Below are 58,012 nucleotides of genomic sequence, written 5' to 3' on the forward strand. Positions count from 1 at the left end.
ATTTTTTGGGTCCTTTTCTTATTCTTTTGTTAAATGATAAATTCATATTTTATTCTTTTTTTTTTGTCCTTTACTTATTTTATGAAATGATAAATGTTTATTCTTGAAGTCATATAAATTGATACACGTTTTATAACGAATTCATACATGATCCATTTTATTCCAATTGTATGAATTCACATGCATGTCAAACTAAAGCCACAAAAGATTAGACAAATACATGGGTTCTTTTTTGACTGAAGAATTAATGGGGAATTTGAACTACATTTAATATATTACTCCAATAAACAATGGTTAGAACTTAGATAGAGACAAATTCATGGAAAAGTAGAAAGAGACAAAAAGGTTTAAGTGGGGCTTCATTTCATCCTACACCATTGTCTCTGAATCTGCTGTTCTTTTGTTTAATTTTATTTTATTTACTAAATCTGCTTATGCTTATGACTTTGAGATTTAAGATGCCTAGTGTGTTTTCAATCATATTTCTTAATTTACTCAAAATATTTAATAATTGCATAGTGAAAAAAAGACGAGCAACGTAGAAGCGCTGCATAAAAAGTATACCAAGTAAATAAATTAGAAATAAAATCAACACATATACGGTAAAATAAAATCAACACATATACGGTATACCAAGCAAAAGTGGACAAGTGAATATTATAGCAAATGTTGTAGTTGATCTTTTTCACTATTTCAAACATTATAGATAAAAGTAGCGGACAGATGCAAAAAGAAAACATAATGAATGAGCAACACACGTCATAACGTTATTCACTAATCACATTCAGAAGAGACCGTGGCGTAGCCACTTGAGAGGGTCAATGGTCCCCCCACCAATTTCAATGTTTAGTACTCCATCTGTCTCTCATTAATTGTCCACTTTGGTTTCGGCACGAGTTTTAAAAAATGTAAAAAAAAGTAGGTTAAAAAGTTAGTGGAATATGTGTCTCGCTTTTATTTATTAGTTTTATAATAAAATGTGAGTGAAATAAGTTAGTGGAATGTGGGACCGATTTATTATTTATGGTAAAGTGAAAGTGAACAATTAACGGGGGATGGACGAAAATGACAAAAGTGAACAATTAATGGAAAACAGAGTGAGTATATTATACATACATATATTCACAATCACATGGAAAGAAATATAACTGGCGCATATGGTTGCAGATTTTGGCTTACCACCATGAAGTATAGTGTTCGACTCTTAGTGCCTAAACAATCATACACTTTGTTTTTTAGTTTCGAAATGTTAGTTTAAGTTTATAATGTATTGTATGTTTTTGTTTCACAAAGTTTCTTTTGTTTAATTTATCCTTAGGTTTTGTTCTATAAATGTAATACTACCTCATATGATATCATTAAATTTAATTTCAATAGATAGGTTGCATCAGTTTTTAGCGACAAGTCGACAATGTAACCAAAAATATCTCACGACTATAAATAGTAAATTGCGCCCCCAATGTTAATTTTCTGGCTTTGCCGCCGACAAGAGATGACTGGCCTCAAAAGGTCCAACTCTAAGATGAGAAATTTCAAACAATAATTACAAATTAATTTATACTCACAATCCATGTTCCTTTTCTTTTAACATGTTAAAAGTTGAATGCATGCCAACCTAGAAGCATGTGGAGTACCATTGTTTGATATATCGATACAATAATTACGTTAACAATTCGTTTCCCCTCAAATCTCGGATATTTATTGAATTTGATTTCAAATTTTTTTTATAAGATTGATCAGAGAATTTTGTAAGATACTATCTCAAAATTTATAAGGATGAGGATCGAGATTCGAGAATCGAATTTAAACATGAAAAAGATACGTAGACAAAAATCAATTAATTTTAATCGGTCTTGTGAGTTTTACTGGTAAGCAGAGATTCTTATATCATTTTTGTGAAATTTTATTAGATAAGTATGAAAAATATAACTACATTATCCAGATTTTTTTCGATGAAAAGAAGTACTCCTACTAGTATAATAAGCAAAATAGAACTGCCTAAGTATTGAGCCTAGAATAATACAAAAGCATACACAATCAAACACATCTAAACAAACAAGTCCAAAGCCTAAAGAACATCAACAAACTAGAACAACCACCGCCTACAAAGTTGAATGAACCACAACTCACCAAGAATACGAGCCAAAAAGCCATCTTTATATTAATCAACAAGAAGAGAATTGTCACTTCAATTGTATCTCGACATCTTCTATGTTATGTGAGTTCTTGCATAATTGCCCGAATGAATAAGAAAAATATCGATACCACCCTTTAATCCATAAACCAAGTTTCTACTGAATAACTTTTTTTATCGACATTCTAATATAGTTTTATCTTTTCAAAGATTACTTTATTCTGAGTCACAAGATGGACCAATTGAGATAACATAAAAGAGAGAGCTCCAAATTTTCTCATCAAGTCTCTTGGATGGTGCGTCTATCCATATGATAAAGCAAGATAATGGATCATTGGGCAAGCAAAAGACGAGATTCTAGCACATGCATCCAAAATGCTGGAATCTGCAACAAAATCTGCATAAAAAAATAATGTGGTGGATTGTTTCGAGTTTCTCCTTGCACAAAATGCAAAACTCATCTTCGACGTATGTTAAGTTAAATCTAAAGAGTCTTGATACGATCATATCTTTTATGATCTTCCAATTATTTAGTTTTCCTTTATTCACCATATCTTTCCCATATTTGTTTAGATATTTATTTCTTGGTCATTAAGTTAGGGTAGTAGTACTCTAGTATTATAAATAGGAGAGATTATATCATTGTAATGAAGAAATCAAGCAATGAATCAATGAAATATTTTCCCTAAATTTGACTTGCGCAACGAGCATATTATTGTTCCCTATTGCTGCTCATCGGAGAACATCCGAGAACCGGCAAATCGTGAGCTTTCCTTCGAGCACGTCGAAGGTTTGGTCACAGCAACTCGCGCGAAGATCACCATCCGGTCACGTTACAGAGGACGTCCGTAACAAGTCTCTCCTCCATGTTTAATTTGACAAGACAAGCCAAACTAAAATTATTTAATACTAGTACTATAAAGTACAAGAGCATTATTTGGACAACTTATATACACTAAGCTTAGACCGCCATCAAAGATTTCATTGTTATATATCAACTTGTCTAAATAAGACATCGAAAACATGGAATATAACCGTGTCCCTTTAACTAAATTTAATGAGTTCCATTAGATATACAATTTATAATTATAATTTAATACGTACATTATCGGTTTACCTAAACTAAATCTTGCAAGTTGGTGCAAGAGCCTATAATAATTTATGAACAAAGCTAGTTTTCTAGAACATGTCAATTTGTTCATAGTTGAATCAATTATAAGAGTTTCCTTTTTATTAATTTTCAATATCTGTATATTTGTTCGTTTCACATTAGTGTGAAGCCTTCTGTACAATGGCATCATGTACTGGAACTGTCTCCAACTATGCAATTTGTTCAGAAAAAACAGGAATATTATTTCATAAAAAGATAAAAAAGAATTTAGAGAAAATGACTTGTGTGATAGTGACAACAGTGAAATTATTCTAACTCCAATTAAAAAAAATTTGCTAATGCAATTCCAGATGGAGCGCTTCAAATTTCAAATTATTGTAAATTGAATTTCACCATTTTCATCATCATTCCCACTCGCAGGATAGTTTAATTTAATTTTCCACTTGTGCCAGAAGATGTAACTAATTTAAAATTATTCGTAACTAAATAAAACACAACTTTTTTTGGTTGACAAAGACTAACACAACTGAACACTAAAGCACATATATTTTTTAAAACAAATTAATAAATTACTTAAAGTTAGAAGTTAACGAGTATAGTGTACTACTATTAATTGCGACAATATAAATAATGGCAGGAAAAAAATGAAACAACAACGTCCAACAATGTCAGACTAGTATTGAATTTGCATCACATAAAATCTGCGTAGCGAAAAATACAAACTTGTTTTAATAACCAAGGAATACAAAACAAAGCCAAAATTTTAAATTGGACAATGCCTACCTACACATACTACTTGAACTGAACGCCACCTATCCCAAAAAACAAAAAACTCTAATAGCTAGATAGTTTTATACTACTATCAAAGAGAATTTGGCCCAATTTATGGGAGCAATGTATAAGATTGAGGTATAATTGACGTACTTGGATTTTACATGGTTTTAGAGAGTGGTTTTATATGAATTTGATCATATATCGTCTATTATTAGGTGTTTATATCTACTTCTCTATTATGCTGATATATTGACCATTTTGTTAAGAATGTGTATAAAAAGGTGCAAAATAGGTGGATGTGCAGCAGCCTTAGTTTGAGATAATTTTACTGGAGATTTTGAAATCCAATCAACCCCCAATGCATATCATTCTCTTCGTCTTCGAAAGAGCTTTGCGTGGGTATCTTAAACACCTCAATCGGAGCTCTGTAGAAGAAGTTATGGCCGTTTTACAAACACTGCGCTGTCCAGAAAATCTCACGCGGCCGGGTGAATTGTTACCCTATAACGGACGGGTGTCGCAAATTGAGCGCTGGAAGGTCAGAAACTGGTCGAAAATCATCACCCGGCCTGGTGATTTTTACCCTTTATAATTCCACCCGGCCGGGTACGTTGTTTTGGCGTATTTTTATGCCAAAAACGCGATTTTTGATGGGGATTAAAAAGAAGAAAAAGCCTAGGGTTCAGAGGATTCTACACTTACCGCCAAACACACATTCTGTCTCTCTCCGAAGAACTCTTGGAAGACGATTGAAGATTCAAGCTGTAATTCCTCAGCCAACTGTAATTCGTATCATGAATTCCATTGTTTTTCTTAGTTTTGATTTGTTTTCTACCATGAACATGAGTAGCTAAGCACCTTTCATGCAGAATTCTTGGTGAAGATGCATTGATTCATAGTTTTAATCCAATTGATTTCGGTTTATCTTGCTCTTGCAATTGTTTGAATTATTCTTGTGCTTTTTTCCTATCAATTGCTTGATCACCAATGGGGAGTGTTAGGGTTTCTTAGAGTAATCGGGAGATGAAATATTTAATATTGAAAGAGGAATAATTCACACCTTAATTCAATAGAACTCGGAGAGTTGAGATTTTGAGTGAGATCATTAATCTAATCAAACCGTTAGGAGTTAGGTCTAAGAATTAGAAGGGGACTTCAATTATTACACATAATCTACGGATTTCTCACCTCGGGAGGGGGTTTAATCTACAACCGTGATTGATTCAACAATTCTGGAGACTTTAAATGGTAAATCTATTTCAATTGGGTTAGACTATGAGTTGCGCATCGGATCCCGGAATTCTGCATATTTCTCCATCATCTTATACAACTTGCTTAATTGGTTTGTTGTTTAAGTGTTTTAATTTAATATCTGAATTTATATGCTTTTAGTAGTTGTTAGTTTCAAAACCCAAAATTTCCTGATTGTCTGGATAGTAGTTGAAATTTGTTCGTGGTACTTAGGTTTACACTTAATTGTCTCTGTGGGATACGATATACTCTTGCTTGCAAAATGTTACAATAACCCCGTATACTTGCGGGTATTAATTGGGTAAAATAAAGTTGAGTCAATAATCACAAATTCACAATTGATTCAAATTGACTCTTTGATTTAAGGCGGAAGGTGGCTCCAATATTTATAGTGAAAGGTGGGTCCAATATTGATTCCTCTATCCTTAAAGGTATAATTTTTTTCCTTTTTTGTCTGTCCTTAAAGAGTACTATGACTTTTTAATTTAAAAAATAAATTCTCTCATAAGATGAGACTCATTCTCTACTAACAATATTTTAAAAACTTTTTTTTTTCTATCTCTCTTAGTTTACCAATTATGCATTAAAACTCGTGTCGAGCTAGATGTTCATACTTTTCAGGAACAGGTGGAGTATTAGTCTTATAATGAAATATGAGTGAAATAAAGTTAGTAGAATGTCAGGCTCATTGCCAAAAATAATATAAAAGGTAAATGGAACATTTATTGGTGGACCAACGAAAATGGCAAAATGAGACGTTTATTGGTTGATGGAGGGTATATCTTAAATACAATTTGAGAATTAAACTAAATTCTGTAAATTTGGTCGACAAATCATAATGGTCTAAATATTAGCATCATTTAACTGAACTTACTCTCGACAAAAGGTTTGTTAAACGTTCTTTAAGCACAAAGTATCACAAAAGTAGTGAATTCGACATGCATCTAAACTTGCTTGCTTTTTTACCAAACCTTCCAAATTAAAGTTTTGCTCCACATTCATCGAATAATCTTATTGAGTAATATTGGATGAACTTTCATAATGTACTACGTATTTTATAAGCACACAATTTATTTACAGCGGTAATTTCAAATTATGAAATTTCGATAACAAAATACTCCAATATAAATACTCCCTCAGTCCCACTATGCACTCTTTTCTTTTTAGCCCGTCTCACAAGAATATTCACTTTCTAATTTTAGAAACTCTTCTTTTATCTAATGAGGTGATACTCATTCTCCACTAACAATATTTTAATTACTGTTTCTCTCTTCCTTTCTCTTACTTTACCAATTTTACATTAAAACTAATGCCAAACCTAAAGTGCATATTCTCTAGGGATGAAGAGAGTATCATCGTAAGCACAAAGTGTTGTGTTGAAATGGGAAAATCAGAACCAGATCATCAAAAGGTTAAAAACGAAGTATATAGCTTCAAATTACTTTATATAGCATAACATTTGCCAAAAACTAATAACATACTCCACTAAGTCTTTTTATCATAAAAATAATGAAAACTAAGCTAGTTGATGATTTGAAAGTCTATATACTTCCTCCGTCCCACTTATGATATCCACATTTTTGAGTGACACAAAATTTTAGAAGGAGTTGTTACATGGAGTAAGTAGAGAAAAAAAGATGAGTAGTTGATTATTTTAATGAGGAGAGATGAATTTATTTCTAAATATAGAAAGTGCACATCTTGGATTAGACAAATTAAAAAAGAAAGGTGGACATCTTGAGTGGAAGACGGAGTATAAAGTTAGTGTTTCTTATGTGATGTGTCTAATTAATTTATAAGAAAAAGAGAGAGAAAAAATGGGAGGAAAGAAAATATTTTTACAATTATGATTAACTAAATTAGACACACCACATAATACTATATTCCTATCACTAAATTTTTACTCATCCACAACAACATAAAAATAAAAATAAAAAACAATCATTGTGACATTGCGCCAAAAAACCCAAGTAGCTTACAATATTAGAGTCCAATACTAACTTTTAAGGATGTATAAAATGTTGGACCAAAGTGAAAACCAATTAATTCTTGATTGCAAGACTTAGTTGCTTTTAATAACGCCTTATATACGGCGATGAACATAATCCTCGTACACGCAATATGGAAGGGCTTTAATATACTCCCTCCGTCCCGCACTACTCGCACTTATTTCCTTTTTGAGCGTCCCAAGTTACTTGCACTATTTCCATTTTTAGTAAAAAATTTCACCTACAGCCGTTATTTTTTACTTTCCTATACACTCATTCTTTAATCTCCGTGCCGAAAAGGAAATGAGCGAGTAGCCCGGGACGGAGGGAGTATTTATTAAAATTTTGGTGTCACATCGTCCAATATTTATCGGTGACAATCACGTTTCTGGTTTTATGATTATGATTTAATAAATTCAGAACATCGACTGCAAAAGGTTGAAAAAAAAGTTTAATGCAACTTGATTACTTGAAGCACCGCCGAAAGCCTAATCATGTTATATGGGACTAGCACGCAGGGGCATAGCGCAGTTGGCAACGGAGGGACAGATCTTGCTGCAATGTTACGTGGGACTACTCAACATAGCAAGGACAAATCACAAAAATGAATTTTCTTGAATAAATTATCAAATTTATCTAAAAATGAAAAAAGCCGTGAATAGAAATAATGTTGATTTTGATATGCATACCAAAATGAAAAAAATAAATAAGAGACTTTTTTAATGTTTTAATCGATCGTATACTTCAGGTGGTGTTCGGTTCCCATGACTAATATCATGAGACTATCCATCTAGGATTAAGCTGTGGGATTATTTTAGTTGGAGAGGGGAAGCTATGACTAATTATCATGAGACTATCTATCTAGCTAGAATTAAGTTGAATGGTTCAATCTTATGAACCAAACATGATACATATTTAATCATGAGATTTAATCTTGTCAACCGAACACCCCTCAATATATTGCTAAAAATCAATTACAGCAATTGCTTTTAAAAAAATTGTAGGCGTTGATAAATTGGAGGTTTGAAGTAAACTTGGATCGCAACAGTTAAAATAATCAAGAGAATGATATATTAGTAATTAACAACTTTTAAGATCCTGACATGAAATATTGGATATCGATCTATTTTCTTGTTCTAAAATAATAGAGCCCAACAGAATAGATATAAAAATAAGAAAATTATAGTCCATTTCTTTTTGAAGTAGAGTTGAGCCCACCCGACCCGATTCAATCATGAAACCCGTTACTAATAAACGTATGATTTTGGTCATACATATAATTATGGATTTTATGGGTTGGATTAATCTATCTGGTTAAATCCATTGTCTATGATGTGATCAGTGACTCTATATCCAATGTCCATCTACAACAATATTGGTCAAAATAATTAATGATGTGGCATATTAGAGTTCACATGTACTCCTTTTAGAGTTCACATGTACTCCCTTCGTCCCAAGATAGACAAAACATTTCTTTAGGACATAAGATTTAAGGAATTAATATTTAAAGAGTTAAAGTAAAGAAAGAAAAATAGAGAAGTAAAAGAGAGAATAAAGTAAGAGACATGAGTTTTTGCTAAAAAGGGAAATGACCCACTTATAGCGAAACATCCCAAAATAGAATATGACTTGCTTATATTGGGACGGATGGAGTAGTATTTTATACTCTCTTCGTCCCAGCCACTGGCGGACGCAGAAAATGATATTAGTATGAGCTATATTTTTAAAATTTTCTCTAAAAGTTTATTTTTGAGTAATTTAAATTATTAACATGGGCTTTTATATAATAATTTGTATAAAATTTGGATAAATTTTTAAAATAGTTAATAGAAAAATATTAAAATTTCAATTCATTAGGGGCTTAAGCCCCTTGTAGATTGTATGTAGTTTCGCCATTGGTCTCAGCCTAAGTAAGATATATTCCTTTTTAGTACATCCCAACCTAAGTGAGACATTTCTCTTTTTTTTTTTTGCAACAATCACCTCACTCCTCTCACCTACTTTATCCTTTCATCTCTCCTACTTTATCCTCACCTATTTTATCCTCTCATTTCTCTTAATTTATCATCTCTTTTACTTTATTACCTCTTTCTCTTTCTTGCTTTATCATATCTCTTACTTTTCTCTCTCTTTCTCTTTTGTACTTTACTTTCTCTATTACTTTAATATCAATAATTTAATTCACTAAACATTATTACCTAAATTCTTGTGTCCAAATAGAAACTTTTCGCTTAGGCCGGGACGGAGGGAGTACATGTCTATAGTCTATGTTGTAATCATTAATCGTACTCTGGATTAAGCATACATGTGGAGTATTTTCAAGTTATTTTGTTTTTCGTCGAAGAACTCTACAGACACATAAGAAATGTCACATGAAATTTTCACGTTCTACAACACATATAATATTGAAATATTTTTGTTGGGACACAAACATAAATTTTATGAAATGTTTTGGATATTTTTTTGTAATTATGCTTATATTAGGACATTTGGTGTCTGTGTAATACGTTGAGAAAATAACTTGTCTCTACCCCTCTTGTACAATGATGTAGAAATAGTATTTATTTTGGAAACATCCCAAGTAAAGTAAGTTGATTTTCTTTTTTCTACATTTAACTAACTAAACATAAAAAAATTTCAAATTTTGTGTTGGAAAAAATTACAAAGTACAGAAGTAACAATATTTATATTGGATTATTACAAGTCTAAATAGTAGTATTATTTTTCAAAGTTTATTAGCAGAAGCATAGACTTCGTCCGATATGCGACGTCGACATCAGCGGTATAAAATTCTGCCCACAAATGCATAATTTGTCATTGTTGATTTCCTAATTTCATAAATTGAATATATTCTGTATCTGTCATTGTGACATCGACATTAAATTATTTGGGTCCACATTACTATTTTTGGCAATCATTAAACGCTTCATAGAACTGTATCTAGCTGTATCCACTAGCTACTCAATAGACCATCCACAATAGGAGGAATAGCCCAGCAATAGCTCAACCATAGCCTAGCCACTGCCACATCATCAACACTCAAAATCCTCCTACCACATCATCAAAACAAGCAAATAGCCCAACAATAGCTCAGCCATAGCCTAGCCACATAATATCCACATCACTATTAACAAATATATACAAAATGAAATAATTAACAATCACATAATATACGAAATTTAATTTACGAGACATATACGGGAAAAGTTTAATAATAATATTAAAATTTAAAAAAGTACAATAATTTAAAAAATACATTAATTTTATAAAAAAATACAATAATAAAAAGGAGTGTCAATTCACTCCTCGTCTCCGCCGTCGCCGCCTCCGTCGCTGTCGCCACCATCGCTGTCGCCACCATCGCCGCCGCCACCACCGCCGCCGCCGCCGCCGGTCTCCCTCCGTGCCGCCTCCAACTCGTCCTGCAGGCTCATGAGCAAGGTTTGAAGCACGCTCTTCTCCACGGGATCCGTCGCCACCCGCCATTCGGCCATCGTCTTGATCAACTGAGCGCGCGTTTGGGCGCGAGCGAAGAATTTGAGATCCTCGGTGGATTGACCAAGGGGGGATGCCGACTGGACCTCCTGGGAAGCCCCGGCGTTCCCCCTCGCCTCCCGGTGAGCGCGCTTGCGCCCCATCGGGCGAGGTCGGCCACCGACCGAACGCGGCGTGGGGAACTCCTGCGTCGTCTCGGGGAGGTCGTGGGAACCACCGCTGCTGCCGCTGAAATCGCCGGTGTAGTTCAGTCGTTGCTTCTTCGGCCAGCCAGAGTCGACACCTACTCGGAACTTCTCGGACTCGTTCAGCACAAGATAGCAGTTCCAGTAGGTGAAGTCCTTGTATACCCCCTTCAGTGGAAAGGCTTTCTCAGCTATTCTCCTGCAGTCCTCCTCCGTTTGGCCACTGCTCATCATGCGGAGTGCGTTGGTGTACAAACCCGAAAATCGGGAGACCGCACCCCTGATTCGGTTCCAGGCCTTCCGGCAATCCTCCCCGTTGCGTGGTCTCCCCTCCGGGCAAAATCTCTTGTAGGCTGCTGCTATCTTGCCCCACATGTTGACGATCCTCTGCTCGTTCGAAACGAGAGGATCATCGCAAACACTCACCCACGCCTTGCAGAACGCGACGTTCTCCTCGTCCGTCCACCTCCTCCATACCTCCTCCTCACCCGGCTGCGACGACTCGCCGACCTTCTTCTTGCCCTTCTTCGCGGGGGCGCCACGCCCCCGCTCTCCCCCCCCTTCAACGAGAGTTTCCGGAGCTCCGGGAGTATCAAACACCAAGTCATCTAAGGAGAAACTATCAAACCCCAAGGGCGTTTGGGTCGATGTGTGCGATGAACCAGTCGAAAAATCTAAACTGGGGCGATAGACATCCCCCGCCGTCGCCGGGGACCCCCCCAGAAGTCCACTGTGTAGCCGGTACGACCCCCGGAGTCCCCTGTGTCGGCGGTACCCCCCGGGCATCATCTGCATCCCGGGTGCCCATCCCGTTGGTGCCCACCCCGGTATCGCCGGATACCCCCCCGGCGGACTCCCCCCCGTTGGCGGCCCGGAATACATCTGCTGCCACGGGTACATGTTGTAGTACCCGGGCATCTGACCCCATCCACTTCCCACGGGGATCGACGGAGTTTGTGACCCGCTACTCCCGGAACTAGGCTCGTTGTTGAGATCCATTTCCCTTGTTGATCTTGTACAGAAATTAAGATAGAGAGAGTACTCGTTAAAACAAGTGGTGCGAATGAAAATGACGAGCAAAGCGCGTATATATAGTGTTTCGAAAAAAAAAATTTTAATTTCGCGCTAGGCGGTGCGCTGGGCGATCCGGGCGCTGCAATAGCGCCGAGCGGACCGCCCAGCGCCGGCGCTCGGCTGGGCGGCATTGTGGATGGTCTTACTAGTTAAAACCTACTCCGTAATACTTATTTGTTCGTGGATATGAGTCTCATTGTATTTATAGCACGAGTATTTATAAAATATTAAGAGTTTGTGAAAAATAGACTCCCTCCAATTCATAAAAGATGACGCACTTAGATAATGACACAAGATTTCAGGAGATGTTGTTTTGTGTGTTAAGTAAAGAGAGAAAAAATAGTACTATATTTACATTAATATGTGAGAACATTTTCCAGAAAATGAAATGCGATATCTTTTGTGAGATAAATTAAAAAGGAAAGTGCGACATCTATTATTAGCGGATGAAGTATACGGATCACACTTGTAAATATATACTAACTACTAATTTTGAATGAAATTTGAGTAAAATGTGAGTATTATTAATATTTATAAAAAAAGGAATTAGGATTCTTATTCGCATATAGAGGGTGGAGTATGTAATTTGAATTACACATGCATGCGCATACTTGAGACATCTAACTAAGTGCATATGTTTTTAATACTAATATTCATGACTTCATCCATCATCTTGACAATTTCACAATTCCAATTGGCAATTTCCATTTAGTCAACACACACAGCTAATCTTCATTTTCGTTTGCAGACTTAAGAAATGTCATGACCCTAAAAGATTTAGTTAAATTATGAGATATCAGGATTGATTTAGGCCATAAATATAGGATTGATTTTTTAGTATAATTGAATTAGTAGTATTTTAAGTGTAATGAGATATCAGTAATACTTAATTAACTATAATATATAAATTTAAAACTATAACTCTTATTAAAATAGAAATAGTGTAAGTAGTTTGGGACGAGCCGAAATAGAAAAATACGAGTAAAATGAGATGGAATGAGTATATTAATTTTATTATAAAATATGAATAGAATGAGTTAATAAAATGTAAAGCTTAATTGTGGAGTTAATATTTAGTAACCCATCAAAATTAGAAAATAGAACTTTAATCGCCAGATGTTGATAGTAGTATTTCTTATGATCAGTCACATTGATTTGCACAAAAATATTAGTAGTACTATACACTCCATATTGTTTATCTGAGGAATGTAATGAAAAGAAGTCAAATGGCTGCGAACATTTGTCGTAGGTCCACCCATTAAGAACAAAAACAATCAAAATATGATTTGCATGAAAGAAAAAAAAAGAGAAGATAATTCTAGAGCTTGAATTTATGTCCTCCTCCAACAAACAATAAGAAAAGAGGTATCTAGGTAGGTAGGGGGTTGGAAACTGAATACATATACATATATATACATATGCATATGATCGATGGATGGTACAGCGGAGAAGAGCGGCCCGGCAACATCACCAGTGACTTCTGCTATGTCGATGCGGCTGTGCACTCCGCCGGCATTTGGGGCTTCGCCGGAAGCAGACCCTTCCTTGGCTTTGCCCTGCCCCGCCTACAGCTTCAGCTCGCCATCATTTTCCTCATCACCCAATCTCTTCATCTATTGCTCCGTCGCTTCCATTTGCCCCGCCTCGTCTCCGAGATCCTCGTATCTCTCTAATCCCAGTCTCCTCCATTTTCTTTTCTTTGCTTATTTTAATTAAACGCTGTTCATTTAAAGCCCACCATTTTTTTGTTTGTCTCCACAAACCGAGATATATGACTAAATCGGAGTCCTTGCCGTCACCCTCCCCCTCGGCGGATCCCTAATCATGACCGTCCTCCAACAAACCGAAATCCACAAGTACCGAATCCCAGCTTACAAAACCATCATCTCCATCCAAAACCTCTTCCCCTTCCCCGTCATTGCTTCCATGCTCGTCGACCTCAAGATCATGAACACCGAGCTAGGCCGACTCGCCCTAGCCTCGGCCCTAATCAGTGACATGGTCAGCAACCTCTCCTCCACTCTCATCACCTATGGCCGGGTCGGGATCATGAGCTTTGCGGATGTCATCATGATCCACTCCACCTTCATGACAATGTGCTTGATCCTCTTCATCTTGTGCGTTGGGCGCCCGCTGAGTCTCTGGATCATCCAGAACACGCCTGAGGGGAAGCCGGTTAGTCGCTTTCATGTGGTCATCATGGCTTTCTTGGTGTTTGTGGTGGTGTTGCTTACTGATAACGTCGGGTTGAACTATCAGTACGGCCCCTTTTTGCTAGGGTTGGCTGTGCCCGATGGGCCGCCTCTAGGGGCGACCCTGGTGGACAGGCTTGAAACCCTAGTGTCGGGATTGTTGGCGCCGTTGTTGGTTACTTTTTATGGGATGAATGTGAATTTGGTTGAGCTTTTTGATCTGGAGTTTGTTGGGATGGTTTGGGTGATAGTGGGGTTGTGTTTGGGGATGAAGCTGGTGTCTGTGTTCGTGCCAGCAGTGGTTTGTAAAGTGCTGATGAAAGATGCGGTGGTGCTGTCCTTCATCATGAGTGCTGAAGGAGTTGTGCAGATGGCTTTTTACTACTACAATTATGTTAATCAGGTGCTCTTTTATCTCTCATTTAGTTGTTGCTTAGCTTTTATACTATTAGAAACTGTTTAATTTATAAGTAGGAACAATACTAGTCATAAACTTGAAGAGTTGTTGCTAGTTATAATTAAATAATTTCTCATTGACTAAATATTTTTTGTTGTGGTGAAGTATAGACGTATGATCGAGAGACATTCTCGATGCTTACCACATCAGTACTAATACAAGTGGCGGCATCAAGTGTAATCGTGAAATCATTATACGACTACTCAAGAATGTACACCGGCTACCAGGAAAGAGACATCCAACACACCTCCATCAACTCAGAGCTCCGCATGCTCGTCTGCACCACCGCGTCGATGACGCCGTGGCCGTCCAGAAAGTTCTCGAAGCTTCCTACCCCAGCAAGGAAAGCCCCATGGCGGTATACGCCCTCCATCTTTTGGAGCTCGCGGGCCGGGCCAACCCCCAGCTGACCGACCACCAGCTCGGCCAGAAATCCACCGGCGAAGGCCGCGCCCAGAAAATGATCGACATCCTCACCTCCTTCGAGCAGCAGTACGCCGGCGCCCTCACCATCCAGCAGTTCACCGCCATGTCCCTCACAAAGTTCATTCACCACAACATCTGCACGTTGGCGTTCAACAAGCTCGCGTCCATGATCATCCTCCCGTTCCACCGGAAGTGGAACCAGCAAGGGAAGGTGAAGATCCATCACACTTATATACTCCCTCCCTCTGTCCCAACTTAAGAGTCCTAATTAGTTAGGGCAGCCACAATGGGGCGCCCGATGGCGGCCATCGTCCTCGGGCGCGGACGATGCCTCCATTGTGGGTGCCCGCCATCGTCCGCGCCCTACGCCCACGCCCGATGCATCGTCCGCGGAAGAAGCGCGGACGATGGCCTATCGTCCGCGCCATCGGGCGCCCCATTGTGGGCTCGGCGGACGATGGGCGTGGACGATGGCCTATCGTCCGGGCCATCGGGCGTCCCATTGTGGGCTCGGCGGACGATGGCACGCGTTTTTTATTTTTGTATAAATACCCCTTCCCCACCTTCATTTGTAACATTTCATTTCACGATTCCACTCTCGAAACTCACATTTACTACGAAATGGATTCAAGTCACAATAGTTCGATGTTTGGTGAGGCGCGTTGGTCGGGTACGGAACCCGACGAATATCGGCCATTCTACGCCAACACGCAGTACGATCCCGAATTCAGTACGGAATCGTACAGTTTGGATGACATGGAGCCGTCTGCAAACCGACCTGTCGCCCCCTCCCGCCGCGCCATCGCCGCCGCTTCCGCCACCGGCATCGCGCGTGTTGGAGGTGATACTAAATGAATGGAAGAATGGTGTTGTTTGGAACTAACCATTGCAACGGTTGAAGTAACAATGGCTTGATCAAGCAACACCATGGCTTGATCAAGCAATGACAACTGACCTAGCGGTTGAAGGTAACGATTGACCAAGCGTTGCATCAGTTCGGAACGGTCGCAAGACGCCCAGCAGTTATGCGCGACACTCTATATAAAGGAATGACCGAGTAACAACAAATAAATCGAGATCTGAATAGTGAGATTGAGACTGTTCATTATTAAAAGAGATACATTATCTTTGTGAGATTCACATCGTTATCGGCTGTGATTGTCGAGGGAAAAACATTTGTATGTGAGTTTGAATGATCTTGATCGTGTCGATCAAGTGTTGACTCTTGTAATCACTTTCTGAATGTTTGAATAAAATTCTGGGATCATCTTCTCCGTGGATGTAGGTCATTCGACTGAACCACGTAAATATTTGTGTATTGTGCATTCCATTTCTGTTATCTTCGGATCTTATATATATTGAAGTTGATTCACAAATTGGCGCCGTCTGTGGGAAGTGCATCCGAAGAAGTCTACTGTCTGCGATGTGGACAGCAAAATTTGAAATGGAAAAGTTCAATGGAAGGAACGATTTTGGGTTATGGAAACTCAAAATGAAGGCAATGATGATGCAGAATGGGCTCTGGGAAATCTTGAATGGGGACAATGATCCCGTAGCTCAAGAAGGAGATGAAAAGACTGCGGCAAGGAATCAAGAACTCCAAGATAAAGCATATAGCACACTCATTCTCAGTTTGAATGACCAGGTGCTAAGAGAAGTGTCGAAGGAAGAAACGACTGCCGGGGTTTGGGCCAAACTTGAATCAATCTACATGACCAAGTCACTGGAAAATAGGCTCCATATGAAGCAGAAATTATTCACATTCAAGATTTCGGAAACCAGAAGCATTCTTGAACAGTTAGAAGATTTCGGCAAATGTGTTGACGACTTAGAGACGATCGAGGAGGAGTTAAAAGACGAGGATAAAGCCTTGATGCTCCTCAATTCTCTGCACGGATACTATGAGCAATTCAAAGATGCAATTCTCCTGGGAGGGACTCCAAGGTCACATCTGAGGAAGTCTACTCAGCTTTGAAACTCAAGGAGGCTCAAAAGCAGGGGCTGAGACCCCTTGATCAAGCTGCTGAAAGCCTGAGTGTAAAAGCTGTTTCCAGAAGAGCTGGAAAGAAAAAGAAGCAGCAATCTTGGAAGTACAAGCAGAGTGAAGGAAAGGAGACTAGATCTTGTCACTGCTGCAAGAAACCAGCACACATCAAAAGGGACTGCTATGCATGGAATCGAAAGCAAACAGATGCTCAGAAGTGGTTGAGGATTTTGAAAATGGCCAGATTATGAATATAACAGAAAGATCCATGATAGATTGCTGGATCATGGATTCTGGTTACAGTTTTCATATGACATCCAACAAAAGCTGGTTCACAAAGATTGATGCTGCGGAAGGATAAGTAATGCTGGGAAATGACCATACTTGTGAAGTAAAGGGATTGAGATCAGTCAGACTGAGGATGTTCGATGGGCCAGTTAAAGTTCTAACTGAGGTAAGATACATCCCCTCGGTCAAAAGGAATTTGATCTCGCTAGGATTGCTGGATAAGAAAGGCTTCCATTTCAGAGTCGGAGATGGCAAGATGGAGGTGTTCAAAGACCACGCCATTTTCATGAAGGCCGAAAGAATCAATAATCTCTACTATCTTGATGCAGAGGTTATCAGTGATCAGGTTAATATCGCTGAAAGAATTAGCAGGAAGATATGGCACATGAGACTTGGACATGTCGCAGAGGCAGGCTTAAAAGAGTTGGAGAAAAGGAAGGCTATTCCAACCACTGGAGATGGATCTGTAGATAGCGTGGCTGGATGTGAAGAATGCATCTTGGCCAAGAGCAAGAAGCTCACTTTTCCCCAAGGAAAGCATTGCTCAAAAGCTCCGCTGGACTATGCGCATAGTGATATCTGGGGTCCTGCACAGACACAAAGCATAGGTGGAGGTAGATACTTTCTCACCATTATTGATGATTACTCAAGAAAACTATGGTTGTATGTTATGAAAGAAAAGTCAGAGGTGTTTTCAAAATTTCAAGAATGGTGTGCTGAAGTAGAATCGGAGAAGTCCTGTAATTTGAAGTGTTTAAGAACTTGACAATGGATTGGAGTTCTTATCTTCTGAGTTTGATCAATATTGCCGGAGGAAGGGAATCGAGCTGCATAGGACCGTACCAAGCAACCCACAGCAGAATGGTGTGGCTGAGAGAGCCAACAGGACCATTTTAGAGAGGCTGAGATGTTTGCTGTTATCCTCTGGAATGCCTAAGATTTTTTGGGCTGAAGCGGCTGCGATTGCCGCTGTGTTGATCAACAAGTGCCCCTCATCGGCCCTGAATTTTGATACGCCAGATTTGAGATGGTATGCATCTCAAGGGGACTACAGCAAATTGAGAATATTTGGTTGTAGAGCATACGCCCATGTCAAGCGAGGAAAGCTGGAGGCAAGGGCCATCAAGTGTGTGATGCTGGGCTATGAAAAGGGAGTAAAGGGATATAAACTTTGGTGTACCGAGCCTGGGAACAACAAAGTGGTGATCAGTAGAGATGTGATCTTCAAGGAGCATGAAATGCCTTTTCTGAAGGACACACAGACTGATCAAGTTGAGGTGGATTCAACTGATCAAGTTCAGGTGGAGCAGACTACTCAAGTTGAGGTGGAGACCTCGGGATTGGAAAGTCAGGAATTTGGGGATAATACGTCTGAAGATGTAGGGAGTTCACAGGGCACTCAAGGTGGAGGAGCTCACAGAACGGAACTAGATATGCCAAGAAGACTTAGAGAAAAATCCAACAGAACTCGGAATATGCCAACAAAGTATAGTGATTACGAAATGCTACACTATGCCCTGGTTGTGGCAGAAGAAATTGAATATCATGAGCCAACAAGCTACAAAGAAGCGGTAAGAACTTATGAGAAGGACAAATGGCTGAAAGCCATGCAGGAAGAGATAGACTCATTGTACAAGAACAAAACCTGGATACTGGTTCTGAGGCCAAAGAATCAGAAATGTGTAGGATGCAAGTGGATATTCAAGAAGAAGATTGAAGCGTTTCAGAACGACAACATCAGGTTCAAGGCAAGATTGGTGGCTAAAGGTTTCACTCAGAAGGAAGGAATTGATTACAACGAAGTTTTCATTCCAGTAGTGAAACATAGCTCAATGAGGATTCTGTTAGCCATTGTCGTTCAAAAGGATTGGGAGCTTCATCAACTTGATGTGAAGACTGCTTTTCTACATGGGAACCTTGAAGAAAAGATCTTCATGGAACAACCAGAGGGTTTCATCAAACCGGGAGATCAAGATAAAGTCTGTCTGCTCAAGAAAAGCCTTTACGGTTTGAAGCAGAGCTCATGGCAATGGTATCTCATTTTCAATAAATATATTCAGAAGATCGGTTTTGAGATGTTTGAATATGATAATTGCGTATTCATCAAGAAGGAGAATGGGGCTGCAGTGGCATACTTACTCCTTTTATGTTGATGACATGTTGGTTTCTGCAGCTACTATGAAAGAAGTACGGAAAATCAAGGATCAATTGAAAATAGAATTTGAGATGAAAGATCTGGGGTGTGCGAGGAGGATATTGGGCATGGACATAATACGGAACATAGGAGCAGAATGGCTATGGCTCACTCAGAGGGACTACATCAATAAGACCCTCAAGAAGTTTCAGATGGAGTTATCGAAGCCGGTAACCATTCCTCTGGCTCAGCAGTTCAAGTTGAGTCAAAGCCAAAGTCCAGATACCGAGGAGGCAAGAAGGCATATGGACAAGATCCCATACGCAAGTATAGTGGGAAGCATCATGTACACCATGATTTGTACCAGGCCTAATCTGAGCCACGCTATAAGTGTTTCCAGTAGATTCATGGCAAATCCAGGAATAGAGCATTGGCAAGCGCTCAAGTGGATTCTCAGATATATGAGAGGAACCACAAACCTCGGAATCATGTTTGAAAAGCATGAAGAAAAAGAGAAGTATCCGCTCAAGGGATTTTGTGATTCAGACTATGCAGTAAGCGTAGACATGAGGAAGTCACATACTGGATATGTGTTTTGTCTGTTCAGAAGCGTGGTTAGTTGGAAATCTTCACTGCAGTCAGTAGTGGCTTTATCTACTACAGAGGCGGAATATATAGCCTTAACCGAAGCAGTGAAAGAGAGTTTTTGGCTGAAAGGAATTATTTCTAATTTTGGTATTGAGCAAAAATCCGTAGAAGTAAACTGCGATAGCTCAAGTGCCATCTGTTTGACCAAACATCAGACCTTTCATGAGAGGAGTAAACATGTTGATGTTAGACTCCATGTCGTAAGGGATGAGGTCAACAAGGGAACAGTAAGAGTGGCCAAGGTTTCGACTGAGGATAACGCCGCAGACATGTTGACGAAGACGCTGCCCAACTCCAAACTTAGAAAATGTATGAAGTTGATCAGTCTGGTCCAGGGGAAATGAAGAGTGGATCGAGAAGATGATTCAGGATTATTCATATAGCTCCAATGTGGAGATTTGTTGGAGGTGAAGCTAAATGAATGGAAGAATGGTGTTGTTTGGAACTAACCATTGCAACGGTTGAAGTAACAATGGCTTGATCAAGCAACGACAACTGACCTAGCGGTTGAAGGTAACGATTGACCAAGCGTTGCATCAGTTCGGAACGGTCGCAGGACGCTCAACAGTTATGCGCGACACTCTATATAAAGGAATGACCGAGTAACAACAAATAAATCGAGATCTGAATAGCGAGATTGAGATTGTTCATTATTACAAAAGATACACTATCTTTGTCAGATTCACATCGTTATCGGCTGTGATTGTCAAGGGAAAAATGTTTGTATGTGAGTTTGAATGATCTTGATCGTGTCGATCAAGTGTTGACTCTTGTAATCACTTTCTGAGTGTTTGAATAAAATTATGGGATCATCTTCTCCGTGGATGTAGGTCATTCGACTGAACCACGTAAATATTTGTGTATTGTGCATTCCATTTCTGTTTTCTTCGGATCTTATATATATTGAAGTTGATTCACAGTGCGGAAAAGTTGCCACCTCCGGGCAATTGTGAAGAGTACACCCCCGGCCGTACGAACTACCAGCCGGATGAAACCCTCGTATTGGCGAGGTGTTGGGTGGATATATCGGAGGACCCGATATTCGCGAACAACCAGAGGCAGGTGGCATACTGGGAGCCCATCGTCGAGCGCTACAATGCGGTGAAGCCTCCGAGCGCGTACAAGCGCCAACGGGAGCAGCTCCGCAAGCACTGAGATCAGGTGAAGAAGTAAGTCAACCTGTTCGCGGCGGAGTACGAGAAGTGCTCGAGGGAGCAGGGGAGCACCGAGAGCTTGAGCGACGTGCGCACTAAAGCGCTGTTGTCGTACCAGTGCCGGTACGGCGACTTCAAGCATGAGGCCATCTGGGTGCTCTTGAGGGACAAGCAGAAGTTCGAAGGCGGGATTCTGTACACCGGTGTGACAAAGAGGACGAAGACCACCGAAGATGGTGGTTACACGAGTAGCGAAAGCGGAACTCATCCGGTGGACCTCAACCGGACGTACGAGGACATTGAGAGTTCCGGCACACTGATGTCCTCCCTGCGTCCCATAGGCGTCAAGGCTGCGAAGGCCAAGGGGAAGGCGGCGGCGACATCATCCTCGACCGCCGCCGCCCCATCACCGATCCCGGTCCTGATCCCGACCCTGAGTCGGACGACCGCCGTGTATGAGTCGGACGACCGCCGTGTATGAGTCGTTGGCAACAGCCTCGATAGCGAAGATGTTGTTGCAGACGCACAAGGCCCTCAAGAAGTGTACGGACCCCGCCGAAGCCGAATATCTCCCGGGGTTGATCGATGAGCTGCTCCGGAAGTTGGGAATTGCGTAGATTAGCCAACTTGAATCGTGTAACTTTTGTGTAATTAATGCAATCTTCGCCGGTTTTTAGTTACTCATTCTGTTTTTTAATTAGTTTGCATTATATATTTGAAAACATTTAAATTAATTAACAAAACAATAGTAAAACATATAGGGCGCGCCTTAGGGCGCCCCATTGCAGGTGGGGGTAGGAGGATAAAACTGATGACGTGGCTCGCCTTAGAGCGCCCCATTGTGGATGGCCTTAGGGCATGGATTTTAAGAAATGTAAAGAAAATTGAGTTGAATAAGTTAATGGAATATGTGTCCCACTTATATATATTAGTTTTATAATAAAGTGTGAGTGGAATAAATTGGTGGAATGTGGGGCCTACTTACCATTTATGGTAAAAGTGAAATATGACTCTTAAGTTGGGACGGACGAAAATGGCAAAACAGGACTCTTAAGTTGGGACGGAGGGAGCAATGTTTTAACTACTCTTTAAATTAAAATGAAATATTGTTATATTTATTTTTGTTTCATTTGGCAATAGGTAATACAAGACTCAGGCACTTTGAGGTCAATCAACTGCGAGGTCTTCGAGCTGGCCCCATGCTCGGTGGCGGTCCTCATCGACCGCCACAAGGTGCGGAGAAGGGCTGCGGCGGGGGGATACACTGTGGGGGTGGCGTTCTTCGGTGGGGCGGACGACCGGGAGGCGCTGGCGTACGCAAGGCGTATGGCGCGGTCGCCGGACGTGAGCCTGACGGTGGTGAGGCTGGTGCCGTGGGACATATACGCGGGGGACAACCAGTGGGATGCGGTGCTGGATGTGGAGATATTGAAGGATACGAGGATGCAGACGCAGGATGATATAGTGTACAGGGAGGAGAGGGTGAAGGATGGGGCGGAGACGGCGCTGCTGATACATGCCATGGAGGAGGCGTTTGATTTGATCTTGGTGGGGCGGATGCATAAGGAGGATACGCCGCAGTTGATAGGGTTGAGTGAGTGGGATGACTTGCCGGAGCTTGGTCCCGTCGGCGATATGCTCGCTGCGCCGGATCTCACCCTTCCTCTCTCGATTTTGGTGGTGCAACACCAGAATATTAAGTCTATTTAGTTAGAAGTTTGATGGATCCGCGAATTTCTGATGTTAGTAAATGCAGGAAAATACAGATCACGACACAGAGAATTTACGTGGTTCGATTTACTGAGGTAAATCTACGTCCACGGGAAGAAAAGGGGGCAGAGTTGTATTGCTCGATCTGTTTTCTACAGCTTACAAATACAAACTTGCTATTTGCTATATGGTCTTTTATCTCTAGAGAGCTTAACCCTCTTCTATCTGATCTAAGTTCTATTTATATCTTGAACTAAGATCGTGGCTTGCATCACCACCCTAAGTCGTGGATGTCGTGTAGGTCATGGCCTAAGATCGTGGATGTAGCGTAGGTCATGGCCTACGATCGTGGCCTGAGTTGACACCACGTGGTAGTGGGTGTGTTGGACATCCTGTATGGGTCCACTAACTCCTTGTTCGGTCGAATACTGAGACCGAACTGCTTTGGTTGCCGATCTGAGAGTAGAGCTTGATGCCGACCTGAGAGCAGAGCTTGATTGGATGGCTTTTACCGAGCTGTAGGCTGAGGCCGAACTCTTTGGTAATGCCGAACTCATACTCCTGCTTTGGTTGCCGATCTGAGAGCAGAGCTTGATAGGTTGGCTTTTACCGAGCTGTAGGCTGAGGCCGAACTCTTTGGTAATGCCGAACTCATACTCCTGCTTTGGTTGCCGATCTGAGAGCAGAGCTTGATAGGTTGGCTTTTACCGAGCTGTAGGCTGAGGCCGAACTCTTTGGTAATGCCGAACTCATACTCTTCCTTGGGTTTTGGGCTGATGGGCCGTCATTGCTGTTGGGCTTGTTTAGTACGCACCCCATCACTACCCCCCCCCGAAAAGCGAAGTGAATCACTTCGGCGAAGCGAGTCACTTCGGCATTCTGAAAAAGGGGACGGGGGAGGCTGAAGTCAGGGGACGTGCCCTGCGCGTGACTGCATTAAATGCGGCATTAAATGCGACAGTAAAATCCGGCCGTCGAATCCTGAAAAGGTGGGATATGAAACGGTGCGATGATTTGAAATCTTTTCCAAATCTGATAAATACCGCCTTTCTTCATCATTTGAACACCTTTGCTATTGGCTTCTTCTGCACTCTCTATCTTTTGCGTGAAAAATTTCCTTCCGCTTTCAAAAATTTCCTCAGGATTTCTTCAAACTTTCAAAGAGTAAGAACCATGTCTGCTTCTTCTTCGTCTGAGTCTGGTAGCGGTAGAAAAGGGGGTAAGGGGTCTTCTAGCCGGAAAGAATCCGGGGAGAAGACCGTAGAGTATTTTCACAGTATCTTGAGTAAGGATACTGTGATATCCCTTTACGAAAAATACTCTTTTCCTGGGGGGAAGGCGGTGGTTCCCGACGATGATCATAGGGCTAACGACCCGCCGGAGGGTTATGCCACCGTTTACGAAGCCTGCTTAGAATGCGGGCTTCGTTTCCCTCTTCCCCCACCTTTTGTAGAGCTTCTTGATTTTTTTCAACTCCCTTTAGGTCAGGTGACTCCGAACTCTTGGAGGCACTTGTCGGCTTTTGCTGCCGAACTCCGTAGGTTAGATAAGGATCTGTCTCTGCGGGCAATCCTTAATTTTTTCCAATTTAAAAGGAAGGGATCTTGGTTTTACTTGATCCCCTTACAGCCTTTTAGGGCATTCTGCAAAACCAAGTGGCCGAAATGGCAAAACCGCTTCTTTTTTTATAATAGGACAGCGGCTCCGGGCTTCCCCTGGAGAGGGCCGAAGTCCGTGATTCCTCATCCTCGGTTAGAACCATTGGCCGAGCTCGATGGCGAGCTCAACAAGATTCCCGTAGTTAGGAAACAATACACGGAGTCTGAGCTCGTCAAGGGCGACGTCGTGTTCGACATCTCGTCTTCGGACGAAGAGGCCGAGGGTGAGGATTTCTCTTTATCTTTATGCTCTACTGCTTTAACGAAGAAAACTAACCTTGCTTTCTTGCTTTTTGGCAGTGTACATGCTGAACAAGGCTACCCGAAAATCTTCGGAGTCCAAGGAGCCGGAGAGAGAGAAGGCTACCAGCTCGGCGCCTGATGCCGAGAAGAATCCGAAGAGGCAAAAGACCTCTTCGGGTCCAAAGAAGCCGGAGTCGACTTCGGCAAGTAGGAAGGGGAAGACCCAGAAGCCCCCGAGAGCGCCAGAGAAAGACGTGGTCTTGGCGCCTCCTTCGGAGCATATCTGTGAGCCATTTTTATGGCCCACGGACTTCGCCGAGGTGAATTGTCTTCTTGATTCTTTGGCTTGGCTTCTGTCCTGTATTTTTGGTGCCCTCTGTTGACTTTTTTCCTTATCCATTTTCAGAGGAACGATATGCTCTCCAAGCTCGTCGCAGTCGAACTCTCCAAAGCGTCCAACGACTATGCTGAGATGCAGAGGAAATTGGCGGCTGCTTGTCACCGGGCCGAGCAGGCTGAGGCAAACTTTGAGAAAGCCAGAGCTGCTAGGATTTCGGCCCAGGATGAAGCTCAGTTTGCCAAAAACCAGCTCGTCATCCAGCGAGAGCAGACGAAACGGAGTGATGCTGCCGCCGTGGTTGCCCAAGGAGAGGGTCTCCGTGTTTACACGGAGAAACTCTTTTTGAGCAGCCAGTTCTCGGCCTTTGTCGGTAGTCTGGTAAGGCTAATTGCCGATAAGGGCGAGCAGGGGGCCGACGTCGTGCTGCCTCTGTACAGCCGAGAGATAGCGGCTCGGCTTCAGAATCTGCCGCTCCTTGAGGAGCTCGCTTCATCTTCGGTCCTGCTTTCTGCAGACCGAGTCCGGAGTTGCCGAGCTGATCGGGACGAGAACCTGGAGGCTATCTTTGCCTCCGTGGGACCCGTTTCACCCGCTTCGACTTACAACGGAGAGGGTGAGGCCGAGCCGCTGGAGCGGGAGGCCGAAGTCGATCAGGCCGGGCATCCGGAGAAGGAAGCCGATCAGGAGGCGGAGGCGAGGCCGGCAGGAGGCGAGGCCGAGGCTGAGGTAGCCCAGGAGAAAGAAGCTGTACCAGACCGAGGAGCCGGAGACGAAGCTGGCGGAGTATGATTTCGTCTCCCTTCTCTTAGTCTAGTTTCTTCCTTGTAAAATGGCCTTGAAGCCCTAGTGTAAAAAAATTTTCCTTGTGAATGAAAAATTCTCTACACTTGTCTTCGTATAGCTTTTCGTACTCGCCTTTATTCCTGTTGTATTTTACTATCTGCTCGGTACAGCTGCCGAACTAATATAGCTGCTTTGTACCCAAGGAGACGGAGATACTTCACTGGAAACGGCTGTACTCTTCGGCTTTGGACGAAGCTGAGAGAAGAGCTATAGCCGATCAGACGAAGAATGACGAGCTTCTGGCTCGTTTAGTGAAGCTGGATGCCGATAATAAGGACTTAGAGTCCGATAAGAATGATCTGGAGGCCGAGCTGAATACGACCATTGCTGAGAGGACTGCGTACGAGGATTACATCCGTGTGCGCGGGGGAATGACCATATCAGATGTTCAGAGTCGAGTTGACGAACTGTGGGAGGAATATAATGTACTCCGGAGGAACAATGCGCTGGAGAGCTCGGCTTGCCAACAAGTCGTGACATCATTGCGGCGCTGGGCCTCTCGGTACGACATAGTTCTTGCCCGGCGTCCCTCAATTGAGAGATTCCTCCGGCATTTCCCGCCAACAGATGCTAGTACTCCAGCTCAAACCTCTGATTCACTTGCTCAAAACCCTACTCCAAGTCAGCAACGAACTCAGGGACAACCAGAGACGTCAAGTCGAGGACGGACTGAAGTTCGCAGAAGAGCTGTGGTTATGAGTGAGCAAGATCGGCAAATGCTTCGTGAAGAGACTCTTCGCCGCCGAGGTGCTAGGGCTTCCCGGGCTCAGAGAAGAGGTGGCAGGTCGATTAGAGCATCTCGTCGACCTGCTTATTCTGCGGCTGCCTGGAACGCCCGAACTCAGCTTCACGAGGATTTTGTGAATAGATGGCTCAACTTTAGCAACCCTGGACAGTAGAATAGTCCTTTGTAATAGCGTAACGCCATCTCGTAGGGTAGCGGAGTTGTGTGCCGAACAAGATTTGAAAAATGAAATTTTGTTTTCGCTTCTAACACTGTATTTACAGCTTAGCGAAAAATTTCATCGTACTTGTCCTCGGTCTTATGAAGTAAACTTCTTTGACCGGACTTGGTCCTTGGTCTGATGAAATAAACATCTTTGACCGGACTCGTCTTTGGTCTGATGAAATAAACATCTTTGACCGGACTCGTCTTGGGTCTGATGAAATAAACATCTTTGACCGGACTCGTCTTTGGTCTGATGAAATAAACATCTTTGACCGGACTCGTCTTTGGTCTGATGAAATAAACATCTTTGACCGGACTCGTCTTTGGTCTGATGAAATAAACATCTTTGACCGGACTTGGTTTGTGTTCTAATTTGGCGATTTTTGTCGCCGGGATCGAACTTTCCCTTGTCCTAATTCGGCGAGTTTTATCGCGTGGATCGGACTTTCCCAGTTAACCGAAGCGGTCTTATGCAGTAAACCTCTTTGACTAGACATGGTCGTCCTCGGTCTTATGAGGTAAACTTCTCTGACCGAACTTGGTCGTCCTAATTCGGCGAGGTTTATCGCGTGGATCGGACTTTCCCTTATTGCAGTTCGTTTCAGACGAAGTGCTTATTTCTTAAGCCGAATTGTGGTCTTGTATCTTCCTGAGAAGCTTGGACTCAATCGTTGGCTTATTGCAGTTCGTTTCAGACGAAGTGCTTGTTAAGCTGAATTGTGGTCTTGTATCCTCCTTGGAAGCTTTGACTCACAATCGTTGGCTTGTTGCAGCTCGTTTCAGACGAACTGCTTGTTTAAGCTGAATTGTGGTCTTGTATCCTCCTTGGAAGCTTTGACTCACAATCGTTGGCTTGTTGCAGCTCGTTTCAGACGAACTGCTTGTTTAAGCTGAATTGTGGTCTTGTATCCTCTTTAGAAGCTTTGACTCACAATCGTTTAGCTTGTATATGTTCTAAGAAGGGGATCAGCCTTCGAAGAACAAGATACCTCAGTAACATTTGTAAGAGACGACACGCACATAGACAGACAAAACGCACAGATAAAACGCACAGAGACAAACAAAGATCAAGCAAACCAAAGAAAGCACATTGACCGAACAGAACTCAAGACTGACTGACCGGACTGTCTCTTACAAATGAAACTTTTTGAGGTTGGAAACGTACCATGTTCGGGGTACTTGTGCTCCTGACACGTGAGTCAATTTGTAAGACCCTTTGCCGAGGACTTCTGACACCCGATATGGACCTTCCCCTGTGGGTTCGAACTCGCCCAGCTTTTCTGCTCGGCTTACTTCGTTGTTTCTCAAGACGAGATCTCCCACTTGAAATTGCAGCTTCTTCACCCTTTGGTTGTAATACCGGGCTACTTGCTCCTTGTACTTGGCTGCTTTTATGCAGGCCAATTCTCTTCTTTCTTCGGCAAGATCTAGTTCGGCTCTCAGTCCGTCACCATTCATTTCTGAGGAGAAATTGAGTTCGGGGACTGGGTATGCCGATCTAAACCGGAATCACGGCTTCAATGCCGTACACCATTGAGTTCGGCTCCGGTGTGACTTCGGTCATTTCGCCTGCTTCTGACTCCGGCTGCTGTGATTGCTATGCTTGATGGTGCCGAACTGATTGCTCGGCACTTTTAAGCGCAATCTGCGAACACACTTGCTCTTTTTCGATCACCTCGTATGACCGCTATCCCTCCTTTGGTGGGGAAGGTGTTCGGCGAGGAAGCCTCTGATCGCTATGATCGGGCTTCTTTTCGTCTCCTCTAGATGAGCTGTCTAAAGACCGTTTTCGACGGTCTGCCTCATCGGCTCGGGAGAACTGGTCCGCAATGTCCCACATCTCTTGAGCTGTTTGCGGACTGCATTCCACGAGCTTTCTGTAGAGAGCTCCGGGCAGGATTCCATTTTGGAATGCCGAAATGACAAGTAGATCATTGAGATTATCTACTTGTAGGCATTCCTTATGGAATCTCGTCAGGAAGTCGCTGATCTTTTCGTCGCGACCTTGACGTATAGAAAGCAGCTGAGCCGAAGTGCTTCGGGCTTCCGCTTTCTGAAAGAACCTCCTGTGGAAAGCATCCATTAGATCTCGGTAGGATCTAATGCTGCCTTGAGGAAGGCTGTCGAACCACCTTCTGGCGTTCCCGATGAGCAGCTCGGGGAACAGCTTGCACACATGGACCTCATTGAGACCTTGGTTCGCCATATTATACTGATAGCGTCCCAGGAAGTCATGAGGATCCACGAGTCCGTCATAGGTTATCGACGGAGTTCGGTAGTTCTGTGGAAGGGGAGTTCGGGTGATATCGTCCGAGAACGGAGTCTTCAATGCTCCGTACATGGCGAACCCGACATCTCTTCGGTATGGAGGAGATGGAGATCTCCTGTGATTCCGGTACCGAGGAGGAACAGGAATGTGTCGGGGTTGAGGATTCTTCTTCCTGGAAGACACGGCACTACTGCGGTAGTGACTTTCATGTCTGGATGAGGAAGGAGAATCCACCGTTTTCGTCTTCGGCTCTTGGCTCTTTTGCAGGAAGGCTAAGAACTCATCCTGCTTCTCAGCCAAGAACAGCTTGACAGCCTCATTCAAATCAGGCTGCTGGGAAGACTCAGTGGGACGATTTTTGGAGCGGCTTGTTCCTTCGCCATGAGAACTGGTGGTGGATTTATCCCTAGGCTGTTTTCCAGACCTATGGGATGGATTGGCTTCCTCCTGGTTCTCACGGGCAGGAATACGGGTACTCTGCGATCTGGTATGCATTTTTTGGGTGGAAAAAATGGATCAAAAATTCGCTTTATCACAAATTTGGTTCTTCGTTTCCCACAGACGGCGCCAGTGATGGATCCGCGAATTTCTGATGTTAGTAAATGCAGGAAAATACAGATCACGACACAGAGAATTTACGTGGTTCGATTTACTGAGGTAAATCTACGTCCACGGGAAGAAAAGGGGGCAGAGTTGTATTGCTCGATCTGTTTTCTACAGCTTACAAATACAAACTTGCTATTTGCTATATGGTCTTTTATCTCTAGAGAGCTTAACCCTCTTCTATCTGATCTAAGTTCTATTTATATCTTGAACTAAGATCGTGGCTTGCATCACCACCCTAAGTCGTGGATGTCGTGTAGGTCATGGCCTAAGATCGTGGATGTAGCGTAGGTCATGGCCTACGATCGTGGCCTGAGTTGACACCACGTGGTAGTGGGTGTGTTGGACATCCTGTATGGGTCCACTAACTCCTTGTTCGGTCGAATACTGAGACCGAACTGCTTTGGTTGCCGATCTGAGAGTAGAGCTTGATGCCGACCTGAGAGCAGAGCTTGATTGGATGGCTTTTACCGAGCTGTAGGCTGAGGCCGAACTCTTTGGTAATGCCGAACTCATACTCCTGCTTTGGTTGCCGATCTGAGAGCAGAGCTTGATAGGTTGGCTTTTACCGAGCTGTAGGCTGAGGCCGAACTCTTTGGTAATGCCGAACTCATACTCCTGCTTTGGTTGCCGATCTGAGAGCAGAGCTTGATAGGTTGGCTTTTACCGAGCTGTAGGCTGAGGCCGAACTCTTTGGTAATGCCGAACTCATACTCTTCCTTGGGTTTTGGGCTGATGGGCCGTCATTGCTGTTGGGCTTGTTTAGTACGCACCCCATCAAAGTTGTTGTAAATTAATGAAGTAGTGACTAAATTGTAATTAACATAACTTAATGTGTTGTTACATAAAATATTGTATGCGATTATAGAAATGGATGTTATTCGGGTCAACCTACTTGATTTCGGCCAACCTATTCCGATTATCAAGTTTATTTGATTCTAACCTATTCGGATGGAAAATTTTTGGATTGTACATTCTTGATCTAACACTAAAATTTCAGGATACTCGGAAAAAATAAAATGCATAAACTAAAATCACTTACGTCTTACTAGAAGTATTCAATTGCAAAGATTTACGCATGCAGGAGATGAAACCATGCATATTTAGTCAACTGGTGATTTAAATGATGTGTATTTTTTCTGATTTAATTCATCTAAAAATCCGGGATTTGAGGCCTTTCTCAAGTTCATAAACACATGCATGCCATCTAAAAAGAGATATGAATTTTTTTTTTTTAAGCAAAAGATATTTGAAATATAAATGCAATATTACACATGCGCCAACTGCCTACATGTGACGGAATAATAAAATGAGAATAAGAAATTGTATTCATAATTATTTAAGTAAAATTTAAAGTGTAAGTCAATGTTTAGAAAACGGATCGGGGAAGCTGGTGAAAGTGAAACTATCGCTTCACGCTTCAACTGGTCAGACTGATTGGACCGTTGGTCAAGCCGGATTACAGTAATAAAAATATGAAATACTACTAGTACTATTAAAATATAGTGAGAGATGGAAAATACATTATAAAATAAGTATGAATTTATAAATAAGCTCAAAATAAATACAGTAATAAATAATTTTTTAACAAAATATCTTTAAAAATTAATTAATTGTCAATTTTCCTATCGTAATATGGTTTTTAAAACATTTGCGTCAGTAGACTCAATAGTCAATACTTCGATTATCAACATTCACAATATTAAAATGACAACGTGGCTTTTGGTGGCCAGGTGGATACTGATAGAGTATTTCTTTCCATCGTTGACTAAAATTATACTACATGATACATTAGTAGTGAATGCATGCAATTCAACAAAAAGTTGTCCAAGAATTTCTCCTTTTCTCAGTTGTAGTCTGTGTTTTAGTAGTATAAGAAAATTAATACTTCCACTATAAATTGCTCAATATTTAGTTCACTCAACAATCATAAAACCTTACTCACATTTCACAAAAACGAAACCAAAAAAATGGTCCAAGAAAAGAAAATCATCACCAAAGTAACCGGGTGGCTAACACTCTTCGACGACGGCTCCGTCGACCGCACGTGGTCCGGGCCACCCGAGGTCAAGTTCCTCAACGAGGCCGTGCCGCCGCACGATCACTTCGTAGACGGCGTGGCCACCGCCGACGTCACCTCCCCGACGGCCTCAAGCTCCGCGTATACCTACCCGAGAAGCACGAAACCGACCCGGAGGAGCTCCCCGTGCTCCTCCACTTCCACGGCGGCGGCTTCTGCATCACCTCCGCCAATTGGCACGTCTACTACGCCGCCTACACCCGCCTCGCCTGCGCCATCGTCGTCTCTCCCTACCTCCGCCTCGCCCCCGAGCACGCCTCGCCGCCCTCAGGTGGGTCTCCGGCGCCGGCGGATATCCGGGTCGGCGCGTGTTCCTCATCGGCGACAGCTCCGGCGGGAATGTCGTCCATGAGGTGGCGGCCCGGGCGGGGGAGGAGGGGATTCCGGTGGCCGGGGCGATCCCGATGCACCCGGGGTTCTGCCGGGCGGGGCGGAGCAGGTCGGAGGTGGAGAATCCGGAGACGCCGTTTTTGACGGTGGAGATGATTGATGGGCTGCTGGAGGGGGAGACGAAGGACCACCCGATCACGTGCCCGATGGGGGATGCCGCTGGAGAGGGTGGAGCTTCCGCCGTACTTGTACTGCTTGGCGGAGCAGGATTTGATGTGGGATACGCAGATGGAGTTTTACGAGGCGATGAAGAGGGCGGGGAAGGAGGTGGAGCTGTTCGTCAGCAGAGGCGTCGGCCATTGCTTCTACCTTAACAAGATTGCTGTTGGCATGGATCCGATCACTGCTGCTCGGGCGCAGGAATTGTTTCATCGGATCAAACAATTTATTGAACAACATTCGGTTTGATTCCAATCACTTTCGCAAATGTATCCTAATTTCTGATTCAGATTTAATGATAATTGACTCATCTTGTTGCTTCTTATGTTGCTATGTTTTGTGGGGGATTACCACTTTTGGGTTATCCGTTTGCATTTTTTTTTTTTTTTGAGTTTCCACAAGTGTAGAGTAAACAGGTGACTTGCCCAATAGACGAAAAGACTATTTTCTTTTCTTTTGTTTAATAAGAAAAATACTACTACTAATTGTCAAACATACCAAACGTAAGGACTTACCAAAGGAAGAGACGTCGTTAGAGGAGAAAGATGTGTAATTGATATGTAATACATTGTCTTAGAATAGATTGATTTATTACCTAAAATACATTGTATTCTTCCCTACTTAAAGGAGAAGAACCGATGGATTGATACACATTGAAATACAATAATCATCTTCTCCCAAAGCTTTCTTAATATGAATTGCTCTATGAATCTCAAAACTCTCGATTACCATCTCTAAGATGGCATCAGAGCGGGACGATTCGGGCTTGAAACTCAGAACAATATCATCATTGTCTCGAGTACCTTCCCGGACCCTTTGAAACCTGCAAAACACAACCAACAAACATGTCAGATTCCAAATCTGATAACCCTCCAAAACCAACCCACCAGTGACTCTCTCAGCCGAACAATTCACTGAGTTCATGAGACTAAGCTTGTCTCAGAAAAACCAAAACCAACAGCCTTCATCCATTGAATGACTAGGTGAGGTGCGCCTGGCAGAAAAACTCAACGGGGATAACTACCCGTTATGGGCGAAATTGGTGAGTCGGGGGGATCCGAGGGAAGGGTCTGGCATCTCACATAAATGGAGTTACAGACCCTCCCCCGACAGACCCAAGCTACAATCGATGGCAGCAGCGGGACGATTGTTACTTCAACTGGATCATAAACAACATCGACGCCAGTCTCGTAAACGAGGTTTCACAATACGAAACGGCCTACGACTTGTGGGACAGTCTAGCCACAACGTATGGAAGCGGCGCCGATCAGTTCCAAATTTCAGACCTGCATCGACAAGCATACAGCATCAAACAAGGAGACTCATCACTAGAGAATTTATTGCAGAAACTTCAAGATCTCTGGATATCAATCGATACCAGGGATCCAAACCCGATGGACACTCCGTCCAGCATCGAGAAGTATAACCAAAACACACAAAGGCACATATTGTACCAGTTCATGTGGGCACTAGACGACCACAGGTACAGAAAAATCAAGAGAGAGATCCTAAACATGGATCTCATTCCAACAGCAAGGAAGGCATACGGATTAGTCAGAAGGGAGTCCGTCAACGAAAAGCTACTCAACCCAGAAACGAAGGAATCCGGAATCGGAGTAGGCCTCGCGGTATTCGATCGAAATCGAGCACCAACATCATAATACCATCAATCACTGAGGAACCCTAACTATCAGAAGGAGGAAGATAAAAGCAAATTAGTATGCAGCAATTGTGGAGGAAAGAAACACACCAGATATACGTGTTTTCACATCCATGAGTTCCCGAAGTGGTGGGACGAGATGAAGAGGGCAAGGCATGCCCTGAATGTAGGCCGAAACGGTGAAGGCAGAGGAGGCTGGAGAGCCTCAGCAGCCGTCACTCACGACTGCGCCTCCAACACCGAAAATCCAGCGAGCGGCAGCGGCGGTAGCGGCGTCATCAACAGTAGCGGCGGAGAAACCAGAACCGAGGAAATGCCCAAAATTGGATCCGTCTCCATCGCAAGGACATGCCCAAAATTGAAATGAGCCCATGCTTCGGCTACAGGCTTGAAATGAGCCTATGTTCGCAAACTGTTTGTGGAAATGCCCCAGTGAAATTACCAACTGCTACTATTAACCAACGTTTCACAATTCGAAATTTTCAGCTGTCACTAAATGCAAACTCAGCGACTGATGTTTCTTCGTCGATTTGCAACAACGCTGAAGCCTTTTCCGAGGCCTAGGTTCTTCAGCAGCCATGATATTGCCAAAACTATTGCCGAGCTCAATCAGGTAGTATTCTCTATTTTCTGCCATTTAATTAGTTCGTTTACTTGCAATGATCTCTTTGATGATTATAACTTGGTGTCTGAAATTTTCATATAATTGGTTATCTTTAATCTTGTTTATAGTAGTAGAAAAAGAGCAAGAAATAATTGATATCACGTGAGAAATGGCCATGAATGAGAGCGGTTTTTGACACATTTTAACTATCAAATGTGAAATTTGTGAATCGATATTCGCTGTTCTGTAGGTTTCAGTTGCATGTTCACTACCTTCATTAACAAGGCCTCTTTGACATAAACCAAATCACTAAAGGAAAAATAATGTATTACTGCTAAAGGAATAGCCATCTCTATGGTTAATTTTGATTATTTTTTCTTGCATTAGAGTTATAATAGTAATCTTAAGGTAGCAATGCGCTACATAGTTTTTAAGCTTTATGTATGTTTGTTCGTTTATTTTGATCGTAGGAAATGGAGTTTGTGTTTGGTGCCCCTCCCCCGTCATCCATTTCTGGCGCAGTGAGCATATCCCCGAAAGAGTGCCTCCTTCTGGATTGAGTCACGTTGATGGCAAAGGCGAAGCCCGATTGGTTGATATCTCCTCCAAGGAGATAACCAAGAGAGTGGCACTTGCTAGTTGCAAAGTTGTGTTAGGTCAGAAGGTGTTTGATTTGGTCTCAGCCAACCAAATGGAGAAAGGGGATGTTCTCGGTGTGGCCAAGATTGCTGGAGTCTGCGCTGCAAAGCAAACGAGCAATCTCATCCCGTTGTGCCACAGCATCAACCTGTCTCGTGTTCATGTGGATCTGGACTTGAACCCTCGCAATTTTAGCATTGAGGTACGGGGTGAAGCTGTCTCGACTGGGAGAACCGGGGTCGAGATGGAAGCCCTGACTGCCGTCACGGTTGCTGGCCTTACAGTGTATGATATGTGCAAGGTTGCTTCCAAGGATATTGTCATTACAGACGTGAGGCTTGAACAGAAAAGTGGAGGGAAGAGTGGGGATTGGTCCAGGTAAGTTCTTGATTTCTGCTTTTTTGTGCTTGGAAGGTTTGTACTCTATTCTTCAGTCTGTTTTATTGTGCTTCGAAGGTTTGTATTATTTTCCCTTTTTCCTGGTTATATATTACAAATCATATTCACGAATAAACAAAAATTCATATTCTTTATAAAACTGAAAATTAGGAGTGCATAAATTTGGTTGGGAAAAATTTTAGTGGGAAATTAGAGTGTAGATTATAGGGGGATTCTAGGGAGTACGTGTGTATATATAGATGAAAATATAAAAAAAAAATTAATTACAACTATAATGTAAAATGGGTGGTCACATCTCGGACACCCATTGAACGTCCTTAACGCCTGCTCACGCACATTTGTGCTCGTGCTTAACCATATAAGCACTAAGATGAGATGTAGTTACCCAAGATGTGGACTCAAGCTAAATTTATGTTTTTAATAAGGGCGTCTTTAAATTATACTACAGTCGTTTAAAAAATCTTATTTTTTCATTTTGATCATTCAACCAAAATTACTATAGTTTTTTTTTATTTGTAGTAAAATTTTCTTTTGATGAGGTGAGTTTTGTTTTTATGAAAGAAGAATATTTTTATTTTATCATTTTTTATTTTGCTAAAATTATTTTTTGTTTTATTATTTTATCAATTTTTATTTTATTAAAATTATTTTTTCTGGACGAAAGAAGAATACATTGTGCTTTTTCCGTTTATGAATAAATATCGTATTTTTTTACTGAAAAAAAATGATACTAGTAAAAATAAATGAAATTTAATCTAATTCTGCATGTCATGAAACATTTAAAATTTTCAATTAAACTGAGCATTATTGTCGAGCTGTTTGACAGCTCGTGAATAGATTAGGGGATGATTACGGGTGTCCACTACAGGGGCGGTGCGCCGGCCACCCCCATTCCGATACCGCCCCGCCGGCCTATAGTGGAGGGAGCGTCCGCCCCCCGGGTGGACGATTTTTGTTAGGGCGGACGGCACTCCGGCAAGTTATGTGCTAGGACGCGCCGGTCCCCGATCGCCCGCCTATAGGCGCGTCGGCCTATAGTGCGCCGGCGATCGGCGCGCCGGCCGCCCCCATTAATTTTTATTATTATTATTTTTGAAAATTCTACTATAAATGCCACTCCACCACCACCCATTTTACACCCTTTCGAACAAACTTATAGGGGAGATCCAGCGCCGGCTAGGCTTGTCTGATGAGATTGTACTGGGGCTGCCGGCAGCAGCGGGGGAGGCGGCGGAGAAGAGGAGGAATCCGATTCCGCCACCGAGTAGACGGTGGCGGTTATTTTATTTGTATTGTTTTTAAATGTTCGTTGTATAATTTTACCGTTTCCAATACAATGAATATTCGGTCTCAATCACCTCGTTTTCTAATTATTTACATTCCGATCATTTTAATTGATTTAATATAGACGAAAAATAAATAAAATAATAAGTGACTAAAAATTTTGGAGCTATTGAAAGTATCCATCTTATAGCTGTGGATAAATTTTTTTTGTGGGCGTGGATAAATAAACTGGGACCGTGGAAAAAAAAGGGGCGGGCTATTGGGGCTTGTGGACACTCTTAAGTAAGTATCAATAGAGGCAAAAAGTAAATTCCGAATTTGACAAAATCTAAGAAAATCACTCTGCTCCAGAACTCCCCCAAATTTCACTCTCCTGGATTGTACACTTAATTCTTTCAACTCTGACCATCTTGTCGGTCGATGAGAGTGGAATTAATGGCCGCGGAGAGCAGCAGTAACCGGGGGAAGAAGGAGTCAACGGCATCAGGATTGTTGAATTCGCCGACGCGTCTAAACGACGACGTTGAAGATCCCGCCAAATCCCCGCCCCACTCCCCCACCAATTCCTCTACGCGCAAGGTCTCAGATCACATTTACAGTATTCATGTCGTTTAATTGCTTGCGTTTTTTTAATTTTTAAACAAGTGGTATTTGGTCCATTTGAGAATATTTTGTGGAGTATTATTTGGGGATGCGCGTTGTAGTTACTTTAGCTGCTTGCGTGAATTGGAGTCGATATTAGTTGACTAGATCAGTTTTATTTGGAGATGGGAAATACTAAATGCTTGAGAATTTAGTAAGTATCTTTGTGGCATTGGTGGACTTACATATTTGTAACTAAATACTTTGATCCAGTATGATATAATTGTATATGCTAACTCTACTTATATCCATTGACTAGCTCACTAAATAATCACTAATTCCTGAGTGCAAAGATTTGTATTAGTATATACGATTGATCGTGGATGTGATTTTGCTGAAGAATTACTCATTTGACTAGGATATAGATTATAGAAAGAAAAGGTCTTGGAATAAAAAAGGTACAAGGGAGGGGGTCAAACTATACAAAACTGTATACTGTAATATCCTGCTCTAGCATTTAATGATTGGTGATTCCTTTTGAATCACATAATATTTAGTGTTGGATTAGGGGTGGATGCTACATTGTTAAATGGATCAAGCTCTTAAAGTGTTCATATACTGGATCATAATATTAGGATGCTGTTGTATTGGAGTTAACTTGTAGTATTATGGAAAATACACTCATCCAAAAGGATACGTCCCTTTAGGAGATTCAAAGTGGAAGGATTGGCATGTAGCCTTCTCTTCTCCTTTCTTTTGAAATACACAGGAGTTTTCATCTTCTGTTTTTTGAACCTATAGTAAACTTATCAGGATTGGTGACAGACAAATTAACTGATGAAATCTTCCAAAGAAGGAACACAAAAAGAATGGTAGTTCTTTAGTGATTTCTGTCTATTGAATCTAGTTCAGTACTTGTTGCATAATTATTGCCATATTACTTTGACGCAGTAGTTGGGGCCTAAAAGGAGCCTTTGGAGAAGATCATTATTTCAGTAGCAGTTACATGAGATATTTCTGAAATAAGAATATGCCATGTATTTTTTCAAAGGCCATGCATCTAAAAGTTACTAACTTGAATAACATCAGTTCGTATAAGATTGTATATCCACCCAGACCTGCATGCAAAAGAGAAATAGAAGTGTGTGTGAGTTGGCCTAGTAATGCCTGAGGCCAAAGATCTCGGGTCTGAATCCACCATAACGCGGCCTTTAAATTTCTGCTCATTTGCCAATAAAAAAAGAGAAATAGAAGAGAGAGAAATCAGAAAAGGAACACCCCAAACTCCTGCATGTCACATTTTGAGGCACCTATGTTAATTATGTGCTCCGTATCCATATTGAAGCAAGACGTAGGGCTAAATCTATAAAAAATAAATAAGGTTTCTTCCTACGATAATATTTTGTGTTCTCTGTATATTGTGAAACTAGATTGTATGGATAGAAATGATGATAGCGGAGTCCATTCTTGGTTGTTCTACCCTGTGAGTCTGAGTCATTAAAATAACTTGTTAGATCTGCTATAAGAATCATCTATTGACAATTTGGGCAATTGGTTGGTTCTCCCATGTAGTTTTCTATTTTCTACTATCATTTATATTATTGACTAATATTCTTAATTATGTACTTGAATTATGAATTATGTATTTACCTCAAAAATACTTCATTATACTTCTGAATTATGTACCTTTAAATACTTAATTAGTTGCCTCAATTTTATATTGCATTTTGGTTTAAATTATTATTTTGTGGTTATTTTTGGTTTTACTATTGATAACATAAAAATGGCCCGAGATTTAATTTTGGCTAAAATATTTTTTGATAAAACCTTAGTTCTATGATAAATAAATAAATTATTCCAATAATTTCTTGGAAATAACAATCAACCAACTAAGTTCGAGGTGAAATACCAATATTAATGCCAAATGATGAGTCAGCATGCTTATGTCACCCCCAGAATTAAAATATGATTTAGAAAGTCTACGCGTTACTAACAAAGCCAATATATTTTCCACTGAGTCTTTTGCACCAAATAGCTGGTATTTAATGTCGTTATAAAGTCAAATCATCCTGATGTATGTGCTTTATCAGGCTTGCTATGCTGTTCTTCAGAGTTGGGTTTCCAAGAAGTTCATGACAGGATGGTAATGACTTTGGCATCAATATATCGATACTGTTTACCATCTTATTCACTTCTTTTTTCTTTTCTTCTCTTTCTAATGGAAAACTATATTGCAGTGTGGTTCTTTTTCCAGTTGCTGTTACATTTTTTATCACTTGGTGGTTTATCCAGTTCGTTGATGGTTTCTTCAGCCCTATATACGAGAGGCTTGGCATTGACATATTTGGTAAGTTTTTTGGTCATAGTACTATTTGAATCTCTTTAGAGTGTATATCACTGGTCCTCTTTGATTGTTAAGTCAACATGTTTATGTGGACCATAATTCTTTGATCCATTGGTCACAAACATGTGGTTTGTTCATCAAGTTTGATTTATTTGTGTCTGATTTTTCCTTTATGTCTGTTGCAGGCCTTGGATTCATCACATCAATAATTTTTATTTTCTTCGTTGGTATTTTTGCTTCATCATGGTTGGGTTCCACAGTTTTCTTGATAGGAGAATGGTTTATAAAGCGAATGCCCTTTGTAAGACATATATATTCAGCATCGAAGCAAATTAGTTCTGCAATCTCACCAGGTAATTTCATTTTCAGTGTTCATGCATTGTTGTCAAAAAGCATAAAAATGAAGTAACTGCTTGATTGAAGGCTTCTTAAGTGCTATCTGATAAAGCTAAAGCTATGTTTTAATCTTAGACAATCTTAGGCTGTTAGAATTGGATATCATTTTTGCTTTTATCTCATAAATAAAAACGTTCAAAAATAATGAGCTTTGATGTATGCTGTTTACTGTATTGCATCTCAGAGCTTTGCCAATTCATATCTTTATGGATGTAAACATCTATTGGTATCTTTCACCCTGCATTACCAAATGTCATGGTATAGGCAGGTTTCCTCTTCACACAGGATTTTGGTGTTGATTTATAGTATTGTGTAACTATTACAGATCAGAATACAACTGCATTCAAGGAGGTTGCTATTATCCGCCATCCTCGTGTTGGAGAATATGCTTTTGGCTTTATAACATCGTCTGTAGTTCTTCAGGTTCGTGAAATATGTTCTCTTTTAAGTATTCTCTAAAATTAAGCTGTAGGTTCTAGACTTCAATATTCAAGTTCATGACTTGTACTCCATTACATTACATCGTAACACATATAAGGGTTGCCTTTGACTTTTGTTTTCCATGGATTTGTTGTCTTTCACGGCAGAGAGATGATGGAGATGAAGAACTATGCTCTGTGTACGTGCCAACAAATCATTTATACATCGGGGACATATTTCTCGTTAGCTCAAAAGACATCATTCGGCCAAACTTGTCTATTCGAGAGGGCATAGGTAAGCAGGGTACCTTCAATGTTTCTAAGGAAAAATGGATTTTCATGATCTTATAACATCACATCTACAGCAATCGTTTGTCTGCTAAGCTAATTGATGATTTTGTGATCTTGTAACATCAAATTTGCAACAAACTTTTGTCCCCACTTCATCCTCTTACTGAATTCATTTTCCCTTTGTTTCAGAGATAATTGTCTCGGTGGGGATGTCAATGCCTCAGATAATTTCTCCTGCTGAAGAGCTTGCTCATCAGAATGAGCGGATCCCCCCTAGTAGAATGATGATTTAGCAACATTTCGTTACATCCTGTTTCTCCGCCAATGTGCTGTTCCGGGCCGTAATTTAATTTTTCTTTGTCCTCTGATAACAATAGAAAATTCCTCTGCTTATAGCTAGTCTTTCTTGGTGTAGATATGGAAATTGTTTCAGATATGTATCTAGACCAGGTCAGTTCACTCTGTCCGACAAATATGTATACCTATTCTGACGTATATTCTTTTGGTTCTGTACAAAAGGAAAATGAAATGTTTGTTCCAAATTGTTTGCAACTTAATACTTGTCTATCATTCCCGTCGTATTCTGTACAATAAATACAAAAGCAATTTACAAATGAGTTCTTCCTATAAGCTTGACTTAATCAGCACTTGCTTAATGTTGAGATTCGTCATTTTTATGTTGGAAATAATACTACTTCATATCTCAATAAAAGGCAAGAATCAAGAAATAATTATGGAAAATTAAATCGATAGGATACTTGTATTCTAATTCTGGTAAGTGTTCTATCGATTTGATTTTCAAACATCATTGATCATTCCTTGATTTTTGCCTTTCATTGAGATATTCTTTCCAACATTTTATATGCGCTGTTGACTGTTTAGAGCCTGCTAGACAAGCAGAAGCTGCTTGCATAGTTGATTGAAGAGCTGATTATAATTGTTGTTTTTATTTATATTTAGAAAGGAATATTTTGAGGCCAGCGGCGGCCCATCTCCTGTAACAGCTTACTTTATTTGAATAGTGACAAACAAAAGCATTTCATTTTCAGTCATACATATGATGGTACGATGGAATCTTTGTTTCCTATATAATGACAAAATCACTTGGTTTTCCAATGGCTCATCTTCCCCCAACCTTAGTAAACTCTATGCAACTCGTAGCCCAACTGTTTGCTTTGTTTAGGAAATCGCATGTTTCTACTGACACAGGCGGCTTCTCTGCCACGAAACCTCGTACGAGGATTCTTTGATTGCAGTTGTAGATGCTGTTTGGTTGTCGTCGTTTTTATTCTACTTTCAGTACATGCTCGCAGGTTTTTGATGACAAAAAGGAATGGTATAATACATGATGAGGAGTACCAAGTGATGAATAATTTGTTTGTTGGATAAGATTCTTTCTGTGCTGTCTTCCTTCAATTATAAATAACAGGTTGCTACAGCAGCATAAGCTAAGGTATGGCTGGCTTGCTGGCGTCTATGGGGACGAAGAAGCCGTACCTGGCGATGATATTGATACAGGTGATCTCTGCTGGAATGTCTTTGCTGTCTAAGGCAGCAATCACGAAAGGGATGGATCCTTACGTCTTTGTAGTGTATCGCCAAGCATTTGCTACACTTGCATTGGCCCCTTTCGCCTTTTTCCTCGAGAGGTTTCCTTGCAAGATAGATACTCACTTTATAGCATTTTTATAGTTTGTTTGATTTGATTAAAAACTTGTGTTTGCTTTCAGAGGCGACAAGTCTCCTCCGCTGGCATTCGCCTTGTTCTACAAAATAGTCTTGGTTTCGGCAGGGTACGCTGATTCTCCCTTACTCTACTTGGTCTGAACTTTTTCGTGTTATGTCCTGATCGAACTTTGCAGGATCGCGGTGAGCTTGAATCTCTTCCACTTCGCCCTCAACTACGTCTCTGCAACGTTTGCTTCTGCATTAGTCAACACATGCCCGGCCATGATGTTCATCTTAGCTCTCTGCTTCCGGTAAGATCAAAGCTAACCAGACTGGGATTATGGCGGTGCGGGATAAGATTCGGATTTTGTAATAATTTGAAGTGTTTTCTACGTCAGAATAGAGAGGCTCTCAATAAAACAAGGGCATGGAATGGCTAAAGTGGCTGGTTCTGCATTAGGATTTGCAGGTGCTCTGGTGTGCACTTTTGTGCAAGGGCCAGCCATCTACCCAGAGAGCCGCAAAGACTTCCTGCGCGCCTACAAGCAAAGCTACACGAGGGGCGACTGGATAAAGGGTTCCCTCATCATCCTAGGCTCCAACGGGGCGTGGTGCATGTGGTTCATCTTGCAGGTTGGTTGGTTGGTTAGTTAGTCAGTCCTCGGGTTGATTGGTTAGTTCGTGATCATTCATGTTTGTGTTGTAGGGCCCGTTGATCAAGCTGTATCCTGCCAAACTACGCCTTACGGCTCTGCAATGTCTCTCTAGCTGCGCATTATCAGCAGTATGGGCTGCAGCAAAGCAAAGACATAGAGAGTCTTGGAGTCTTGGATGGAACATCAACCTTGTTTCAGTCTTTTACTGTGTAAAGTCCACTAAATCTCACGCACTTTTGCAAAATTTATCACACCATCAGCTGCAAAATAATGATGATGAGTGTAGGGGGCGATTTCGACTGCAATCTGTTACTGGCTGATTGTTTGGGTGGTGGAGAAGAAAGGCCCGGTGTTCGGGGCTGCCTTCTCGCCATTAGCACTGATCATCACCGCGGTTTTCTCAGCCGCATTGTTGCAGGAGACCCTTCACTGGGGAAGGTAATGTTAACATGATGTATCCATGTATGTGTATAGCCTTTTACTAATCCAGTGTGTGTGTGTGTGTTTGCAGTGTTGGTGGAGCTGTTTTGTTAGTGATAGGGCTCTATGGCATTCTGTGGGGGAAGTCTAAAGAAACCGAAATAGCAGTAACCAATCAAAACGAGGAAGCAGAGGAAACAGACTTGGAAGACCACACATGATAAACAAACCCAATTCTACTATACCAATTTTTACTTTTTTTACTAGTAGATTGTTGCCTTTGTTCTAACCAACAACTGGCCTTTCACTTTTTCTTGAAAGATATATGGAAGTAGTATATCCATGTTTTCCCTTTTGAAAAATAAAAATAAAAATAAAAATAAAAGAGTAGCGAGTTTAGAAGACAACTAATTTCATGTTGTAAGAGCATCCACAATGGTGGCCTATCTGCGGAGCTCATCTCAGAGTCTATCTCCTTTTTTTCCTGCCACAGCAGACCCATCCCAGAGCCTATCTCCCTGCAATGAGAGCCTATCTCAGAGCCTTTCTTATTTCCATATCATCACTATTTAATTTCACTCTTTTAATTTTTGTTGATGTAATTAAAGACAACGTAAAATATACGACAAAAAACATATTTCATTTTAAAAACTAAATAAAGCATAAATATCTAAATAATAAATTCATTCTTCGATGTATTACAATATTGGAAAATAGAATACAACGAGAAATGAATTTAAATAAAACATCAGTGCCTCTGTGACCAAAGTTCTTCAATCATATCACGTTGGAGTACTTGATGGCCTTCGGCTTGGCGCATGTCAACAAATGCCTGAGACGCTCATCATTGTTGTATGGTAGACCTAGCGATGAGACTCGTTTGCAACACAGTGGCTTGGTCCAACAGTGTTTTCATCGACGACGTCTGTAATTCCTTCACCTTCATTTTCGACTATCATGTTATGCATGATGATGCATGCATACATGATATTAGCGAAATCTCCAAGGTAAAATAGACGTGACGGGCCTTTAACTAATGCCCAACACGCTTGGAGCACACCAAAAGCCCGCTCCACACCCTTTCGAGCTGCCTCTTGCTTTTGGGCAAAATATGCCCTCTTCGGCTCAATTGGGCATCTGATTGTCTTAAAAAAACGGGCCACGATGGGTAGATGCCATCAGCAAAGTAGTAACTCATCTTATAAGGATTCCCGTTGACAGTGAAGTCATGGTTGGCCTAAACCCATGCATTGTTGACTGAAGAGTGGCGAGGACTGCAGGACGTTGAGGTCGTTATTCGACCCGGCAACACCGAAGTAAGCATGCCAAATCCCGAGCCGTTGATCGACAATGGCTTCGAGTATGATGGTGGGTGCGTGCCTTTGAACCCGGTTGTAAATTGGCCTCTCCACGCCGTTGGGCAGTTCTTCCACTGCCAGTGCATACAATCTATGCTGCCCAACATTAATGGGAAGTTGTGCGTCCTCCCGTGCAAATCCAACAAGTACTGGCAATCAGCTACAGTGGGCTTCCGTAGATAGGTGTCTCATGTCTCTCTCACTCCCTGACAGAAATTCTTCAGACACTCGCGTCCAGTCGTCTCGCCGTTGTGAAGATATTCGTTGAAAATATCGGCAGTTCCTCCGTAAGCCAACTGTCGTATGGCAACCGTGCATTTCTGCAGCGGCGACAGACCGATCTTTCCGGTGGCGTCGGTGCGGAGCTGGAAGTACTCATAACGGGCCGAAAGCACATTTACAATGCAAAAGAAAGTACCTTCTGCATTTTGAAACGCGGACGGAAAACTGCCGCCGGATAGCGTGGCTCCTCGGCAAAGTAATCCGCGAACAGCCGATCGTGAGCTTCGGCGTGGTTACGGTGAATCGTCTGACGACGTCGGATTGGCCTAGGGACTGCCGCATGTACCTGTTCCCGCCGATGTTGTTCTACAATCTCCGCTACTTGTGCCCACATCTGGATAATGATTGGGTTGCTCTCGCCGACGTCGGAATCGGAATCGGAATCCGAAAAAGGGGTGAAATTAAAAGACATTTCTAGTGACAAAAAAATGTGAAATAGAGAAGGGTGTGGGTGTGTGAAATGAAGGAGATGAGATTAAGGTATTTATAATAGGAGAAGAAAATAAAAAATTTATTAAAAAAAATGAAAATCGGCTCCGCCATCGCCCGAGCCTCCGCAATGGAGGCCCATGCAGGGCCGATGCGGAGCCGATGGGGCCATCGGCTGAGCCCATTGATCGGCGTTGGGGTGGAGGCGTTGGGGAAGGGCGATCGGCCCTCCCTCCACAATGGAGGCCGATGGGCGCCGATGTGGTAGCCGATCGATCGGCTGTGGCAATCGGCCACCATTGCAAATGCTCTAAATAATTGGTGGTTTGTCTCAATTAAGTTCCACATTGATATTGACTGAAGATTATATGAAGTGCTTTTGATGACCATTTTGTCTCTGAGACCATGAAGGGAGTATGAATTTTTTTATCCCTCATTCGACCATCATTCTTATAATTAATACATGTCATATATCTTTATGAGTGCATTGATTTTTCTTAATTTTTACAATTAAAATACACGCGCACGCAAGACTAACTCTTTCTCTTAGTAGTAATATTTTTGTTGGGTGTACTAACAAGCTTTTACAAATGGATGCATGTGGCATAGTAAAGATGTTTATGATAAAAAAAGAAAAAAGAAAAAAGTAAACCTATTGTCTCGTTGCTCGTATCCTTGTCTCTTAACCGTCTCATCTCTTCACTATTTGTGGATCCCACTGTATTTTTCACTTCATCTCTTAACTAAGAGACAACACATGCATCCCTCCATCTCTTAACCGTCTCTTAACCATCTCATCCATCAACTATTCATTCAATTTCATTTTTTATTTTTATTTCCAACAAATTCAATTAATAAAAACACACTTCATTAAATAAAATAAAATTACAATTTAAAATTCTAAAAAATAAAAAAAAAACACATAATTAAAATCTTAAAAAATAAATAAAAAGACATAATTTAAAATACTAGAAATTAAAAATTACACACTTAAAAACTACTCCGCCGGCGAATCATTCCCCGAAGGCGGTGGCGGTGCACTCAAGCCACCTGTAGGCGGAATACCAATTTGTCTTGCCATATACTCAATTCCGGCAAGATGGGCTTGATATTGGGGAGGCGTCATGCAGGAAGTGTCAGCCATCGTGGCGGTCAAGTACATGGACAATAGGGTGTTTGAGCCCGAGACCGAGCCTGCCTGGCTTGATTCCCCTCGGCCCCTCCTCCCTCTAGCCGCCTTCGCCGCCTTGGTCCCTTGCGGCCGACGGCGCCCACTGGAGGAGCCCCCTGCATCGTTGGTCGTGCCCTCAACCTCTTATGAGGTGTTGCCTGACCCGCCCTCACTAGAGGAGTATTGGCCACCCGTCGTGTGCTTCGTGCGTTTCGAGCTCGAGCCCGTGCTGGACTGGACACCGCCAGCCCACCTTTAAACGTCTTTGACCGCCTCCCAAACATCGACATGTTTGAATTCTTTGTTGTTGTCGTCAAAAAAGACTCGCATAGCCCATCTCAGAATGTCGGCTCCACTGGCTCCACTTTGGTAATTCACCGCTTCATTCTTGTTGATCCCGCAAAATTTTTTGACATTTCTGTCGACTCGGTCAAAATGACTGCGGAGCATCTTCATGGTGCTGCGGCGGGACCCCTTTGGCTTGTTCTTGTTGTAGGCGTCGGTGGCCTTTTTCCAAAAACACTTGCGGGTTTGTTGATTCCCGACGATGGGATCGTACGAGACGCTGACCCAAGCGTTGAACAGAGTCATCGTGTCGTTGCGGCTGTATGGATGACGGCCTACATCCTCCTCCTCCTCGGCCGCCTCCTCCTCTTCCTCCACGGCGTCGAATGCGCGACCCCCGGAGCTTCCACCGCCTCGTCCTCCTTCCGGATCGGGTTCATCCGGAAAATCCTCTCTAATTTGGGATAATCCATGTGATTGCCCATACCTCGGGGCGGAGGGATGAGAGTATGCATCCACATCAAAATAGGGTGGTTGGTACGCCGCCGGCGTCGACGAGCCTTTGGTGCCCGGCATCGATGAACCGGAACCGGAAGCACCCAAGACATTGTACATGCTCCCCAGTCGCTAAACGTGTTCAAGTCATAGCCGCCGGAGCCGCCATAGTTTTCATCGCCGGACATTTTGAGATGAAAATTGGAGAGAAAAGAGAGATGAATTGAGAAGAATAGATGTGTGTTTGTGTGTATAATGAGAATGAAAGATGAGTATTTATAGAATAAAAAAAGAAAAAAAATAAAAAAATAAAAAATTATTAAAATTACCGTTGAACGGTAATATTATATTTTTTAATTTTTTTATTAAAATCGAATTAAAAAAATTTATTTATTGCGTCAGCATGACGACGCCCACTCGCGGGCCGGCGAGTGGGTGTCACACCTAGCGCCAGCGCTGGCGCGTGGCGAGACGTCTCGCCAACCCACCATTCGGGCCGAGACGCCCGCCGAGACGAGAGCGAGATGGATGGCTGCATCTTTGTCTCGATGCCGTCTCATCTCTTCGAGACGAGATAGAGACAGCATCGAGACGCGATGCGGATAGCCTCAGTCAGTCTTCTAGTACACATATTGCTATATTGATTTGATTTTAGGTACCATAAACCGATGTGGAACTAGAAAGTTAGGTATCACATGGAATTGGGCGGTTCTGAATTTTAAATAAAAGCAAAGGTAGAAAGTCTTCTAGTACAAATAGCATATAGATTTCCATTTATAGAGTGGACAAGCTCATGCCTCTTAATTTCTTGAGCTCCTCTCATTTTTCCAAAAGGCTGCTGCATTCACTACTGAACAAGACACTTCAATCAGCTCCATGTAAGTACATTCATGTTCGTTGTGGAATGTCATCTCATTAGATTTCGACAACGAAGCTTTCTTCAATAGCGGTTGTCTTGAATTGTATTAGGTCCATGTCGATTTGATACAAGATTCTGCTTCAATATTTAGGTTGGATGTTCTGATCCCCCATTGTGAGTGAATACGGTGACGTTTTGTTTATGGTCTATTTTATTTTTCGATTATCATATTGTGCACTATATCGGTGAGCACGTCCACGTGCATCATGCTGAAAAATGTATCTTTAATTAGCGGACGGAGGAAGTACTATTTTTTATAACTTGGTGAAGCTTCTCCGGGGATCTTATTGCGTCAGATAATGCTCACAATCCCCCGACTTATATGCATGAATAAATTTATGTGTATATGGAACCAACGATGAAGTACACCCACTCTCATCGTGGATCGTCAGAGAAATAATCCTCCACGAGGCGTACGACGACAACTTCTCATTCTTGATGCATGTATGTCCTCAATTGAACTTGATTGTTCGATCCACATCCGTCAATAGCGAAATACAACAGTGCACTCTCACTTTGCTAGTGACATATTGAGAAGGTTGTTGCACTTGTCTGACAAATTATGTTTGTCACATAATTATTTGTGCTACATAGTCTATATAAATAAAATGAACTAGAAAGAAAATGAAGAAGAATTGGAAGTGTGATCGTGAAAATTATAGTATGAAATGAATGATATTTATGGACGTGAAAATGAATAAATAAGTGGGGAAAAGGATAGTCCAACAATTATTTTATTAAAAAAACTTATTTTATTTATAATAACTATGTTTTGGTCTATTATTTTTAAAATAAAGTATATAAAAAATCTTCAAATCTTCAAAGATTATAGTACCATTAATAAATTATCGCTCAGTTGTGTCAAGCGTGTATGCTGCCTAGTTGCCTAGTAACGCAACTCATTTAAATTCTCAAAAAGATGAGTTTAATGTTTTACACTAACATCTATCCTAATTAAGTTGAATTGTAGTAGTGTAATTTTTTAGGGATGTTCTAATTAAGTTAATCATATTTTATACAAAAACATAACATCAAATTACTTTTACTCTATTCAATTTTATGTTATTTATTTTCTTTTACTTCTCTTATTTATTCTTCTCTCTATTTTATTTTATCTTCATTTAATCTATTTAACACAAATTATTAATGTGCTAAAAAGTACGTATCAATTTAGTTTGGGACAGAGGAGTATTATTTACTATTTGCCTTACTGCCTTAGTAAGGTTTCTTTTTCTTATCATTTATAATTATCAGTGGCAGATGCAGGATTTTAAAGTTAGGGGGTCCAATTTCCTAGTAATAATTGTAAGGTATTTTCTGAGGTCGGCGTAGCCGAAAGTTGCAACATTATTATGATGCGAGGGAAATGAGTAATGTGAAAGATTTAATTAAATGATCTAAAAACTAAATATATGTATATATTTAATACTATTAAATATGAATAAATTTTGAATAAGTTAATTAATGAAGCATATAACATGAAAATTTTTGTATATAATAGTTGTATAAATTTTGAAATATGTTATTAATGAAGTACTAAAATTTTTGTGTGTAAATGATGTAAGAAATACAAAAAACATCATAAAAAATACTTAAAAACACAAATAAAATGACAAAATCCCAAATGATCCTGGTGAGATTCAATCACGGTTTAAGGCAACTGCTAGGCCAAGGAACCTACCACTTGTGCAGAGTGACATAATGATTTTTATGATTATAAAATGTATACTAATACGTGAAATTCTTGGGACCCACTATGTAGGTCCGCCCCTGATAATTATTCTGTATTTTAGATGTCCGAAAATTGTTGTTTATCCTCATGTGCCAGTGTCCTTTTAAATCAAAAGGTCAATTAGCTTCGTTTGCTTTGTTTGAGAATATTGTATTGATGGTTGTTTGTGCTACAATATATCTATACCTTTGATACAAAGACATAGGTGAGTCTAGCTGCGTGATTTGTGTTGTTAATTAGTTGATTTTTGTCATTTTAAATTGCTTGCATGTTGGTAAGTTGCTTTTATGGCGTGGTGTTTTTGTTGGATCTTAGTTCACCAATTTCTGATTCTTAGTATTTTTACACTCACCAAACAAAAGAATTTGCCCTAGCCGCGGTATCAAACTAAGATCATGCTATTAAATGTACTTAAATTATGCGATTAATTTTATAGGTTCAACTTTTATCAGTATTTTAAATTTTATATCCTCAACCTCGAGTTATGTTTTGTATATGGCGAAATTATTTTATTACAAATTAGAGTTGTGAACAGTACTTTTGATTTTCCACCTCAACAGTATGCAGCAAAAGACCAGTAAAATCGTACCCAAATCCATTATTTCATTTTCAGACCACATGGGTGATTGGGCAATTGTCCGTGCGTGTCAGAATATGTAACACCAAAGTGTTTAAATTTTGCAAAACCATTATAAGAAAACTGACCAAAGACACACTGAAAACTACATGATTGGATTATCTTAATTTCTACTCTTATCAAGATTAGGTTTGAGGCAAGTCCAAGTCTACATTCCATGATGATGATTGCGTTTCAATAGAATGACTATTCATGCATGTAATAATGACAACTAATTTCATATGCTTTTGATGTCTCCATACACCAATGAGTAAACGCACAATTACACACCTTTTGCATAACTCTCACTAATCATTCAAGCAAATAGTATATAGATCAACATCATTATGAATTGTCTCATTCGTAAACTATTCTTCCTATGTAGAAGAGGAACAAAGTGTTTACATTGAAAACGAACGCCACATGACCTATGCAGTTCCAAGTTGGCTTTTTATTTAGAAAATCGTAACACAAAAAGGGTTGTTAGGGGTGTTGGGCGCACCCGAACGAATAGATTTAAAAAAAAAGGAAAGCTATGTGGTCACATTATGGCCAACCATAAATTGATTTAATAGAAAAAAAACCCGGCTAGTTTATAAGTTCTGGTTCAATTCAAATGATTCTTACTCTTAAAGTTTCAGTTTGGTCAAGATCTAATATCACAAAATAGATAGATTAATTGGTGAATTACTTCCATCCAACTATTTGGTTTCTATATGAAATCTTAATGACATAAGTGTCTGATTAAATAAAAAAATTTAATGTGATTTTGATCTAATATTTCAAAATATATAAATGAATTAGTGAATTATTTTCATCCAATTACTAATTTCTAATTAAATCCTAATAACCTTAGTGTTTAATAAAGTGAAATATCGATACGATTAAGATCTTAATTATTGCAAAATATACTATTAATTAGTAAATTATTTTTATCCAGCCATTTGATTTTATAAATTAAATTTTAATAACATTTGTGTCTGATTAAATAGTTTTTTAGATGTGGTTAAGATATAACATTGCATAATTGATAGATCAGTTAGTGCAATATTCAAATCCAACTATTTAGTTTTTAAATAAAATCATAATGACACTAGTGTAGTAGTGTTGGATTAAATAAATCTTTTATGTGGTTAAGACTTAATATTGCAAAATGGACATATAAACTGGTGGATTACTTTCATCCAACTAGTTGCTTTCTAAAAAAATTTCTAATGACAATAGCGTTTGAGTAATTACTTTTTTAATTTGCTTTATACTTAATATTGCAAACAAATAGATTAATCAGTCACTTATTCTCATCTAACTATTTAAAATATAAGTAAAATTCCAATAATATTAGTGTTTAATTGAAGAACAATTTGAATGCATTTAAATTCTATAATCAATTCTATACATATATGATTCTATCAAATTATTTGATTTACTCAAATTTTTTAAAAATTTCCTAATATCTATTTTAATCTGATAACAATCAAAATCTTAAATTTAATAGTACCTAAACTAAATTGCATAACTCATTTTTCTTACCCTCTTGCCATTTGGAACATATATCATTCGATAAAAATGGTATATTAAACTTAAAATTAGTTAAGTGAATAATTATAATTGAGATAGTATAATGTTGCTCCTTTGTAAATGGATCAATTAGAAAAAAAATTATGAACAAGAAAAATGAAAGAAGGAACCGAGGGAGTAAAGATAAGGTGGAATATCTATTTTGTTCAATTTCCAATACTATTAAAGGTTAAGATTCCGTAATTAATGTATAATTTGAATTCAAATTTTTTGAAATATATAGAGGGAGAAAATAAAGCAAAGGTTATACAAGTATCCTTAAATTCATTTATATGTCCTCATTGACATAATGTGGTTGTTTAGCATCACTTTTAAAAAAACCTAGAAAATGGGCGCACGCCTCACGAATCAGGGTGCAATTAAAAAATTACTAACATCCGTATAATTAATATAATTAAGGCTCAACTCTATCTACACTAACACGGACAAATGTTGCCACTAGCATAATTATTACTAGATGTCTTAATGTCACAAAATTAATCTTGTAAATAGTAGTAGTAATATTTAGCTTACTCCATCCTAATTGCTGAAACCTAGTTGCACCACTATCATGCATCAGCCATAAACTCTACTACCTGAATTCCAGAAACACTAATTGCCCCGCCGACGGCCCAGGCTCGCCCCCTTGCTCTTGCCGCCCCGGCCTTGCCATCGGATCTCGCCCGCCCCTGCCTCATGGCAATTTCGGTGGAGCCCTGGTCACCTTGGGTCAACTAAGTCTAAACTAAGGTAAGAGTGTGTTTAGTTGAGTTTATAAACTCTACAAAACATCTTATAGTAATATGTTTAGGAAGCTCTTGAAAAGTATGGTAAAATAATTACTCTAAATTCTAAAAATAAGCTCCACAGCTGATAAGCTTCAAATTAGTATAAATAAGTTCATCGAATCTGTATAATCCTTTCATAATCTTACATACAATAATCAATTTATTAAAATAATTTGTCTGTCAAAGTTTCAAGATTCTCTCTATTGACTCATAATCCTCTATCAAAGTTATAAGCCCAATTATTCAAAGTTTCAAACCAACTATAAATTTATTAAAAATATGTTTTGTGAAAAAGTAAGAGCATCCACTACGGGTCCCACGCGCGGCTCGCGTTCCGTCCCGGAGGGACGCGTTGCAACGTTCGTCCCGTCCCGTAGCCAGTCCCCAGCCCGTCCCGCAGCCCGTATCCGCGAGACAAGGGACGCGCCGGACCGTCACGAGCCCGGGCGACGTGTCGCGCCCCCGATGCATGGGTGACGCCCACTCGCTGGCCCGCGAGTGGGCGTCGTCACGGATGACGCAATAATTCATTTTTTTTTAAAAAAAATTCGAATTTTAATAAAAAAAAATTTATTTTTCAAACGGTAAAAAAAATTTTATTTTTCAAACGGTAATATTACCGTTAATTTTTTATTTTCCTTTTTTTAATTTTTTTGTTACTCTATAAATAATCCTATTTCATACTCATTTCAAACACAAACACACATCTATTCCTCTAAAATCCTCTATATCACTCCAATTTTCTTCTTAAATCAACTCAAACAAATGGATCCTTTTGAGCAAATGCGTCAATTAATGGAACAATCACTTGAAGAAGATCGACGACGAGAGGCGGAGGAAGCCGCGCCACCCCACGACGCTCCCGGAAGTACATCAATCGGAACCGGGAGGAAGCCGCCGCACGGTTAGTACGAGACTACTTCTGCGATAACCCGATTTGGGGAGATACCTACTTCCGTCGCCGTTTCCGCATGAGTAAACTGTTATTTCTCCACATAGCGAATACTTTGGCGCCCGAGAAGAGTTCTTCCGAGAAGGGTTCGACGCGGTCGGCTGTCCCAGCCACGCGACGCTGCAGAAATGTACTGCAGTCATCCGTCAGCTTGCGACTGGACAAACGGCCGACATATTCGACGAATACCTCCACATCGGAGACACCACTGGGCGCATGTGCTTGCTCAACTTCTGCAGAGGCGTCCGGGCAGCCTTCAGTGACGAATTTCTCCGGAGGCCAAGCACGGACGATTGTCAGTTCCTCCTCAACATGCACGAACAAGTGCACGGATTCCCCGGGATGCTTGGCATGTCGATTGCATGCACTGGCGATGGAAGAATTGCCCAGTGGCTTGGAGGGGGTTCTACACGACCGGCCACAAAGGCATCCACCCAACCGTTGTACTCGAGACCGTTGCCGACTACAGGCTTTGGATCTGGCACGCGTACTTCGGGGTCCCTGGCTCGAACAACGACGTAAACGTGCTCCACCAGTCCGACCTCTTTACCGAAGTTTTGGATGGTAAAGCGCCGGCCATCAACTTCGTCGCCAACAACCGGCTGTATAAAATGGGGTACTATCTCGCCGACGGAATCTACCCGAAGTGGCCGACCTTCGTGAAGACGTGTAGCAGGCCTGCGAACCCAAAGCATGCTCTTTTTGCGCAGAAGCAGGAGGCTGCGCGCAAGGATGTGGAGAGGGCGTTCGGGGTTCTCCAAGCGCGCTTCAACATCATCAAAGCCCCGGCTCGTTCATGGTTCATGGAGAGCATGGTCGACATCATGTATACGTGCATAATCTTGCACAACATGATTGTCTGAGACGAAGGACCCGATGCGGAAAATTGGTTCGACCCCAAATCCCCCGGAAGCTCAACCGCAAGTAGTCCGCCGCGAAGTGGAGCGCATCCATCTATACAAGAACGGTTGGCTATTCGGGCAAGGACACGCGACTCTAGCGCCCACACCCAACTCCAAGAGGATCTAATTGAGCACATTTGGGAAAACTTTGGCGGAGAAGATTAAATTATGTCATTTTTATTTTTTTAGAATTTTAATTATGTCTTTTTTCTTTTTTTTTTAAGTTTAAGTTGTAATGTTGTTTTAATTTTAATGAATTGTGTTTGTTTAAATTGAATTAGGTTGGAAAAAAAATAAAAAATGAAATTGAATGAATAGTAATTAAGGGATGGAATAAGGGACAGTTAAGGGACGGAGCGTTGCAGGTTCTGTCCCTTAGTTAAGGGATGGAGAAAAAAAGGACAGTGGGGCCTTCAAATAGTGGTCAAATAGTAGTTAAGAGCATCTCCAATGGCGGACGTCCGGTCGGACATCCGCGACGGGCGACCGGGACGTCCGCCATTGTGGCGTGGCAAGTCGGATACGGACGTCCCATAAGGACGTCGGATGTCCTCGGACGTGCGGGCGACGGGCGGGTGGACGTCCGCCATTGTGGCGTGGGTCGAACGTCCGGTATTTAATTTTTTTTTTAAACTCTATATATACGACTCGTTGAACTTCATTTCATTCGCACCACTTGTGTTTTATTACTATGTAGTTTTTTTTTCGAAGCATGTATGGTTTTTTTAATGAAGTTGTTAATTTTTTCCGTTCGTATTCGTGCTGAAATTTTATTTCCGTAAATGTAAATTGCTTTATTTGTGAATTTGTGATTTTTTTATTGCGGGAAGTCCTTGTGGGAAGGGCGGATTGTGCAGAGGAAGTCCAAGTGACGTGGCAGTGGGATAGGAAGTCCTAGTGACGTGGCAGGAGGTGTTTTTGGGAAGTTCTAGTGGATGTCCGAGTGGGACATCCGGGCATTGGAGATGCTCTAAGGGACGGTTTAAGGGACGGTATAGAGACAGCGTAGTAGATGGTCTAAGAGCATGCGCAGCGGTGGCGTCCGTCGCCACCGCCGTCCGCGCCGCTGGCACGGACGCCATCCGCCGCCGCCGCGCTCGCGCCGCTGGCACGGCGCTGCTCGATGTATCGAGCACGTCCGTGCCAGCAGACGCACACGTTGCGCGCTCCCATTCGTCAACGGCATAGCCGTTGTGTTTAAACATTTTTTATTTTTTTTAAAAATCGGTATTTAATTATAAATAATGCTAAAAAATAAAAAAAATTCCAAATCCCAAAAATATGGCCGTTTTTTCCCGTTTTTTCTGAATTTTTTTTATTTTTTTTTTATTTTTTTTCCCAAAATCATCTATAAATACACACATTCATCACTCATTTATCACATCAATTCATCTCTCATTCATAATTCTTATACAAACTATCAACACATTCAACATTCACTCAAAACATCAAATGGATTTTACTCATCTCATGGCGGAAGCGGAGCACGAAGAACAAGAATACTACGAACAACATCGTGCCGCTTACGAAGCATATGTCGCGGCGAATACCCCCGCTCATCCTCCTCAACGCACTAGATCAAATCGCCGCTACATCCATCGTGACCGGGAGGGAGCCCACGAAAGGCTCGTTGCCGGCTACTTTGCCGACCATCCGCGGTTTCCGGCAGATTACTTCAGGCGCCGTTTTCGCATGTCAAAGCGCTTGTTCATGCGAATTGTCAACACATTGTCCGCAACACTTATCCTTGAGGCGGTCGCCGACTATCGCCTATGGATTTGACATGCATATTTCGGCGTTGCCGGATCCAACAATGACTTGAACGTGCTCTATTCTTCACCACTCTTCAATGATGTGATGAATGGTGTAGCACCGGCGATCGACTTCACCATCAACGGAAATACATACCGCATGGGTTACTATCTCGCTGATGGTATCTACCCAAGGTGGTCGACGTTCGTGAAGACGCTCCACAACCCGCACGACCCGAGACGGGTTCTTTTTGCGCAGCGTCAAGAGTCAGCGCGGAAGGACGTCGAAAGAGCCTTCGGGGTCCTTCAAGCTCGATTCAACATTGTGAAGGCCCCGGCTCGGCTGTGGTACGTGAATAATATCACCGACATCATGTTCACGTGTATTATATTACACAACATGATTATAGCTGACGAAGGGCCGAGGGCGGCTAGCTTCTACGACGAGGACGAAGCCGGAAGCTCAACAGCGAGGTCTCCCCCACGCCGAGGCGAGCATACGACGGTTGGCCAGAGTATCGAGACAAGATACACAATGAGCGATACTCGAATCCACAATCAACTACAAGAAGACCTAATCAACCACATGTGGGCGAAATTCGACAACGAGTAGTGGTTTTTTTAATTTTTAGGATTTTAATTATGTAATTTTTAATTTTTAGGATTTTAATTATGTAATTTTTCATTTTTAGGATTTTAATTATGTAATGTTTAATTTTATTTGTCATTTGTAATATTTATTATGGTTTTTAAATGAATTTTAATATTATGGAAATGTTATTGTTTAATTGAATTTTAAATTAATTGTGCTCGTTCTTGCGGAAGAGCACAGTTATGGGTGTTGTGCTCTTGCCAGAGAGCAGACATGAATAGT

At 41.2% G+C, this 58,012-nt stretch overlaps 3 protein-coding genes and 2 pseudogenes across 3 annotated transcripts; all 5 read left to right on the top strand.

Moving 5' to 3' along the window:
* The first annotated feature begins 13,745 nt into the window (after nt 1–13,745).
* Nucleotides 13,746–23,005, top strand: LOC121794561 (cation/H(+) antiporter 3-like). The gene is given in 4 exon segments (XM_042193159.1): nt 13,746–14,607; nt 14,772–14,940; nt 14,943–15,298; nt 22,436–23,005. Coding segments are annotated over 4 exon segments (1,866 nt in total). The 5' UTR covers nt 13,746–13,836.
* Nucleotides 23,006–31,880: 8,875 nt separating this feature from the next.
* On the top strand, nt 31,881–32,788 carry LOC121795370 (annotated as a pseudogene).
* A 1,245-nt stretch (nt 32,789–34,033) lies between these two features.
* LOC121810480 lies at nt 34,034–37,198 on the top strand (annotated as a pseudogene).
* A 215-nt stretch (nt 37,199–37,413) lies between these two features.
* LOC121810472 (protein LIKE COV 2-like) lies at nt 37,414–41,714 on the top strand. The gene is made up of 7 exons (XM_042211237.1): nt 37,414–37,704; nt 39,798–39,850; nt 39,945–40,054; nt 40,237–40,404; nt 40,773–40,870; nt 41,035–41,161; nt 41,347–41,714. Exons 1-7 carry the CDS (start codon nt 37,546–37,548, stop codon nt 41,448–41,450), a joined length of 819 nt encoding a protein of 272 aa, XP_042067171.1. The 5' UTR covers nt 37,414–37,545; the 3' UTR covers nt 41,451–41,714.
* A 547-nt stretch (nt 41,715–42,261) lies between these two features.
* Nucleotides 42,262–44,312, top strand: LOC121794930 (WAT1-related protein At1g43650-like). Its single transcript, XM_042193341.1, has 7 exons — nt 42,262–42,806; nt 42,888–42,950; nt 43,020–43,136; nt 43,224–43,458; nt 43,532–43,690; nt 43,768–43,919; nt 43,993–44,312. The coding sequence occupies exons 1-7, from the start codon at nt 42,613–42,615 to the stop codon at nt 44,120–44,122; spliced, it is 1,050 nt and encodes a 349-aa protein (XP_042049275.1). The 5' UTR covers nt 42,262–42,612; the 3' UTR covers nt 44,123–44,312.
* The last annotated feature ends 13,700 nt before the right edge of the window (nt 44,313–58,012 follow it).

The sequence above is a fragment of the Salvia splendens genome, chromosome 1 (assembly GCF_004379255.2).
Source record: "Salvia splendens isolate huo1 chromosome 1, SspV2, whole genome shotgun sequence".
Lineage (NCBI taxonomy): Eukaryota > Viridiplantae > Streptophyta > Magnoliopsida > Lamiales > Lamiaceae > Salvia > Salvia splendens.

Excerpts from the sequence above, each read along its gene's own strand:
- LOC121810472 (XM_042211237.1), top strand. The coding sequence starts at position 37,546 with ATGAGAGTGGAATTAATGGCCGCGGAGAGCAGCAGTAACCGGGGGAAG. Across the intron at positions 37,705-39,797 it reads CCAATTCCTCTACGCGCAAG|GCTTGCTATGCTGTTCTTCA; the intron begins GTCTCAGATCAC and ends GTGCTTTATCAG. Across the intron at positions 40,871-41,034 it reads CATCGTCTGTAGTTCTTCAG|AGAGATGATGGAGATGAAGA; the intron begins GTTCGTGAAATA and ends CTTTCACGGCAG.
- LOC121794930 (XM_042193341.1), top strand. The coding sequence starts at position 42,613 with ATGGCTGGCTTGCTGGCGTCTATGGGGACGAAGAAGCCGTACCTGGCG. Across the intron at positions 42,807-42,887 it reads TTCGCCTTTTTCCTCGAGAG|AGGCGACAAGTCTCCTCCGC; the intron begins GTTTCCTTGCAA and ends GTTTGCTTTCAG. Across the intron at positions 43,920-43,992 it reads GAGACCCTTCACTGGGGAAG|TGTTGGTGGAGCTGTTTTGT; the intron begins GTAATGTTAACA and ends GTGTGTTTGCAG.